The sequence below is a fragment of the Gymnoscopelus microlampas genome (assembly GCF_963454915.1).
Source record: "Gymnoscopelus microlampas genome assembly, chromosome: 24".
Lineage (NCBI taxonomy): Eukaryota > Metazoa > Chordata > Actinopteri > Myctophiformes > Myctophidae > Gymnoscopelus > Gymnoscopelus microlampas.
The window spans coordinates 36,827,201-36,899,289 of record NC_139961.1 but is presented as its reverse complement, the minus strand read 5'-3'; the positions used below and the strand labels follow the sequence as shown (position 1 = coordinate 36,899,289).

General features: G+C 43.8%; 2 protein-coding genes across 2 annotated transcripts; one reads left to right on the top strand and one right to left on the bottom strand.

Moving 5' to 3' along the window:
• Positions 1 to 48,071: 48,071 nt before the first annotated feature.
• Positions 48,072 to 49,190, top strand: LOC311040684 (leukocyte elastase inhibitor-like; the record flags this gene model as incomplete). Its single annotated transcript, XM_084051012.1, has 1 exon — positions 48,072 to 49,190. One exon carries the CDS (start codon positions 48,072 to 48,074, stop codon positions 49,188 to 49,190), a length of 1,119 nt encoding a protein of 372 aa, XP_083907138.1.
• A 1,082-nt stretch (positions 49,191 to 50,272) lies between these two features.
• On the bottom strand, positions 50,273 to 51,298 carry LOC311040683 (cyclin-dependent kinase 3-like; the record flags this gene model as incomplete). Its single annotated transcript, XM_084051011.1, has 1 exon — positions 50,273 to 51,298. The coding sequence occupies one exon, from the start codon at positions 51,296 to 51,298 to the stop codon at positions 50,273 to 50,275; it is 1,026 nt and encodes a 341-aa protein (XP_083907137.1).
• Positions 51,299 to 72,089: the final 20,791 nt, after the last annotated feature.

The window sequence follows — 72,089 nt, the reverse complement described above, 5'->3', positions numbered from 1 at the left end:
GGAAATGAATAACATTTTCGTATTGAGTTTTGTCATGCTGAAGGTGGTCGTCATGGTTAAATTCGTCTTTGGGGGTCCCTGGCGGTCTTAAGTTTACATAATCATTTTAAACCTTTCAAAATTATTACATAAAATCACTTCAACTGCAGTTCATTTGACAATTACTTCCAGATTTGGGAAACTTTACATTGTTTTCTTCCTCTATCCTGAAGCAAAGAATTGTAATACATAATATTTCAAAACACTATAACAAGAAACTCCCTTACACTGGCAACAGTAGCACAAACATACTAAAACATACTAAAACAGAAGAACATCATCTCAATAAAGTCATTACTTACTCTTGGTAATATACGCAGCCTTCACTGAACCAACTGAGTGAGTGAGTGACTGAAGTGGAGAAACAACTAAGCTCTGAGCCATTAATGAAATCACACTCAGCTGTTGTCTGTTGGGTGTGCCCATGTGACCCTTCATTCAATTCAATTGACCACCTACTTTCGGATTTGGTTTTGATTTCAACTGCAGTTAATTTCTGAGCAGAATTAGGCACTTTTCCTGGGTAATCCGCCCCAAATCACCATAAATATACACTTTATGGGAAAATGAATAACATTTTCGTATTGAGTTTTGTCGTGCTGAAGGTGGTCGTCATGGTTAAATTCGTCTTTGGGGGGTCCCTAAGGGTCTTCAGTTTATATAATAATTTTAAACCTTTCAAAAATATTATATAAAATCACTTCAACTACAGTTCATTTGACAACTACTTCCAGATTTGGGAAACTTTATTTATTTTTTCTTCCTCTATCATGAAGCAAAGAATTGTAATACATAATATTTCAAAACACTATCATAATAGACTCCCTTACACTGGCAACAGTAGCACAAACATACTAAAACAGAGTTCACTTTAACTGGAGGTCCTAGACCCTAAAATGACCCCATGAGGAAGTGTTGACCTTTACTGAACTGCTTCAGTTTTAGTTAATTTAACCACCTACTTTCAGATCTGGGCACCCTAATATGTGGTCTTTAAGTGTTGGGCTTGAGATACACTTTATGTGGAAATGAATAACATTTTCGTATTGAGTTTTGTCATGCTGAAGGTGGTCGTCATGGTTAAATTCGTCTTTGGGGGTCCCTGGGGGTCTTAAGTTTACATAATCATTTTAAACCTTTCAAAATGATTACATAAAATCACTTCAACTACAGTTCATTTGACAACTACTTCCAGATTTGGGAAACTTTACATTGTTTTCTTCCTCTATCCTGAAGCAAAGAATTGTAATACATAATATTTCAAAACACTATCACAAGAAACTCCCTTACACTGGCAACAGTAGCACAAACATACTAAAACATACTAAAACAGAGGAACATCATCTGGATAAAGTCACTACTTACTCGTGGTAATATACGCAGCCTTCACTGAACCAACTGAGTGACTGAGTGAGTGAGTGACTGAAGTGGAGAAACAACTAAGCTCTGAGCCATTAATGAAATCACACTCAGCTGTTGTCTGTTGGGTGTGCCCATGTGACCCTTCATTCAATTCAATTGACCACCTACTTTCGGATTTGGTTTTGATTTCAACTGCAGTTAATTTCTGAGCAGAATTAGGCACTTTTCCTGGGTAATCCGCCCCAAATCTCCATAAATATACACTTTATGGGAAAATGAATAACATTTTCGTATTGAGTTTTGTCGTGCTGAAGGTGGTCGTCATGGTTAAATTCGTCTTTGGGGTCTTCAGTTTATATAATAAGGGTCTTCAGTTTATATAATAATTTTAAACCTTTCAAAAATATTATATAAAATCACTTCAACTACAGTTCATTTGACAACTACTTCCAGATTTGGGAAACTTTATTTATTTTTTCTTCCTCTATCATGAAGCAAAGAATTGTAATACATAATATTTCAAAACACTATCATAAGAGACTCCCTTACACTGGCAACAGTAGCACAAACATACTAAAACAGAGTTCACTTTAACTGGAGGTCCTAGACCCTAAAATGACCCCATGAGGAAGTGTTGACCTTTACTGAACTGCTTCAGTTTTAGTTAATTTAACCACCTACTTTCAGATCTGGGCACCCTAATATGTGGTCTTTAAGTGTTGGGCTTGAGATACACTTTATGTGGAAATGAATAACATTTTCGTATTGAGTTTTGTCATGCTGAAGGTGGTCGTCATGGTTAAATTCGTCTTTGGGGGTCCCTGGGTCTTAAGTTTACATAATCATTTTAAACCTTTCAAAATGATTACATAAAATCACTTCAACTACAGTTCATTTGACAACTACTTCCAGATTTGGGAAACTTTACATTGTTTTCTTCCTCTATCCTGAAGCAAAGAATTGTAATACATAATATTTCAAAACACTATCACAAGAAACTCCCTTACACTGGCAACAGTAGCACAAACATACTAAAACATACTAAAACAGAGGAACATCATCTGGATAAAGTCACTACTTACTCGTGGTAATATACGCAGCCTTCACTGAACCAACTGAGTGACTGAGTGAGTGAGTGACTGAAGTGGAGAAACAACTAAGCTCTGAGCCATTAATGAAATCACACTCAGCTGTTGTCTGTTGGGTGTGCCCATGTGACCCTTCATTCAATTCAATTGACCACCTACTTTCGGATTTGGTTTTGATTTCAACTGCAGTTAATTTCTGAGCAGAATTAGGCACTTTTCCTGGGTAATCCGCCCCAAATCTCCATAAATATACACTTTATGGGAAAATGAATAACATTTTCGTATTGAGTTTTGTCGTGCTGAAGGTGGTCGTCATGGTTAAATTCGTCTTTGGGGAGTCACTAAGGGTCTTCAGTTTATATAATAATTTTAAACCTTTCAAAAATATTATATAAAATCACTTCAACTACAGTTCATTTGACAACTACTTCCAGATTTGGGAAACTTTATTTATTTTTTCTTCCTCTATCATGAAGCAAAGAATTGTAATACATAATATTTCAAAACACTATCATAAGAGACTCCCTTACACTGGCAACAGTAGCACAAACATACTAAAACAGAGTTCACTTTAACTGGAGGTCCTAGACCCTAAAATGACCCCATGAGGAAGTGTTGACCTTTACTGAACTGCTTCAGTTTTAGTTAATTTAACCACCTACTTTCAGATCTGGGCACCCTAATATGTGGTCTTTAAGTGTTGGGCTTGAGATACACTTTATGTGGAAATGAATAACATTTTCGTATTGAGTTTTGTCATGCTGAAGGTGGTCGTCATGGTTAAATTCGTCTTTGGGGGTCCCTGGGGGTCTTAAGTTTACATAATCATTTTAAACCTTTCAAAATGATTACATAAAATCACTTCAACTACAGTTCATTTGACAACTACTTCCAGATTTGGGAAACTTTACATTGTTTTCTTCCTCTATCCTGAAGCAAAGAATTGTAATACATAATATTTCAAAACACTATCACAAGAAACTCCCTTACACTGGCAACAGTAGCACAAACATACTAAAACATACTAAAACAGAGGAACATCATCTGGATAAAGTCACTACTTACTCGTGGTAATATACGCAGCCTTCACTGAACCAACTGAGTGACTGAGTGAGTGAGTGACTGAAGTGGAGAAACAACTAAGCTCTGAGTCATTAATGAAATCACACTCAGCTGTTGTCTGTTGGCAGTGCCCATGTGACCCTTCATTCAATTCAATTGACCACCTACTTTCGGATTTGGTTTTGATTTCAACTGCAGTTAATTTCTGAGCAGAATTAGGCACTTTTCCTGGGTAATCCGCCCCAAATCTCCATAAATATACACTTTATGGGAAAATGAATAACATTTTCGTATTGAGTTTTGTCGTGCTGAAGGTGGTCGTCATGGTTAAATTCATCTTTGGGGGGTCCCTAAGGGTCCTCAGTTTATATAATAATTTTAAACCTTTCAAAATTATTATATAAAATCACTTCAACTACAGTTCATTTGACAACTACTTCCAGATTTGGGAAACTTTACATTTTTTTTCTTCCTCTATCATGAAGCAAAGAATTGTAATACATAATATTTCAAAACACTATCATAAGAGACTCCCTTACACTGGCAACAGTAGCACAAACATACTAAAACAGATTTCACTTTAACTGGAGGTCCTAGGCTCTAAAATGACCCCAGGAGGAAGTGTTGACCTTTGCTGAACTGCTTCAGTTTTAGTTAATTTAACCACCTACTTTCAGATCTGGGCACCCTAACATTTGGTCTTTAAGTGTTGGGCTTGAGATACACTTTATGTGGAAATGAATAACATTTTCCAATTGAGTTTTGTCATGCTGAAGGCGCTCGTCATGGTTAAATTCGTCTTTGGGGGTCCCTTGGGGTCTTAAGTTTACATAATCATTTTAAACCTTTCAAAATGATTACATAAAATCACTTCAACTTCAGTTCATTTGAAAATTACTTCCATATTTGGGAAACTTTACATTGTTTTCTTCCTCTATCCTGAAGCAAAGAATTGTAATACATAATATTTCAAAACACTATCACAAGAAACTCCCTTACACTGGCAACAGTAGCACAAACATACTAAAACATACTAAAACAGAGGAACATCATCTGAATAAAGTCACTACTTACTCGTGGTAATATACGCAGCCTTCACTGAACCAACTGAGTGACTGAGTGAGTGAGTGACTGAAGTGGAGAAACAACTAAGCTCTGAGCCATTAATGAAATCACACTCAGCTGTTGTCTGTTGGGTGTGCCCATGTGACCCTTCATTCAATTCAATTGACCACCTACTTTCGGATTTGGTTTTGATTTCAACTGCAGTTAATTTCTGAGCAGAATTAGGCACTTTTCCTGGGTAATCCGCCCCAAATCTCCATAAATATACATTTTATGGGAAAATGAATAACATTTTCGTATTGAGTTTTGTCGTGCTGAAGGTGGTCGTCATGGTTAAATTCGTCTTTGGGGGGTCCCTAAGGGTCTTCAGTTTATATAATAATTTTAAACCTTTCAAAAATATTATATAAAATCACTTCAACTACAGTTCATTTGACAACTACTTCCAGATTTGGGAAACTTTATTTATTTTTTCTTCCTCTATCATGAAGCAAAGAATTGTAATACATAATATTTCAAAACACTATCATAAGAGACTCCCTTACACTGGCAACAGTAGCACAAACATACTAAAACATACTAAAACAGAGGAACATCATCTGGATAAAGTCACTACTTACTCGTGGTAATATACGCAGCCTTCACTGAACCAACTGAGTGACTGAGTGAGTGAGTGAGTGACTGAAGTGGAGAAACAACTAAGCTCTGAGCCATTAATGAAATCACACTCAGCTGTTGTCTGTTGGGTGTGCCCATGTGACCCTTCATTCAATTCAATTGACCACCTACTTTCGGATTTGGTTTTGATTTCAACTGCAGTTAATTTCTGAGCAGAATTAGGCACTTTTCCTGGGTAATCCGCCCCAAATCTCCATAAATATACACTTTATGGGAAAATGAATAACATTTTCGTATTGAGTTTTGTCGTGCTGAAGGTGGTCGTCATGGTTAAATTCGTCTTTGGGGGGTCCCTAAGGGTCTTCAGTTTATATAATAATTTTAAACCTTTCAAAAATATTATATAAAATCACTTCAACTACAGTTCATTTGACAACTACTTCCAGATTTGGGAAACTTTATTTATTTTTTCTTCCTCTATCATGAAGCAAAGAATTGTAATACATAATATTTCAAAACACTATCATAAGAGACTCCCTTACACTGGCAACAGTAGCACAAACATACTAAAACATACTAAAACAGAGTTCACTTTAACTGGAGGTCCTAGACCCTAAAATGACCCCATGAGGAAGTGTTGACCTTTACTGAACTGCTTCAGTTTTAGTTAATTTAACCACCTACTTTCAGATCTGGGCACCCTAATATGTGGTCTTTAAGTGTTGGGCTTGAGATACACTTTATGTGGAAATGAATAACATTTTCGTATTGAGTTTTGTCATGCTGAAGGTGGTCGTCATGGTTAAATTCGTCTTTGGGGGTCCCTGGGGGTCTTAAGTTTACATAATCATTTTAAACCTTTCAAAATGATTACATAAAATCACTTCAACTACAGTTCATTTGACAACTACTTCCAGATTTGAGAAACTTTACATTGTTTTCTTCCTCTATCCTGAAGCAAAGAATTGTAATACATAATATTTCAAAACACTATCACAAGAAACTCCCTTACACTGGCAACAGTAGCACAAACATACTAAAACATACTAAAACAGAGGAACATCATCTGAATAAAGTCACTACTTACTCGTGGTAATATACGCAGCCTTCACTGAACCAACTGAGTGACTGAGTGAGTGAGTGAGTGAATGAAGTGGAGATACAACTAAGCTCTGGGCCATTAATGAAATCACACTCAGCTGTTGTCTGTTGGGTGTGCCCATGTGACCCTTCATTCAATTCAATTGACCACCTACTTTCGGATTTGGTTTTGATTTCAACTGCAGTTAATTTCTGAGCAGAATTAGGCACTTTTCCTGGGTAATCCGCCCCAAATCTCCATAAATATACACTTTATGGGAAAATGAATAACATTTTCGTATTGAGTTTTGTCGTGCTGAAGGTGGTCGTCATGGTTAAATTCATCTTTGGGGGGTCCCTAAGGGTCCTCAGTTTATATAATAATTTTAAACCTTTCAAAATTATTATATAAAATCACTTCAACTACAGTTCATTTGACAACTACTTCCAGATTTGGGAAACTTTACATTTTTTTTCTTCCTCTATCATGAAGCAAAGAATTGTAATACATAATATTTCAAAACACTATCATAAGAGACTCCCTTACACTGGCAACAGTAGCACAAACATACTAAAACAGATTTCACTTTAACTGGAGGTCCTAGGCTCTAAAATGACCCCAGGAGGAAGTGTTGACCTTTGCTGAACTGCTTCAGTTTTAGTTAATTTAACCACCTACTTTCAGATCTGGCACCCTAACATTTGGTCTTTAAGTGTTGGGCTTGAGATACACTTTATGTGGAAATGAATAACATTTTCGTATTGAGTTTTGTCATGCTGAAGGTGGTCGTCATGGTTAAATTCGTCTTTGGGGGTCCCTGGCGGTCTTAAGTTTACATAATCATTTTAAACCTTTCAAAATTATTACATAAAATCACTTCAACTGCAGTTCATTTGACAATTACTTCCAGATTTGGGAAACTTTACATTGTTTTCTTCCTCTATCCTGAAGCAAAGAATTGTAATACATAATATTTCAAAACACTATAACAAGAAACTCCCTTACACTGGCAACAGTAGCACAAACATACTAAAACATACTAAAACAGAAGAACATCATCTCAATAAAGTCATTACTTACTCTTGGTAATATACGCAGCCTTCACTGAACCAACTGAGTGAGTGAGTGACTGAAGTGGAGAAACAACTAAGCTCTGAGCCATTAATGAAATCACACTCAGCTGTTGTCTGTTGGGTGTGCCCATGTGACCCTTCATTCAATTCAATTGACCACCTACTTTCGGATTTGGTTTTGATTTCAACTGCAGTTAATTTCTGAGCAGAATTAGGCACTTTTCCTGGGTAATCCGCCCCAAATCACCATAAATATACACTTTATGGGAAAATGAATAACATTTTCGTATTGAGTTTTGTCGTGCTGAAGGTGGTCGTCATGGTTAAATTCGTCTTTGGGGGGTCCCTAAGGGTCTTCAGTTTATATAATAATTTTAAACCTTTCAAAAATATTATATAAAATCACTTCAACTACAGTTCATTTGACAACTACTTCCAGATTTGGGAAACTTTATTTATTTTTTCTTCCTCTATCATGAAGCAAAGAATTGTAATACATAATATTTCAAAACACTATCATAATAGACTCCCTTACACTGGCAACAGTAGCACAAACATACTAAAACAGAGTTCACTTTAACTGGAGGTCCTAGACCCTAAAATGACCCCATGAGGAAGTGTTGACCTTTACTGAACTGCTTCAGTTTTAGTTAATTTAACCACCTACTTTCAGATCTGGGCACCCTAATATGTGGTCTTTAAGTGTTGGGCTTGAGATACACTTTATGTGGAAATGAATAACATTTTCGTATTGAGTTTTGTCATGCTGAAGGTGGTCGTCATGGTTAAATTCGTCTTTGGGGGTCCCTGGGGGTCTTAAGTTTACATAATCATTTTAAACCTTTCAAAATGATTACATAAAATCACTTCAACTTCAGTTCATTTGAAAATTACTTCCATATTTGGGAAACTTTACATTGTTTTCTTCCTCTATCCTGAAGCAAAGAATTGTAATACATAATATTTCAAAACACTATCACAAGAAACTCCCTTACACTGGCAACAGTAGCACAAACATACTAAAACATACTAAAACAGAGGAACATCATCTGAATAAAGTCACTACTTACTCGTGGTAATATACGCAGCCTTCACTGAACCAACTGAGTGACTGAGTGAGTGAGTGACTGAAGTGGAGAAACAACTAAGCTCTGAGCCATTAATGAAATCACACTCAGCTGTTGTCTGTTGGGTGTGCCCATGTGACCCTTCATTCAATTCAATTGACCACCTACTTTTGGATTTGGTTTTGATTTCAACTGCAGTTAATTTCTGAGCAGAATTAGGCACTTTTCCTGGGTAATCCGCCCCAAATCTCCATAAATATACACTTTATGGGAAAATGAATAACATTTTCGTATTGAGTTTTGTCGTGCTGAAGGTGGTCGTCATGGTTAAATTCGTCTTTGGGGGGTCCCTAAGGGTCCTCAGTTTATATAATAATTTTAAACCTTTCAAAATTATTATATAAAATCACTTCAACTACAGTTCATTTGACAACTACTTCCAGATTTGGGAAACTTTACATTTTTTTTCTTCCTCTATCATGAAGCAAAGAATTGTAATACATAATATTTCAAAACACTATCATAAGAGACTCCTTTACACTGGCAACAGTAGCACAAACATACTAAAACAGATTTCACTTTAACTGGAGGTCCTAGGCTCTAAAATGACCCCAGGAGGAAGTGTTGACCTTTGCTGAACTGCTTCAGTTTTAGTTAATTTAACCACCTACTTTCAGATCTGGGCACCCTAACATTTGGTCTTTAAGTGTTGGGCTTGAGATACACTTTATGTGGAAATGAATAACATTTTCCAATTGAGTTTTGTCATGCTGAAGGCGCTCGTCATGGTTAAATTCGTCTTTGGGGGTCCCTTGGGGTCTTAAGTTTACATAATCATTTTAAACCTTTCAAAATGATTACATAAAATCACTTCAACTTCAGTTCATTTGAAAATTACTTCCATATTTGGGAAACTTTACATTGTTTTCTTCCTCTATCCTGAAGCAAAGAATTGTAATACATAATATTTCAAAACACTATCACAAGAAACTCCCTTACACTGGCAACAGTAGCACAAACATACTAAAACATACTAAAACAGAGGAACATCATCTGAATAAAGTCACTACTTACTCGTGGTAATATACGCAGCCTTCACTGAACCAACTGAGTGACTGAGTGAGTGAGTGACTGAAGTGGAGAAACAACTAAGCTCTGAGCCATTAATGAAATCACACTCAGCTGTTGTCTGTTGGGTGTGCCCATGTGACCCTTCATTCAATTCAATTGACCACCTACTTTTGGATTTGGTTTTGATTTCAACTGCAGTTAATTTCTGAGCAGAATTAGGCACTTTTCCTGGGTAATCCGCCCCAAATCTCCATAAATATACACTTTATGGGAAAATGAATAACATTTTCGTATTGAGTTTTGTCGTGCTGAAGGTGGTCGTCATGGTTAAATTCGTTTTGGGGGGTCCCTAAGGGTCTTCAGTTTATATAATAATTTTAAACCTTTCAAAAATATTATATAAAATCACTTCAACTACAGTTCATTTGACAACTACTTCCAGATTTGGGAAACTTTATTTATTTTTTCTTCCTCTATCATGAAGCAAAGAATTGTAATACATAATATTTCAAAACACTATCATAAGAGACTCCCTTACACTGGCAACAGTAGCACAAACATACTAAAACAGAGTTCACTTTAACTGGAGGTCCTAGACCCTAAAATGACCCCATGAGGAAGTGTTGACCTTTACTGAACTGCTTCAGTTTTAGTTAATTTAACCACCTACTTTCAGATCTGGGCACCCTAATATAATTGGTCTTTAAGTGTTGGGCTTGAGATACACTTTATGTGGAAATGAATAACATTTTCGTATTGAGTTTTGTCATGCTGAAGGTGGTCGTCATGGTTAAATTCGTCTTTGGGGGTCCCTGGGGGTCTTAAGTTTACATAATCATTTTAAACCTTTCAAAATGATTACATAAAATCACTGCAACTACAGTTCATTTGACAACTACTTCCAGATTTGGGAAACTTTACATTGTTTTCTTCCTCTATCCTGAAGCAAATAATTGTAATAAATAATATTTCAAAACACTATCACAAGAAACTCCCTTACACTGGCAACAGTAGCACAAACATACTAAAACATACTAAAACAGAGGAACATCATCTGAATAAAGTCACTACTTACTCGTGGTAATATACGCAGCCTTCACTGAACCAACTGAGTGACTGAAGTGGAGAAACAACTAAGCTCTGAGCCATTAATGAAATCACACTCAGCTGTTGTCTGTTGGGTGTGCCCATGTGACCCTTCATTCAATTCAATTGACCACCTACTTTCGGATTTGGTTTTGATTTCAACTGCAGTTAATTTCTGAGCAGAATTAGGCACTTTTCCTGGGTAATCCGCCCCAAATCTCCATAAATATACACTTTATGGGAAAATGAATAACATTTTCGTATCGAGTTTTGTCGTGCTGAAGGTGGTCGTCATGGTTAAATTCGTCTTTGGGGGGGTCCCTAAGGGTCTTCAGTTTATATAATAATTTTAAACCTTTCAAAATTATTATATAAAATCACTTCAACTACAGTTCATTTGACAACTACTTCCAGATTTGGGAAACTTTACATTTTTTTTCTTCCTCTATCATGAAGCAAAGAATTGTAATACATAATATTTCAAAACACTATCATAAGAGACTCCCTTACACTGGCAACAGTAGCACAAACATACTAAAACATACTAAAACAGAGTTCACTTTAACTGGAGGTCCTAGACCCTAAAATGACCCCATGAGGAAGTGTTGGCATTTACTGAACTGCTTCAGTTTTAGTTAATTTAACCACCTACTTTCAGATCTGGGCACCCTAATATGTGGTCTTTAAGTGTTGGGCTTGAGATACACTTTATGTGGAAATGAATAACATTTTTGTATTGAGTTTTGTCATGCTGAAGGTGGTCGTCATGGTTAAATTCGTCTTTGGGGGTCCCTGGGGGTCTTAAGTTTACATAATCATTTTAAACCTTTCAAAATGATTACATAAAATCACTTCAACTACAGTTCATTTGACAACTACTTCCAGATTTGGGAAACTTTACATTGTTTTCTTCCTCTATCCTGAAGCAAAGAATTGTAATACATAATATTTCAAAACACTATCACAAGAAACTCCCTTACACTGGCAACAGTAGCACAAACATACTAAAACATACTAAAACAGAGGAACATCATCTGGATAAAGTCACTACTTACTCGTGGTAATATACGCAGCCTTCACTGAACCAACTGAGTGACTGAGTGAGTGAGTGACTGAAGTGGAGAAACAACTAAGCTCTGAGCCATTAATGAAATCACACTCAGCTGTTGTCTGTTGGGTGTGCCCATGTGACCCTTCATTAAATTCAATTGACCACATACTTTCGGATTTGGTTTTGATTTCAACTGCAGTTAATTTCTGAGCAGAATTAGGCACTTTTCCTGGGTAATCCGCCCCAAATCTCCATAAATATACACTTTATGGGAAAATGAATAACATTTTCGTATTGAGTTTTGTCGTGCTGAAGGTGGTCGTCATGGTTAAATTCGTCTTTGGGGGGTCCCTAAGGGTCCTCAGTTTATATAATAATTTTAAACCTTTCAAAAATATTATATAAAATCACTTCAACTACAGTTCATTTGACAACTACTTCCAGATTTGGGAAACTTTATTTATTTTTTCTTCCTCTATCATGAAGCAAAGAAATTAACAGAATTTACTCTATTCTGTCAATTTTCATGACCTATCAATATCAGGAAAACTCTCACCCAAAACAGGCCCAATGGCAAAATCTTTGGTATTAAGTTATATATGACAAAGGGTGATGATATATGCTACAGATATTGCCAATATTTTACTCAAAATAGGGTATCAATATATTCCGGTATACTTAATTCTCTAGTGGCTCCAAAGTCAAGATATGACTTTAAGTGATATGAGCTTAACATAGACTGTATTTGTGACACATTCAGATATGGCATAGATTTGATCCGTATTCTAGAAAAAAATGTGTGCTCAGATATGTCCAGATAGGACATATGGTGATATTTGGAACACACAGATGACACAAATAAGATGTAGCTGGTATCCTTATATAATATATGTCCTCATGATGTATATTGGGTTCATATTTGACCAAATATGGCATATCAATAAACTCAGGATATGTATCAGAAATGTTCTGTATTCTACATCAAATCCAGTGACGTATCCAATGAGATATTTTCGGATTCTGGCCCTTTTTGCCCAGTATAAATCACCAGATTCTGTCAATTTTCATGACCTATAAATATCAGTTAAATATCTCACCCAAAACAGGTCCAATGGCAATATCTGTAGTAAATATGTGTTATATGACAAAAGGTGATGATATAAGCTACAGATATTGCCATTATTCTACTCGAAATAGGGTGTCATTATATTCCTATATACTGCGTTACGTCATATTCATACATTGTGTTTGACAAGCAGATGAATATTTCATCCATATTTGTTTGGATATGGCTTATGTCAACAAAACTTTCAATATGCATCGGAAATGGTCCGTATTCTTTAGCGGTTCCAGAGTAAAGATATGACTTTAAGTGATATATGAACTCAATATCTGACACATCCAGATATGCCATAGACTTAATCAGTATTCTAGAAGAATATTGTGAACAGATATATCCAGATATGATCTAAGGTCATTTACGGAACACATACATGACAAAATTAAAATGTTGCTCATATCCTAGTACAATATATTATCTTCATGATGTATATTAGGTTAATATTTGCCCAGATATGGTGCATATCAACAAAACTCAGGATATGCAACAGAAATGTCCGTATTCTAGAGAGAATCAAAAAACTGATATTTGGGGATTCTGGCTCTTTTCGCCCAGTGTGTGGACTTGGCTTCTATTTGGCCACTTTTAGCCAAGTCACACTGTCAGCAGCCACTCAGAATGTACTGGGAACAAGTTACAGCCAAATGTCACCAAAGTGCTTCTCTCAGCCTGAAAAGGCAATTTTGACCCATGAAGCGTTTACAAAAGTGGGTGTCAGTTTTTCATAAGGAAGGAATTTGGGTTTGTGTATCGTGGATTGGGCTTCTATTTGGCCACTTTTAGCCAAGTCACACAGTCAGCAGCCACTTAGACTGTACTGGGAACAAGTTACAGTTAAACGTCACCAAAGTGCTTCTCTCAGCCTGAAAAGGCAATTTTGACCAATGATTCTTTGAAGAAAATGAGTGTCAGTTTTGTCATAAGGAAGGCATTTGGGCCCATGTATAGTGCATTGGGATTCTATTTGGGCACTTTTAGGTACAACACACAGTCACCAGCCACTCAGAATGTACTGGGAACAAGTTAAAGTTAAGAGTCACCAAAATGCTTCTCTCAGCCTGAAAAGGCTATTTTGACTAATGATTCTTTTAAGAAAATGAGTGTCAGTTTTGTCATAAGGAAGGCATTTGGGCCCATGTATAGTGCATTGGGATTCTATTTGGTCACTTTTGGGTTCAACACACAGTCACCAGCCACTCAGAATGTACTGGGAACAAGTTACAGCCAAATGTCACCAAAGCGCTTCTCTCAGCCTGAAAATGCTATTTAGACCCATGTAACTTTTAAGAAAGTGGGTGTCAGTTTAGTTATGAGGAAGGCATTTGGGCCCATGTATAGTGCATTGGGCTTCTATTTGGCCACTTTTAGCCAAGTCACACAGTCAGCAGCCACTTAGACTGTACTGAGAACAAGTTACAGTGAAACGTCACCAAAGTGCTTATCTCAGCCTGAAAAGGCTATTTTGACCAATGTTTTTTTTTTTATAAAATGGGTGTCAGTTTTGTCATAAGGAAGGCTTTAAGGCCCATGTATAGTGCATTGGGATTCTATTTGGGCACTTTTAGCCACAACAAACAGTCACCAGCCACTCAGAATGTACTGGGAACAAGTTACAGCCAAATGTCACCAAAGTGCTTCTCTTAGCCTGAAAAGGCTATTTTGACCAATGATACTTTTAAGAAAGTGGGTGTCAGTTTAGTCATAAGGAAGGCCTTTCGGCTCATGTATTGTGGATTGGGCTTCTATTTGGCCACTTTTAGCCAAGTCACACAGTCAGCAGCCACTTAGACTGTACTGGGAACAAGTTACAGTTAAGAGTCACCAAAATGCTTCTCTCAGCCTGAAAAGGCTATTTTGACCAATGATTCTTTTAAGAAAATGAGTGTCAGTTTTGTCATAAGGAAGGCATTTGGGCCCATGTATAGTGCAATGGGATTCTATTTGGTCACTTTTGGGTTCAACACACAGTCACCAGCCACTCAGAATGTACTGGGAACAAGTTACAGCCAAATGTCACCAAAGTACTTCTCTCAGCCTGAAAATGCTATTTAGACCCATGATACTTTTAAGAAAGTTGGTGTCAGTTTAGTCATAAGGAAGGCCTTTGGGCTCATGTATTGTGGATTGGGCTTCTATTTGGCCACTTTTAGCCAAGTCACACAGTCAGCAACCACTCAGAATCACAGAATGTATTGGGAACAAGTTACAGCCAAATGTCACCAAAGTGCTTCTCTCAGCCTGAAAAGGCTATTTAGACCCATGATATTTTTAATGAAGTGGGTGTCAGTTTAATCATAAGGAAGGCCTTTGGGCTCATGTATTGTGGACTTGGCTTCTATTTGGCCACTTTTAGCCAAGTCACACAGTCACCAGCCACTCAGAATATACTGGGAACAAGTTACAGCCAAATGTCACCAAAGTGCTTCTCTCATCCTGAAAAGGCAATTTTGACCCATGATTTGTTTACAAAAGTGGGTGTTAGTTTTTCATAAGGAAGGAATTTGGGCTTGTGTATCGTGGATTGGGCTTCTATTTGGCCACTTTTAGACAAGTGACACAGTCAGCAGCCATTTAGAATTTACTGGGAGCAAGTTACAGGCAAATGTCACCAAAGTGCTTCTCTCAGCCTGAAAAGGCTATTATGACCCAAGATTTTTTGTAAGAAAGTAGGTGTCAGTTTTGTCATAAGGAAGGCATTTTGGCTCATGTATTGTGGATTGGGCTTCTTTTTGGCCATTTTGAGACAAGTCAGACAGTCAGCAGCCACTTAGAATTTACTGGAAATAAGTTACAGGCAAATGTCACCAAAGTGCTTCTCTCAGCCTGAAAAGGCTATTTTGACCAATTATACTTTTAAGAAAGTGGGTGTCAGTTTTTCATAAGGAAGGAATTTGGGCTCATGTATTGTGGATTGGGCTTCTATTTGGCCACTTTTAGACAAGTGACACAGTCAGCAGCCATTTAGAATTTACTGGGAACAAGTTACAGGCAAATGTCACCAAAGTGCTTCTCTCAGCTTGAAAAGGCTATTTTGACCCATGATTCTTTTAAGAAAGTGGGTGTCAGTTTTGTCATAAGGAAGGCATTTGGGCTCATGTATTGTGGATTGGGCTTCTATTTGGCCACTTTTAAACACTTCACAAGTATTATATTAAGGCACCTTTGTTGCTAATGCTAGCTTGCTAATAAGCTAATGCTAATGCTAACATGCTAATAGCATTAGCAACAAAGGTTACTTACTATACTACTGTCACAAAATCAGCAGCTACTTAGAATGTTTTGGGAACAAGTTAAAGGCAAATGTCACCAAAGTGCTTCTCTCAGCTTGAAAAGGCAATTTTGACCCATGATTTGTTTAAGAAAGTGGGTGTCAGTTTTGTCATAACGAAGGAATTTGGGCTCATGTATTGTGGATTGGGCTTCTATTTGGCAACTTTTAGACATGTCACAAGTAGTATAGTAAGGCACCTTTGTTGCTAATGCTAACATGCTAAAGCTAACATGCTAATAGCATTAGCAACAAAGGTACCTTACTATAATACTGTCAAACTGTCAGCAGCCACTTAGAATGTACTGGGAACAAGTTACAGGCAAATGTCACCAAAGTGCTTCTCTCAGCCTGACAAGGCAATTTTGACCCATAATTTGTTTATGAAAGTGGGTGTCAGTTTTGTCATAAGGAAGGAATTTGGGCTCATGTCTTGTGGATTGGGCTTCTATTTGGCCACTTTTAGACAAGTCACACAGTCAGCAGCCACTTAGTATGTACTGAGAACAAGTTACAGGCAAATGTCACAAAAGTGCTTCTCTCAGCTTGAAAAGGCAATTTTGACCCATAATCTGTTTAGGAAAGTGGGTGTCAGTTTAGTCATAAGGAAGGCCATGGGCTCATGTATTGTGGACTTGGCTTCTATTTGGCCACTTTTAGACATGTCACAAGTAGTATACTAAGGCACCTTTGTTGCTAGTGCTAACATGCTAATATGCTAATGCTAACATGCTAATAGCATTAGCAACAAAGGTGCCTTACTATACTACTGTCACACAGTCAGCAGCTACTTAGAATGTACTGAGAACAAGTTACAGCAAAGTGTCACCAAAGTGAATCTCTCATTCTGAAAAGGCTATTTTGACCCATTATTTTTTCAAGAAATTGGGTGTCCGTTTTGTCATAAGGAAGGCCTTTGGGCTCATGTATTGTGGATTGGGCTTCTATTTGGCGACTTCTAGACAAGTCATACAGTCAGCTAGCCTGGTAAACCCTCCCTCCGGAAATCTCATTTCCATTTGATTTCAGGAAGGAGTCTGGCATGATTGCTCATTCTGCAATATTAGCTGTGGGCTGGAGTTGGGCGGGAGTAATACCGTTGACTGACAACCCCTTCAACCAATGATCGTTTTCCCCTTCAGCCAATCAGCAGTTCATTTTGACGAGCTCCAGACTATGTGACGCAACGGGACTTTTGGGACGGCCATGCCGAAAATAGGTTGCCTTATTGGGATACATGCGTGTCACTCCCCGCCCCTGCCGGTTCTCTAAATTTATATTTTTAAATAGGCTCTGTCATGATTAATTGACCACATATATGAAGTTAAACAACTAAATTCTATCCAAACGATATGTTAATAGTAAATTCCGTGCCTCAAAAAAGAAGTTTGAGACCGTTTTAAGAACGAAACTAAGAAGTGACGGCACTCGGACAACAACAATGGCTGCCGTTCGTCTTTTATCGGCGGCTCTCGGACTGCACTCGGCTTCATTCGGGCTCACTCGAACTCGCCACCTGATTGGCCAACGTAAGCTGTCAATCACAGAACGATGAGCGACGACGCTGATAGGCGCGGTTAGGTCCTGATTTCGCTGGAAACTCCCCAATATTGCAGAATGGGCGTTCATGCCAGACTCCTTCCTGAAATCAAATGGAAATGAGATTTCCGGAGGGAGGGTTTACCAGGCTAACAGTCAGCAGCCACTTAGAATGTACTGGGAACAAGTTACAGGCAAATGTCACCAAAGTGCTTCTCTCAGCCTGAAAAGGCTATTTTGACCCAGGTTTTTTTAAGAAAGTGGGTGTCAGTTCTTTCATAAAGAAGGCATTTGGGCTCATGTATTGTGGATTGGGCTTCTATTTAGAAACTTTTAGACAAGTCACACAGTCAGCAGCCACTTAAGATGTACTTGGAACAAGTTACAGGCAAATGTCACCAAAGTGCTTCTCTCAGCCTGAAAAGGCTATTTTGACCCATGATTTTTTAAAGAAAGTGGGTGTCAATTTTGTCATAAGGAAGGCATTTTGGCTCATGTATTGTGGATTAGGCTTCTATTTGCCAAATTTTAGACAAGTAACACAGTCAGCAGCCACTTAGAATGTATTAGGAACAAGTTACAGGCAAATGTCACCAAAGTGCTTCTCTCAGCTTGAAAAGGCTATTTTGACCCATGATTCTTTTAAGAAAGTGGGTGTCAGTTTTGTCATAAGGAAGGCATTTGGGCTCATGTATTGTGGATTGGGCTTCTATTTGGCCGCTTTTAAACATTTCACAAGTATTATATTAAGGCACCTTTGTTGCTAATGCTAGCTTGCTAATATGCTAATGCTAACATGCTAATAGCATTAGCAACAAAGGTTACTTACTATACTACTGTCACAAAATCAGCAGCTACTTAGAATGTACTGGGAACAAGTTAAAGGCAAATGTCACCAAAGTTCTTCTCTCAGCCTGAAAAGGCAATTTTGACCCATACTTTGTTTATGAAAGTGGGTGTCAGTTTTGTCATAAGGAAGGAATTTGGGCTCATGTTTTGTGGATTGGGCTTCTATTTGGCCACTTTTAGCCAAGTTGCACAGTCAGCAGCCACTCAGAATGTACTGGGAACAAGTTACAGCCAAATGTCACCAAAGTGCTTTTCTAAGCCTGAAAAGGTTATTTAGACCCACGATATCTTTAAGATAGTTGTTGTCAGTTTAGTCATAAGAAAGGCCTTTGGGCTCATGTATTTTGGAATGGGCTTCTATTTGGCCACTTTTAGCCAAGTCACACAGTCAGCAGCCACTCAGAATGTACTGGGAATAAGTACATTTATCGCGTATATAATCGCAACTATGTAAATCCAAGATGCTAAACTGTGACCTATATATCTGTGGTCAAGGCAGGGTGCTCCTGTTGTTTTGAGGAAGGATTCTTTTTATTTTTAGACATTTTTTTTTGCTTCAAAGTCCTTTAAAAGTCATTGAAAACGCTTGAAATATTAAATCGAGTCATTATTAAGGCATAGGGTTAGGGTCACAGCCCTCCATCATTGGTCCCAATCTTCTCTGTATTGTTCCAATTTAAGTATATGTGCAGCAGAAGCTGACACAGGTGCACCCTGCCACGACCACAGATATACACGTCACAGGCCAGCATCTTGGATTTACACGGTTGCGGTTTTATACATTATAAAACACCTGTGTCAGAATATAAATGCTTGTAAAATGTGTTTGTGGAAGCACAGTGTCATGCTGGGTAACTGGGGGCCAAATCGGAGACCCTGTTACGCCGACCCCCTTTTCGCGGCCCCGAAGGGGTCGCACGGTCCGTCCCGGGGCGCCCGTCCGCTCCCCGGGTTCCCCCGCCTCCGCCGAAACAAACCTCGTCCGCCCCGGACCCCGGGAACCCCCGGAACCCGAAAAGGTCCCCGGCAGTGGAAACGAACTCCAGGCGACCCCGCTGGCGTGGGCGTGCCCTCCGCCGAGGGAGGCGCGCGAGGGCTGGGCTTATGCAAAGTAGCCGTGCGGTCTCTCCTGGTGCTGATGCTGCGCTCATCCTCTGTGGTGCTGATGCTGCGCTCATCCTCCGTGGTGCTGCTGATGCCGCCGCAGCTGCTGCTCTCAGCTGATGCTGCCGGGATGAAAACAGAAAATGCACGATACGTGAAAACTCAATCAATAATAAACTTAATCTGTGTAGCACCGTTCATGACATGAAATGCAGCTCACAGTGGTTTACAGAGCAAGAATGCTCTAACAGTTAGAACCAATTTAACAATACTAAAAAAAACAGAAAATGAAAAGCATAAATCATCATTAAAAAATAATAATAATATTAATAATAAACATCATCGCGTCAATCAACATGTCTATAAATTTCACATAGATCATTATGAATGCATTGCACATGTCCTGCATTTATAAATAACAACATACGGTGCACACATAAACCATAGTAAAATCAATAAAACAATTGTGACGACAACAGTACCAAGAAAGTCTTTATATCAAAATAACACCTTTTCCCCCTTCCAGCTAAGCGCTGTTGACTGAGTTCTGTTGTGTGACCGTGTTATGTCCTGCAACCCCACTTTAACTACACGCATTTAAGGCAGGTCAAAACCAAGCTTAATTCTAAACGAACGTAAAATGCGCAAAGCTAAACGTTGCCAGAGTCATGTGAGCGTTTGTCCGTCTCAAGGTCCATCTATGTGTTGTTTGAAAAGGGTTAACGTGACTTTACTTTACCTTTGTCCGTGAGATCCTTTCTTTCTTTCTTCCTTTCTGTCCGTCCGTCCGTGCTTGTTTGTTTACCAAACACTTCACCATGCCTTCCCTTCCGCCTTCCGGCTCGAGCAGCATCATCATCATCCTAATCACACACACACACACACTGTCACGATCTGGTGGTGTTGTGAGGACCCAAATGCAGACAGCCAGGCAGAGCAGTGTTCAAACCCAAGATTGGGATTTTATTACATTTTATTACAGACAAACATACAGACAGAGGATGTGACACAAACAATGATCCGACAAGCACTGACTGGGGAACAAGAATTATATACACATGAGGGCTGATTACACATGAGATACAGCTGGAGAAGACAACATAGAACCAGAACAGCTAGAACACAACATAGAAATACAACACCTAGACAGGCACAGTCTGAGACTGTGACAGTACCTCCCCCCCACGGGACGACTTCCAGGCGTCCCAGAACCGGAATGGGGGGGGCAGAGAAGTGGGCCAGAACCTCCGGGGGGGAGAGGGCAGAGACAGGACCAGGGGGGGGGCGGAGCGCTGCCAGGGCTCTGCGCTGAGGGCTTCGGCGCAGAGGGCGCAGGCAGTGCAGGAAGAAGAGGCGCGGTTCGAAGCCGGGATGGCCACCCGGGTCCGGCCGGACAGCGGCAGGGGAAATCCGGAATGGCAGGCGAGGAACCGGGGCAGAGAAGAGGAGCTCGAGGCAGGACGGCCGCCGGGAACCAGCCGGAAAGCGGCCGGGGAGGCCCGGACAGCAGGCGAAGAGCCGGGACATCAGGGAGGACAACAGGGAAGACGGTTAGCCAGGGCTCTGGCGCGGATCATCTTCCAGACGCATCGACGCGGAGCAGAGGGCACAAGCTGAACGTCAGGGTAGGAGAGGACATCTCCACATCAGGGTGTATGGGAAGTAAGGGCTCTGGCGCGGGTCATCATACGGACGCTCGCCGCGGGGCAGAGGGCATATACTGGTCGGCAGGGCAGGAGGGTAGGTAGGGGTCTCCAGGTCAGAGGAAGGCCAAGGTGTTGTGGTGCTGTCCGCTGGGTCCAGTCTGGTCGGATCATTCTGTTACGATCTGGTGGTGTTGTGAGGACCCAAATGCAGACAGCCAGGCAGAGTAGTGTTCAAACCCAAGATTGGGATTTTATTACAGACAAACATACAGACAGAGGATGTGACACAAACAATGATCCGACAAGCACTGACTGGGGAACAAGAATTATATACACATGAGGGCTGATTACACATGAGATACAGCTGGAGAAGACAACATAGAACCAGAACAGCTAGAACACAACATAGAAATACAACACCTAGACAGGCACAGTCTGAGACTGTGACACACACACACGCACACACGCACGCACGCACGCACGCACACACACACACACACACACACACACACACACACACACACACACACACACACACACACACACACACACACACACACACTGACTGGCTGTGGGGGGGCGTTTACACTCGCAGCATGTCCGAAGCTGGAACCACCCCTCCCCCCTCCCCCCTCCCTCACTCTGTCTGGTTCAGACTGCCTTGGACATCTGTTACAGGAGACTACAGCAGAACGTACAGCCGATTTAAGGTAAATAAAACCGATGGAAACAGTTTTATTTTAACCACAGATGTCGAAAAATAACGTGTCTAGCATTGTTTGTTTAATCTGCATGTTTTTTCCGTGCTCTTTTGGTCATATGCTGCATAAAATAGCTGTTATAGCGATGTTTATCAGACGTGTTTTAACACATGTGTATTAGACGGATTTATCATGAGAATGCAAACGTTTTATTCTCCTGTGTGTTGTTATGTTAGTGAGCACATTGTATTAATGATCAAATCAAAAAGTGTTTTTATGTTAAGCTATTTCCTGCAGTGAAAGCATGCTCCAGGCTTAGAATCAGAGTGACTTTTTAACCACACATCTGGAAGAAACACCAAAAAGATAACGTGTTCCAGCATTGTGTCTTTAATCTGCATAAAACCTCACTTTGCAACGTTTTTGTTGTCCTATCTCTTGTTATGTTAGTCAGCACATTGGATTAATGATGAAGTCGAAAAGTGGAAGTGGAAGTGAGAATTATGTTGAACTGTGCCATGCAGCAGTGGTGGAAAAAGTAGTCAAATTCTTTACTTAAGTAAAAGTACCAATACTGCAATCTAAAAATGCTCTGTTACAAGGAAAAATGCTAAATTCCAAATTATTCTAGTATAAGTACAAAACTATTGGCATCCAAATGTACTAAAAGTCCCAAAATTAAAAGCAAAAAAAAAAATGAAAATAGCCGATCTACAAGCTCGCAGTGTTGTGAGCTTGTAGATCTGCAATTTTCAAATAGCCTATGTCTAAAATAGTGTTTAAAGTGCTAAATGTATGTTTCATTATATCATAGTTGATATCTGATCTTGATATCAAAAGTTTTCATATAATTTTAGTGGAGTAAAAGTACAATATTTGCCTCTGAGATGTAGTGGAGTAAAAGTATTGGAAATTGTAAATACTCCAAATTGTACTGAAGTACAGTACTTATGTAAATGTACTTAGTTACTTTCCACCACTGCCATGCAGTGAAAGCAGACCACAGGCTGTGTAAGCATGCATTATCAAACGAGCCTCACACATCATTGCTGTAGTTAACATCACAATATAAGGTGTTTATTGAGATAAGTCATGTTGTGTCTGACAGCTCATTCAGTGTTTAATAGGCACAACATTTGTATTTGTTCATCAGATGAAAGTAATGGCCTTTTGTAGCCCACAAAGTAAACTGAAAAGTAACCTGTTGTGACTGTTCTGTTATTCATTAGCTTAAACTGGATAAGCTTATATTTTTTTCATTTTTTGTATATGTTGAATAGCAAAACATAGCCTGTATATTGTCATTCATTGATAAACTGTGCATTGTCTTCGGTATTGGCAATGTATAGATGGCTTCATGTTGTTTTTTATTATAGATTTTGCTTGGAAGTCATGCTTTTGACTGACCAATTGATGTAATCATTAAGGTCATCTGTTTTTACTTTGGTTTGTACATAGCATGGATAGCACACCAGCTTTTCGCCACACGCCATATGGGGAGCTGGTCCTCCAGCTCACCCCGGAGGCGCAGACTGTGAAGGTGGCCTTGTTGGCTCCCTTCCGCGCCTTTAAGGCTGCGAGGGTGGAGAGGGATGCCATGGACAGGGTGCGAGCGGGAGGTGGTGACCCCGATGATGCCCAACTGGTCCTCAGTGAGAGTGAGTTCCAGTTTGGTATTTATCGGGGTCACACCTTGAAGTGGCTGCTCGAAAACGATGTGGGGTATGCCGTCCAAATACTGGATTCCCATCAGGTCAGTGTCATCCTCTGTTTATGTCAGTGTGTTAGTTCATGTCTTTGTAAACCTGTAGCATATTCTCCCTGATTGTCTTTGTTATTATCAAAACATCTGTGCAGGAAGAGCGTGCTGGTGGAGACACCAGCCATAATGCATGTATGGAGAGTAAGGACGCCCTGACCCGGTATGCACAGCGGTACCCCGCTGTGCAGAGAGCAATTAGTGCTCGCCGGGTCAGGGACGGCACGGCATCGCAGCAGGAGGCTGATGCGAAGCTGGTGGGCTTCGGCCAGCATGCCGCGTCCTCCTACAAGGAGCTTTATGAATGTTCTGCCCGGAAGCGGTTAGTATTTTGTGAGGAGTTGTACTTTAATCGCTTTTTTTGGCCTAATGCTTGTATATATTTGTTTAGTTTACTTTCTATTTTTCCCTTTTTTACCCCATAGCTACGTCCAGTCCATTCGGACGCTGGAGATCCGCAAGAAGGGAGGAGGTGCCGATATGCTCCAGAGGTACATTGCGCTTAGGGATCAGGAGAGGAGGGACTCGGCAGGGTCCTCCAGTCAGCCTCCTGACCCTAAGCGCCCACGGATTCCATCTCCAGGCTCTGGTAAACATGCACTTACTATACAAACATTTCATTATGTGTTGTGTAATAGATATTAAAGTGTCTGTCTGTCTGTCTGTCTGTCTGTCTGTCTCCTCGCCCGCCTGCCCATGTAGGTGTACCCTCCTCCCCGACTGCTGCTGCTCCTGCCACCATCGCCACGCCAGCAGCCGTGGCCATGGACAGTCGAGGTATAGCCAGGGAAATGTACTTAATGGCAGTCTACTGTCCACACTTACTTAACCACAATAGATGTAAACTGAAAAGTAACCTGTTGTGACTGTTCTGTTATTCATTAGCTTAAACTGGATAAGCTTTGAAGCAGTAAGTAAGCAAGTAAGGTAGGTAACAAAGCCCATCGATACATCCGATCTATGGCCATGTAGACCGCTGTAGAGATCACTGTAGTGCTTGCATGTGATCGCTGTAGTGCTTGCATATCTTTTACATAGCTTTTAGATCCACTAATAATCTGTATGTATGGATGTATGTATGTATGTGTATGTATGTGTATTAATAGCTGATTCAATTGTAGCTGTGCAACCTGTCTGTGCTTCCTGGGGCATGAATGCACTATCCACAAACAGCTTTTCCATTGCTCATGGATCCACCTAGAATGTTAATCAATAATAACCCTGTACCGATCACATGACCCTCTGCTCACAGAGTAGAGCCTCTTTGCAGGGTTATGTGAAAAGTGCTAAACATATAAATGTTAATTCAAACGTTGATTGATCTCCCAGCTCCCTCCAATTGGCTGGACAGGCAGCTTCCGTCCCGCCAGAACCCCAGCCAGCCTTCGACCCGCATGGCGAGGCCTGCTAGCTCATCGTAAGTATTACATTTTATGTAGGTATCAGTAACAGCACACACAGGAAGTACAATAGCATTGCTTGATGTCTCAATGTCTCTTCTATATGTCGTCAAAGGCCTCTGGTTCCAAAGGTGGCGGCGTTGCTGGGCAAGCGACACCTGTCCACCCTGGACCTCCAGGCCAGGGTGAAGAAGCTGGTGAAGCCAGCAGTTCCAGGTAATCATCACTCTGTTCATCACTGTGATGACATTCATGTATCTCGCACTTCACACATGTCACAAACCGCTCTTTGGGTGTAACATTCACACTTGTACTCCGGTGAGCTGTGATCTAAGACAAACATGTTTCAATGGTCATTTAATGGAGAGCATTGCAATGTTTACTGCTATAACGCCCTGGAAACTGTGCCCTTAATCACTTAATTTTTTTATCTCTTCATAATGTGTGTCAATGTATGTCATCCCTAACCTGGTCGGTCAGCTGACCGTCCAGCTCAGCCATCACAACAAGAAGATGATAGTTGTGATGATGAGCTGTACCTGGCAGCGCTGTCAGAGACGGAGAGCTGTAAGTACATCCCTGCCAAGGATGTTGAGAGTTGTTGTTTGTCGTCTTGAATTTCAAAATGTGTCATTTAGTGATTGATTATTTTTTCTTTAATGTGCAGCCATTGGAGCTGCAGTGCCTCTGCAGCCGCGTCCTGCTGCCCCTCTGCCGCCACCAGAGGCAGCAGCTAGCCTGACGCCATCAGCAGCAGCGCCAGCAGCGCCTCTGCAGGTCACCGCTGCCCCCCTGACGGCGCCACCAGCAGCAGCGCCTCTGCAGGTCACCGCTGCCCCCCTGACGGCGCCACCAGCAGCAGCGCCTCTGCAGGTCACCGCTGCCCCCCTGACGGCGCCACCAGCAGCAGCGCCTCTGCAGGTCACCGCTGCCCCCCTGACGGCGCCGCCACCAGCAGCGCATGTCCAGGTCACCGCTGCCCCCCTGACGGCGCCGCCACCATCAGCGCATGTCCAGGGCACCGCTGCCCCCCTGACGGCGCCGCCACCAGCTGCGCATGTCCAGGGCACCGCTGCCCCCCTGGCAGCGCCACCAGCAGCGCCCTTGCCTCTGGTAGCCCCCCTGCAGCTGGCTGCCCCCACTGATGATGTGAGTATTCTTGTCTACACTAACACTCTATCTAATGGAACTACTGTTTCCTCATGACATTACACGTAATAATGCAAATGTTTGCATCTTTTCCAGGTGGTTCTCCCACCTGGGTGGAAGAGGTCCCTGCCCAGGGAACTGCAGAGGTGGGTGGCACAGGCTGCTGTGTACGTAGACCATAGGGGGTTTGCTGTGAGGCCATCGGTCACCAGCATGTGGCTTTATCCCCCTGGACCTCGGCCTACGTACACGCAGCCACCCTCTTCACCTGACGCCTTCTTCCAGAGTCGGCTGTTCCTCTGGATTCCCTTCCGCCTATGGGAATTCAAGCCACTCTGTGCACAGTCCGCTTGTCGGCGTCTAAAGTACAAGCTGACGTCATGCGGGCTGTACAAGACCGTCCGGAGGGTCTTAGACATCGACGGCTGGTACTTTATGGCCACGGAGTACCTTGAATGCCGTCGATGCAAGAAGAAGGTGTCAGCGTGGTCGCACGACGTCTTGGATGAGCTGGAACCAGCCCAGCGGGAGCAGTTCCCTGCCATCCTGACATACCGGTTAGTGTTTTTATTTAATTGTCTATTGTTTTCATGAACCCTGTCAATGTGTTTATTGTTTTATTTGAACCACAATATTTTACCAATGCGGGTGGGTGGGTCACAGCCTCACCCTCTGACCTCTGTGTGTGTCTCTCTCTCTCTCCCTCCCTCCCTGTCTCCAACAGGCTGTCGTGCGACAAGAGGGTGTTCCGCTTGATGCAGGAGCGCACTCTGGGGAACAGTGTCTCCTGCCTGTACAAGCAGCTGTGCAAACAGCACCACCTCACCTGGAGGGCACGGTCCATAGAGTACCTCTCCGTGTGCCGCAAGTTTCTGGCCAACTACACTGCGCAACCCCCACCCCAAAGGGTTCCAGTGCCCACTCCAAAATGGCTGTTGGCAGTATATGCCCAGGACGTACTGTCACGGCTTGAGGAGATGAAGGCCAAGGTCACCTCTGTGTATGGGTCCATCTTGAAGATGGACTCAACCAAGAAGGTAAGCATTTCACTTTCAAATATTGTAATAAATCATGTGTTTGGTATATTTGGTGGTTTTCACTGTCAAACAACATCTTTTAGAGCCCCTAATTTCTAGAGTAAAAAATAACATTGAATTGAACAATAGTTTCCATTGATTTATTGTACTTACCATGTTGTGAACAGCTTATAATTGTGTGTGCACTTTCAGGTGACCAAGAAGCTTGCGGGTGGCGCTGCAGATACCGCGGCATGGGCAACCAACGTCGGCAACAAGTTGGGGCAGGTCCTGATCTCCGTGCTGACCGGAGATGAGGGTAAGGGCCTGCTGCCCATGGCCGCGGGGTTGGTGCAGCGCTACGCCAACGCCGGAGAGGACCCTCCCCAGCTCCTGTACGTGGACCGGGACTGCTGTTCCTCCGTTGTTGGGGGAAGGTCCAAAACCGCTAACATGTTTCCCGAGTGGGAGCAGCTGGTGGTTCGTCTGGATGTGTGGCACTACATGCGCCGTTTTGCGCTGGGTGTCACCTCCGAGAGCCACCAGCTGTATGGCCTGTTCATGGGGCGGCTATCCCACTGCATCTTCGCGTGGGATGCAGGGGATGTCGCCCTGCTAGAACAGGCCAAGCGGTCGGAGCTGGTGGAGAGGCAGCGGTTGGTGGTGTCCAATGCCGAGGTCTCCAGCCACATCACTCCCAAGGAGATGGCACGGCACTGTCGTCGCCACACGCGTGGGACACAGGAGACCGTGCGTCTCTTTGAGGAGTTGCTGGAGACCTTCTACAAGGCAACAGACACCATGGGCATCCCGCTGCTGGACCGTGCCAAATGCCAGGAAATATGGCAGACTCAGAAACGCCATGTAGAGTGCATCCAGGACCCTGTCGAGGTGCCACTCTACAGGAAGACGGGCGAGCTGACCAAGGGGGGCGTCGTGCTGCCCGTCTTCCGCTGCGCGCGCGGGACAACATCCCTGGAGTCATTCCACCTTCACCTCAACCGCTTTGTCCCTGGTGAGTATGTAGTGCAAGAGAGAGTGGGGAAGGGAAGTGTGTGTGTGTGTGTGTGTGTGTGTGTGTGTGTGTGTGTGTGTGTGTGTGTGTGTGTGTGTGTGTGTGTGTGTGTGTGTGTGTGTGTGTGTGTGTGTGTGTGTGTGTGTGTGTGTGTGGGGGGGGTGTGTGTCTGTCTATCTGTCTGTCTTTCTTACTTACTTACACTGTTTTTTTCTCACACTTGTCATGTTTTAGGTACTAGTGCAAACGCACTTCACTTCCAGGCCTACCTGATGGAGGGGTTGACACGGTGGAATGACGACCGCGCGGCAGCAGCCTTGGACATGGCTGGCGTTTCTGAGATCTGCTACAGTGGCCAGATGCAGCACTTCCACAACCAGTTGAGTCAGGAGGTCCTGGGACTCAATCTGGAAGTGGACTACCCTCTGCCTGGTGAGTATACAGGTGAACTCATAGGGCTGGAGTACCTGTTCTCCCAGACAGAGGCAGTGCTGCCTACGGACGTCGGCAGGGATCCTGATGCTCCGGATGGGATCGGCGACGAGGAGTACGAGGTGGAAGCGGAGGACGAGGGCTTTGGGGACGTGGACGACGACCCCACACTGTCCGTCTACAGCCTGGAGGACACGCTGCCACCATTTGTCCTCCAGGCTGTGCCGTCTTCCACCTCTGAAGAACCAGCGCCAGCGCCGACCCAATCGGATCCCACCGACGTGCCGTGGTCTGGGCTAGCCGAGCAGAGGACCGTCCCTGACAGCCAGGCGGCTCCCCACATAAGCACACCCGGGGAGCAGGACGACGTAAGTACACTGCATCATAATTGATGAGTAGAAACAGGCCCACTTGTGGTGCATCTTAACAATTGTAATATTAGCTTTCTTAAAAGTGTCCTTTTTTTTGTTTTTGTTTGTTTAGGATGCCATGGGACCTGATGGTGCCACAGGTTACCAGCACGTCGTCCACCTGGCTCTCAGTCTGGTGGCGCTACGCTACCAGTCCTATGTGACGCGGGCACAGGAGGAGAAGATAGTCGCCCTCTGGGAGAAACTTCCAGAGGGTGACAAGACACCAGTCTCCTACCCCCCGCGTCACAAGGACAGACTGAGCAAGGGACGGTTCAAGAGCCCGCTCCCTCAGGTCAGCTGACCAGATGCTGCTGGAGGTCCCGTGGGCGAACCGGAAGCTTAGAGGGGACAGAGCTTTTTCAGTCGCTGCCCCCAAGCTCTGGAACGATCTTCCCCTGCAGATTAAGCAGGCCCCCTCTCTGGCCATTTTTAAATCCTCGCTTAAAACGCACTTTTATTCTTTGGCTTTTAACACAGCATGAGACCTCTTTTTCTGAACTAGCCCCCCTCCTTTTCTTGTTCTGTGTTTGTCTTTGTATTCTGTGTTTTTAATCTCTGTTTTTACATACTGTATTAACTATGCACTGTACAGCACTTTGTGGCAGCTGTGGTTGTTTTAAATGTGCTATATAAATAAAGTTGAGTTGAGTTGAGTTGAGTTGAGCAAGCCTTCAAAGACGTCTGTCATTCCTGGGACAGACAGTCTGAAGCGGTAAGCTGTTGGCATATAGTGCCTATGTATTCACAATGTGTATCTAATCTTTTAATCAATCAATTAGATAATAGATGTAATGATTAAACGGAAGATTAGTATTACAACTGTATTGTCATTAATTGTACTGTTTCCCCCCCCCCCCCCCCCCCCCTTTCTTTTTTTTTACAGCGCCATGCTCGGCTGTGGGAGTGCAGCTCAATGGCCCGACTGCAGCCGCATTGTCGAGGCCATGTGCATTGAGCTGAGCCGCATTCACCCTGCCGGCAGGACTGTTGCCGGCATAAAGGTGAGGCGGTGGGGTTTGGTCAAGAGGAACTATGACAGGATCAGGGACATCGTCTTGGCCAGCCCCACTCTCAAAGCCCAGACCAGAATCCAGCTGTTTCAGCTCAGCGAGATGACACTGGGCCAGTGGTGAGTTTTAACACATTATTGTATTCTAATATAACTGATCAAAGAAGGTAGTGATAAATCAACTCCATACGCAGAGGACTGATGGTCTTTGCCTTGCCCCTGCAGGTTCAAAGTCAGGGAGAAGAGACAGGAGCAGGAGGTCATTCACCTGACTGTGGACCGGCCCAGTGTCTCCGCCATAGCCTCAGAGCCTCTGGCGCCCGCTCTGAGGAAGCCTACGCAGCCGCAGGAACACCTGCACCGACCGATGCCGGCCCTCGCCCTCCCTCCAGTCACCATCCGCCAGCTCCTCGACACTCCCCTTGTGCTGCCTGTTCCTATGCCTCCTCCTCCTCCTCCTCTCCAGATTGTGGTCCCGCCGATTCCTCCCCAGCCCCCTGTGCCGGTTATCCAGAACCCAAATCTGGCGCGGACCACAATCTGGCGCCATAAAAAGAAGGAGGCTGCAGCAGCAGCACAAGGGACTCCTCTACAGACCCCCCCAACAAGCCGTGTACTTTCCTGCTCACAGTGTGGCCAACCAAAGAAAAAGGAGTTTGGCCACAGCCAGTACACACTGTGTGGCAGGAAAGTACACTTCTGCTCTAAGGCGGCGGGCAGGTCTGTAGAGGAGTGGCTGGCGGAGATGAGGAGAGGTGGGGGTGAGGTGCCGTGAGCACCACACAGACAGAGTCACAGCGGAACAGTCCAGATACAATGATACTCTGTTGGAGACAGAAGGACGGACAGGGAGGAAAGTGAGCTTCTTATCGTGTCTGACAACGTATAGGTCACTCTGTTCCTTACAGTACAGTCTCCAGGACATGTCATTCTCTCCAAGCCAACAGTCATCACCATTTCCTCTCCTGTTGATTCTTCTGTAAGTCACTGCTATATAAACAGTTCCACTCCACTCTACCTCCCAGTAACACCGTCCAGTCAGACCTTCTGTACACAGAACCTGTTTCCAGTAATCAAACCTGTCAGGATGATCAGGATAGAACTGTTCCTCATCCATCCGTGTCGCCTTTCTGTTGTTCTCAGACAGAGAGAGTTCTCTGTGTGCTGTGTTTGTGTCCAGTGTGAGATGATGGTAATCTGAGAAAAACAACAACAACAACAACAACAACAACACAGTAAACATTAAAAACATCATCCGCTGAGAGAGAGAGAGAGAGAGAGAGAGAGCTTTAATATGCACGTGTGTGCGTGCATGTACAGAGAATTGAGGAGGAGGGGGGAGGAGGAGGAGGACATGTAAACAATCAGAGCATTTTTTCCACCATGATGTGTGTGACAGTCCCTCATCTTTACATTGTGTCACTGAGCTCTTCAAAGTGGAATTAGTGTCTAAATAACATCATGTTCTGCCTCATCACTGCCATGCAAACCAAACATTGTCTGAATCATAAGACCTTGTTTATCTCTATAGGAACGTTGCTGTGGGATTAATTCACAGTCTACTGCCTGCAGAGTAACAAGGAAAGTCATTCCATAAAACTACATGTTAAACTTCATAACTCTGGGGCCGGTGACCTTCAGATTCCCAGGTGGTCTCTCTACCCACTCAGTATCCGAACAGTAATACAGTAACTTGAGCTTGGGCTTGAGAGAGGGTGTGGGTGTGCATTGGGTGATGTGGCTTTCCTCCGCCTGTTTGGGCTGATGATGTGCAGTTGAGGAGAGTTTGGAGGATTAGAAGATTTTAATTGCTTTATTTATATATCCTGAATCAAAATAGTATTATGAAAAAAAAATGTTTCTATTGTTTCTGTGATGCTCAATCTTTTTCATGTCAAGGACACCCAAAACTATATGTATTTGGCCGCGGACCACTCAAAAAGTTTTGTTCCAGGGACCCCCAAATGCAGAGATTTTATTTACAAAATGTTTGCTGAAAAACAGTATACATATTCAAAGATTTGCAAATTTTTTAAGGAGTACGGTTCAGGCAATTTAGAGTTTATTGGTAGTACTTTGTAGTGACTTTTTTTTTTGGTCCCTAACATCCATCGAGCTCAGGACTTACTACTCTTTTTTTTCACCATTATGTCACTATACCGAAACGACATTTTGTCACTACCGAAACGAAAGTAAAATCAGAAAAAATCACTAAGTGTGGAGGCCAAAATGGTCCCCCCAAAAACCTGTTGGGAGTACGTTTCAGGCAATTTGGATTTGATTGGTAGTACTTTGTAGTGACTCTTTTTTTGGTCCCTAACATTCATCGAGCTCTGGACTTAGTAAAACATTTTGTTTCAACATTGTGTCACTACCGAAACGAAAGTTAAATCCGAAAAAATCAATAAGTGTGGAGGCCAAAATCGTCCCCCCAAAAAGTAGTACTCCTTTTTATAATAGGCAATATGCAAAGTGGTTAATAATGCTTTTTGGATCAAATAAAAAAATTGAACCAAATGCCTTCCAGGTCTTAATGGAATATCTATCTGTCAAGCAGAATAAAAAAAAATTCACTCTGTGAGCAAAGCTGTGTGTCTCCCTCCTTTCCATTACTAACATATCATTTACTATTACAATAGAGTGGGGGAAAATGAGGTGAACAAGGAAAGAAAGAAGGGCTATTATCTTGTAATTTGCTTGTACTTTTTTCTTCTACACCACACTGTAGTTTAGTGAATTTGTTAACTGTGAACATACAACAGGACACAGGTGATACAGTCAGCAGGGCATTGCAGGGATTTGCACCCTGTAACCAGCATAAGCTAGAAGTACTTCACTACCAATGCCTTTTTGCTTTGTAAAACCATGTCTTTACTTGCATGTGATTACACTACATTACAGGTTGTTTACAAACAAGATCACTATGCACTAGCCTATGGGGTTCATTTGGTTATCAATACAGTGAGTAAGCCTACATCCAGCCAATAATGTTCAAAAGGAACATTTTTCACATTTTCCTCATTTTTAATCTTTTTGGTCCTATTTGACTGTTCTTCTCTGTATCGTTCCAATTTGTGTCCTATTTGTCCTATTTGACTGTTCTTCTCTGCATCGTTCCAATTTATTTCCTATTTGTCCTATTTAACTGTTCTTCTTTAGCTGTTCTTCTCTGTATCGTTCCAATATGTGTCCTATTTGTCCTATTTGACTGTTCTTCTCTGTATCGTTCCATTTTCATTGGCACTGTGCTATTGGAATTGGGATTAATAAAGCAGTACAACTCATCTCAAAGCACATAGACAACATGCTTATAAACCTCACAGACCTGGCAACACTATTCCCACTGCACATTATGTCTTAAATGGGCACATTATATCACCTAAAACTAAGCTACACATGGCCCTAAAAAATAAATACTTAAATTTGCTAATTTTATTACATTACCTGTATATTTATCAGATAATTCTGTAATGTGTTACATTTAAAAGTTCACTCCAAAGTCTGTCTCATTCTCTTCACTGCAGTCTAATCTGTGTATGGCAGCCCAACCAGGAAGTGAACAGAGCTATGTTGCCAGATTCTGCCACTGAGGGAGAGGAATCAGCATTAAAACGTCAACTTAATGAAGCCCGAAAGAAGCATTTTGGAGGGCACATGAGTTACACAAGCACTTCAAATCTATATATGTGTGTTTGAAAATAGCAGATCTACAAGCTCACAAACAAAAACAGACATTTTTGGCCCAAAAAAATCACTGGGAAAAAAATGCCTGAAAAAGTGCTTAGCAGCATGAAAGGGCCTGGCAACACTGGGGAGACAGTGCAGGCTGCAGCAGACAGTGGGCTTAGATGTACACATAAGTTAAACATAAACTGATTTAGAACTATACTAAATAAACCACCCAAAAATGGCTAATTGAAATCGAGGCTTCAGCTACATTAGCTTTGTATGGAAAATCTATGCCCAATTTTTGGGGTTTATTGTGTGCTTAGATAAAATCCATTGTATGGTAAAGTTTCAATGTCCATTGTAAACAACAATGGAGGCTGTTCTGGAATGTTCAAGGCTCTGAGGAGGCGGGTCAAAGCCCAGCCAGCCAACCGAGCGCTCCCCAGCCAAGTGGAACAAGTGGAACAAGTGAAACAGGCCAATCGCACACTACCTCAAAAGGGGACACCAAGTGGAACAGGCGAATGGCAAGCTGGCCCATGTGGAACAGGCCAATGGCGCACTACCCAGCGAAATGAACCCTCCCACCCCAAGTGGAACATTGGAACATTGGAACAGAGAGGATCTGGCTCCTCTAGGCGCAAGGATGACACGCAAATTCGTGAAGCGTTCCTCATTTTTAACCATTTTGAGGAAAGAGAGCAAAAAAAAATATTTTAGATTTTTTAAATCATTTTTAGACAGCTTTTAAAGCTTGAAAGGCCTTTAAAAGTCATTGAAAACGCTTGAAATATTAAATGGAGTCATTATTAGGGCCGGGGGTTAGGGTTTGGGCTAGGGTAAGGGTTAGGGTTAGCGCTCCATCATTGGGTTAGGGTCAGGGTTATTTTTTGAGGCCCAGGGCTTTAAACCACGCCCCCAGGCCGACAGGCCTCGCCCACATCTCGAAACCACGCCCCCTGGCCGACAGGCCACGCCCCCAGCTTCAAGCCACGCCCACCCGATATCAGATCTACAAGCTCACATGACCTACCAGCTTGCAGATCTGCTATTTTTCGCGCCCAGGGCTTTAAACCACGCCCCCAAGCTGATAGGCCACGCCCACATCTCCAAGCCACTCCCCCGGGGTGATAGGCCACGCCCACCCGATGTCAGATCTACAAGCTCATAGAGTTATGACCTGCAAGCGTGCTGTGGATCTGCTATTTTTTAGGCCCAGGGCTTTAAACCACGCCCCCAGGCCGACAGGCCACGCCCACAGCTCGAAACCACGCCCCCAAACGGCCGGGGGACCGGGGGGCGGGGTCAAGGGGTCAAGGGTCAAGTGGGTCAATGCAGCCACTAGGGGAAATATTCTATCTGCAGAGGTCAACATGTGTGAATTTTTCAAAGTCCAAAAGTCACCATCTGTGAAAATGACTAAGTCCACAAGTGAAAACGGCCAAAGATGGGCTTTTGCCCGGCTCTCCACGGGGCCCCGGGGACCCCCCGGCCCCCACCGAGGTGCCCAGCCAGATCCCAGCTAAGCCCTCTACCTGGCTCTCCATCCGAACCCGGGGACCCACCCTTAAGCGCCCCCTGAGGAGTCCAGACCCAAGCCCGCGGGCGTTAGTTCGCCTCGCCCCTGGGGATATAGCTCGTTTTTTTCCAGAGAGCCATGGCACCACAGGCCGAAGTCCGGCCGTGCAAGGGCTCCCTTGTTGGGGTGCGAGAGCTGAAAAGATGCCCTGTTGAAGGCCCCCCCACGCCAAACCGGGGCGTTCATAGAGGACGCCACCGGGCCAGGTGGAAGCACAGTGACGCGCAGTTCCGTGTTCCGCAGCCCACACAAGCTTTATAAGTTGTAGCGCCCCCTAGTGCCTCTCTGAAATGTCTGTTTTTTTTTTTTTTTTTTTTTTTTTATCAATTTTTTGGGGGTTTTCTGTCCATTTCAGCCCCAAAAAATAAAATGTAACATTGTAAAATGTTCAACAAGGCCACGCCCCCTATTTCACACACACACACACACACACACACACACACACACACACACACACACACACACACACACACACACACACACACACACACACACACACACACACACACACACACACATACAATTTTTGTCGTTCCAATTTGTGTCCTATTTGTCGTATTTGCCTGATCTTCTCTGTATCGTTCCAATTTCCGCTCATTCCTCCGGTTGGTCCCAATCTTCTCTGTATCGTTCCAATTTTTCCTAGGTTAGGGTTAGGGTTAGGCTGTCCGATTCGGCCCCCAGTTACCCAGCATGACACTGTGCTTCCACACAGACATTTTACAATCATTTATATTCTGACACAGGTGTTCTATCGCGTGTAAAACCGCAACCGTGTCAATTCAAGATGCTAAACTGTGACCTGTATATCTGTGGTCACGGCAGGGTGCTCCTGTGTCAGCTTCTGCTGCACATATACTAAAATTGGAACGATACAGAGAAGATTAGCATGGCCCCTGCGCAAAAGACCCTGCACGTTCTTTGAGGTCCTGGGACCCCCTCCCGCAGGCGCCCGCAGGGCGCCTGCGTCGAAAATTTTTTGACCCCCTCCCCGGCCGGGGATCACCCGGGCCCGGGAAACGCGGCCGGCTCGCCCCGGCGCGGCCGGCTCCGCCCGCGGCGGGCGTTCTCGCCCAACATACCCGCGCACCGGCGGGGCGCGGGTATTTCGCCGGTGCGTGGGTATTTTCCCAGACACGCCCTCCGCGCCGGGGAGGCGGGCACGGCCCGGACCCATGCAAATGAGATGCAGGCAGGCGCATGCGGGCAGGAGAGCTGTGTCTATTCAAAACCTTGGCAGTTACACGCTTATAAGCTTTTGCAAAGTGCAAAGTCACCCACATAACAGACGGAAGCACGAGGGGCTTTAACATTTTTATTAGAAAACACACACACACACACACACACACACACACACACACACACACACACACACACACACAAACAAACACACACAAACACACACAAACACACACAAAGTCAGACTAGTGGGGATGAGCAAACACTTAGCATAACAAAGAAGACATCTTTTACTTTCACAAACCAGATAGCCAAATACACTCTTAAAGGATTCTCCCTTGAAAGCATAATAAAAGACTACATGTGATCATACCTCCTCTTAAACATACAAGATCATTTTGTTCATTCAAAATTAGCATTATAATTGCATTTCATGTAGTTTTTTAAATTATGTATGCAAAACTGTGCTATTTATATTGACATAAACATTGTTCTGTCATTTGACATTTAACCACTTAAACCCTATATACTGATTGTTTATGAGTCTGATGTTGAAACTTATTTGTACATCAAACTGTGTAAATAGCAGATATTTATGCTCACAATGTGACTGAGCACGCAAGAGAGAGAGACACACACCTTCTGTAGTCAGTCTTTCCAGTTTGATGGAGCAGGCCTTCGTCAGGAATTCAGTTGGAATATCTGCTGGAAGATATGTAATGTCATTATATTGTCATAAACATTGTTCTGTCATTTGACATTAAACAACTTAAAGCCTATATACTGAATTTTTATGAGTCTGATGTTGATACTTATTTGGACATAAAACTGTGAAAATAACAGCAGATATTTATACTCACAATGTCTACATATAGTCTTGGAACCTATATTTATGCTCTAAATTCATCTCAATAGATATTCAGTGAGTGAGCACTTAAGAGAGAGAGAGACACACCTTCTGTCTTCAGTCTGTCCAGTTTGAGGGAGCAGGCCTTCATCAGGAATTCAGTTGGAATATCTGCTGGAAGATATGTAATGTCATTTCACACTTTTTCTGCTGCTGCCAGACACACACACACACACACACACACACACACACACACACACACACACACACACACACACACACACACACACACACACACACACACACAGTTTTGTAAAAAAAAAACAGTGAAAGTAGCTGATCTACAGGCTCACAATATCAAGATACATACCACGTCTTAGAGCGTCTAGGTTCTGCTCTTCTCTCTGATCCATTTTGAAATTACAGCTAAAATATATATCTGAAAAATACTGGAGCTGAAAAATCCTGTTAGCTTATCAGAGAGAGTGTGTGACTGACTGACTGACTGCTGCCTTCATTTTAAAGACAAGCAGGACCCACCCCCACCCCCCTCCCAGACAAAGGCCTGGCTCCTATGTCTGAACCCAATTTGCATTTACAATGAAAACATGGTGTTAGATTGTCAGTGCACTGTGCATAATCTGCTATTTAAAATAAGGTAGTAATCTGAACACAGCGTGTGTACACTCTAGTTTAGTGAAATTGTGAAGTGTGAACAACAGGACACAGGTGATACAGACAGCGGGGGCATTGCAGGGAATTGCACCCTGTATCCAGCATAAGCTCGAAGTACTTTACTACCAATGCCGTTTAGCTTTGTAACACCATTATTTCCCTTCAAACATGCAGTGAATAATCATATATGTGTGTGTTATCAATTCAATTTTATTAGTGTCCCCCAACATATCCCGTGTCAAATCACAACAAGTTGTCTCAAGATACTTTACATATACTGAGACCCGACAAAGTCCCACCCTGAGCAAGCTATTTTGCGACAGTGGCAACGAAAAACTCCCACTTAACCCATTTTTTGGCGGGAACCCCCAATTTGTAACTATATCTTTCCGAATGGGAACCCCTTTTGGGGTTCATGTTGCCATTCAAATGGGTTAAATGGAAGAAACGTCAGGCAGACCCAGACACATACATAGCTAGATAGATACATACATAGATAGATAGACAGATACAGAAATTAATGACCCCTGCGCAATGAAAGCTGCATGATGTTTGAGTTATTAAATCTTCTATTTTTGACAGACAGACAGACAGACAGACAGACAGACAGACAGACTGACTGACTGACTGACTGACTGACTGACTGACAGACAGACAGATAGATTCATGTAGATTATGAGAAAGTCCCAGAGAGATTTTCCCTCCACTATTTGAAAGTCAGTGTTGCCAGATAGCGAGGGGGAATAAGCAGCCAGGTCTGTGTTATCAAGCACAAAAATAGCACAAAAACAGCAATTATAGGCCACATGAGCACTTCAAACCTATATGTATGTGTGTATGTGTGTTTGAAAATAGCCGATCTACAAGCTCACTAACACAGCTAAAAAAATTGGCAAGCAATTTCACATTGAAAAAAGTCCAGAAAAAGGGCTTATAAAAAGGACCTGGCAACACTGAAGTCACAGCACAGTCTGCCTTCTGTGCAGAAAATGGACACAACACATCAGGTAAAACCATGTTAAATAATCTATATTACCTTCATATTCATTGGACTCTTACAATGTTTAGGTACATTCTGTAATGTGTTACAAATCGTTTTAAGTTGCCTCCTCTGTCTGTGTCATTCTCTTCACTAAAAATGTAAACAACAATGGCTGCCCCCACAGAAAGTGAACAGAGCTGTGTTGCCAGATTCTGCCACTAAGCGAGAGGAATCAGCATTAAAACGTCTATTTAATGGAGCCCTAAAGAAGCATTTATAAGTGCACATGAGTTACATGAGCACTTCAAATCTATATATGTGTGTTTGAAAATAGCAGATCTACAAGCTCACTAACACAACATGCGTTTTGGGCCAAAAAAATCACTGGGAAAAAAATGCCTGAAAAAGTGCTTTGCAGCACGAAAGGGCCTGGCAACACTGGAGACTGGAGACAGTGCAGACTCTCTCCAGTGGGCTTAGATGTACACATAACTTTACACATAAAAGTGATTTGAAACTATACTAAACAAACACCCAAAAATAGCTAATTAAGGTCGAGTCTTCAGCTAAATTAGCTTGTTCTGTACATTATATTCCCAATTTTTGGGGTACATTGTGTGCTTAGATAAAATCCATTGTATGCTAAAGTTTCAATGTACATTGGAGGCTTTACAACAATGGTGGCTGTTCAGGAATGTGAAGTCTAGAGAGAGGGGCGTCTCCCTTTATGACGGACAGTTTTTTAGCACCAATGGGGTGATTTTTATTTAGGAAAGTTTAGGAATGGACCCAGGGGGGCGTCTCCCTTTATGATTGACAGCTTTTTGCACCAATGGGGTGACTTTACTTTAGGAAAGTTTAAGAATAGGCCCAGGGAGGTTGCAGATTGGGCGAGGGGGAGCTGTCAGTCAAAGGAGAAGGGTGTGGCTAAAGAGTAGGAATCTTTAGGACTTTCCTACAGAGAAGATCAGTGTCCTCTAGGCGCAATGAAAGCTGCATGATGTTTGAGTTATTAAATCTTCTATTTTTGACAGACAGACAGACAGACAGACAGACAGACAGACAGACTGACTGACTGACTGACTGACTGACTGACTGACAGACAGACAGATAGATTCATGTAGATTATGAGAAAGTCCCAGAGAGATTTTCCCTCCACTATTTGAAAGTCAGTGTTGCCAGATAGCGAGGGGGAATAAGCAGCCAGGTCTGTGTTATCAAGCACAAAAATAGCACAAAAACAGCAATTATAGGCCACATGAGCACTTCAAACCTATATGTATGTGTGTATGTGTGTTTGAAAATAGCCGATCTACAAGCTCACTAACACAGCTAAAAAAATTGGCAAGCAATTTCACATTGAAAAAAGTCCAGAAAAAGGGCTTATAAAAAGGACCTGGCAACACTGAAGTCACAGCACAGTCTGCCTTCTGTGCAGAAAATGGACACAACACATCAGGTAAAACCATGTTAAATAATCTATATTACCTTCATATTCATTGGACTCTTACAATGTTTAGGTACATTCTGTAATGTGTTACAAATCGTTTTAAGTTGCCTCCTCTGTCTGTGTCATTCTCTTCACTAAAAATGTAAACAACAATGGCTGCCCCCACAGAAAGTGAACAGAGCTGTGTTGCCAGATTCTGCCACTAAGCGAGAGGAATCAGCATTAAAACGTCTATTTAATGGAGCCCTAAAGAAGCATTTATAAGTGCACATGAGTTACATGAGCACTTCAAATCTATATATGTGTGTTTGAAAATAGCAGATCTACAAGCTCACTAACACAACATGCGTTTTGGGCCAAAAAAATCACTGGGAAAAAAATGCCTGAAAAAGTGCTTTGCAGCACGAAAGGGCCTGGCAACACTGGAGACTGGAGACAGTGCAGACTCTCTCCAGTGGGCTTAGATGTACACATAACTTTACACATAAAAGTGATTTGAAACTATACTAAACAAACACCCAAAAATAGCTAATTAAGGTCGAGTCTTCAGCTAAATTAGCTTGTTCTGTACATTATATTCCCAATTTTTGGGGTACATTGTGTGCTTAGATAAAATCCATTGTATGCTAAAGTTTCAATGTACATTGGAGGCTTTACAACAATGGTGGCTGTTCAGGAATGTGAAGTCTAGAGAGAGGGGCGTCTCCCTTTATGACGGACAGTTTTTTAGCACCAATGGGGTGATTTTTATTTAGGAAAGTTTAGGAATGGACCCAGGGGGGCGTCTCCCTTTATGATTGACAGCTTTTTGCACCAATGGGGTGACTTTACTTTAGGAAAGTTTAAGAATAGGCCCAGGGAGGTTGCAGATTGGGCGAGGGGGAGCTGTCAGTCAAAGGAGAAGGGTGTGGCTAAAGAGTAGGAATCTTTAGGACTTTCCTACAGAGAAGATCAGTGTCCTCTAGGCGCAAAAGACCCTGCACGTTCTTTGAGGTCCTGGGACCCCCTCCCGCAGGCGCCCGCAGGGCGCCTGCGTCGAAAATTTTTTGACCCCCTCCCCGGCCGGGGATCACCCGGGCCCGGGAAACGCGGCCGGCTCGCCCCGGCGCGGCCGGCTCCGCCCGCGGCGGGCGTTCTCGCCCAACATACCCGCGCACCGGCGGGGCGCGGGTATTTCGCCGGTGCGTGGGTATTTTCCCAGACACGCCCTCCGCGCCGGGGAGGCGGGCACGGCCCGGACCCATGCAAATGAGATGCAGGCAGGCGCATGCGGGCAGGAGAGCTGTGTCTATTCAAAACCTTGGCAGTTACACGCTTATAAGCTTTTGCAAAGTGCAAAGTCACCCACATAACAGACGGAAGCACGAGGGGCTTTAACATTTTTATTAGAAAACACACACACACACACACACACACACACACACACACACACACACACACACACACACAAACAAACACACACAAACACACACAAACACACACAAAGTCAGACTAGTGGGGATGAGCAAACACTTAGCATAACAAAGAAGACATCTTTTACTTTCACAAACCAGATAGCCAAATACACTCTTAAAGGATTCTCCCTTGAAAGCATAATAAAAGACTACATGTGATCATACCTCCTCTTAAACATACAAGATCATTTTGTTCATTCAAAATTAGCATTATAATTGCATTTCATGTAGTTTTTTAAATTATGTATGCAAAACTGTGCTATTTATATTGACATAAACATTGTTCTGTCATTTGACATTTAACCACTTAAACCCTATATACTGATTGTTTATGAGTCTGATGTTGAAACTTATTTGTACATCAAACTGTGTAAATAGCAGATATTTATGCTCACAATGTGACTGAGCACGCAAGAGAGAGAGACACACACCTTCTGTAGTCAGTCTTTCCAGTTTGATGGAGCAGGCCTTCGTCAGGAATTCAGTTGGAATATCTGCTGGAAGATATGTAATGTCATTATATTGTCATAAACATTGTTCTGTCATTTGACATTAAACAACTTAAAGCCTATATACTGAATTTTTATGAGTCTGATGTTGATACTTATTTGGACATAAAACTGTGAAAATAACAGCAGATATTTATACTCACAATGTCTACATATAGTCTTGGAACCTATATTTATGCTCTAAATTCATCTCAATAGATATTCAGTGAGTGAGCACTTAAGAGAGAGAGAGACACACCTTCTGTCTTCAGTCTGTCCAGTTTGAGGGAGCAGGCCTTCATCAGGAATTCAGTTGGAATATCTGCTGGAAGATATGTAATGTCATTTCACACTTTTTCTGCTGCTGCCAGACACACACACACACACACACACACACACACACACACACACACACACACACACACACACACACACACACACACACACACACACACACAGTTTTGTAAAAAAAAAACAGTGAAAGTAGCTGATCTACAGGCTCACAATATCAAGATACATACCACGTCTTAGAGCGTCTAGGTTCTGCTCTTCTCTCTGATCCATTTTGAAATTACAGCTAAAATATATATCTGAAAAATACTGGAGCTGAAAAATCCTGTTAGCTTATCAGAGAGAGTGTGTGACTGACTGACTGACTGCTGCCTTCATTTTAAAGACAAGCAGGACCCACCCCCACCCCCCTCCCAGACAAAGGCCTGGCTCCTATGTCTGAACCCAATTTGCATTTACAATGAAAACATGGTGTTAGATTGTCAGTGCACTGTGCATAATCTGCTATTTAAAATAAGGTAGTAATCTGAACACAGCGTGTGTACACTCTAGTTTAGTGAAATTGTGAAGTGTGAACAACAGGACACAGGTGATACAGACAGCGGGGGCATTGCAGGGAATTGCACCCTGTATCCAGCATAAGCTCGAAGTACTTTACTACCAATGCCGTTTAGCTTTGTAACACCATTATTTCCCTTCAAACATGCAGTGAATAATCATATATGTGTGTGTTATCAATTCAATTTTATTAGTGTCCCCCAACATATCCCGTGTCAAATCACAACAAGTTGTCTCAAGATACTTTACATATACTGAGACCCGACAAAGTCCCACCCTGAGCAAGCTATTTTGCGACAGTGGCAACGAAAAACTCCCACTTAACCCATTTTTTGGCGGGAACCCCCAATTTGTAACTATATCTTTCCGAATGGGAACCCCTTTTGGGGTTCATGTTGCCATTCAAATGGGTTAAATGGAAGAAACGTCAGGCAGACCCAGACACATACATAGCTAGATAGATACATACATAGATAGATAGACAGATACAGAAATTAATGACCCCTGCGCAATGAAAGCTGCATGATGTTTGAGTTATTAAATCTTCTATTTTTGACAGACAGACAGACAGACAGACAGACAGACAGACAGACTGACTGACTGACTGACTGACTGACTGACTGACAGACAGACAGATAGATTCATGTAGATTATGAGAAAGTCCCAGAGAGATTTTCCCTCCACTATTTGAAAGTCAGTGTTGCCAGATAGCGAGGGGGAATAAGCAGCCAGGTCTGTGTTATCAAGCACAAAAATAGCACAAAAACAGCAATTATAGGCCACATGAGCACTTCAAACCTATATGTATGTGTGTATGTGTGTTTGAAAATAGCCGATCTACAAGCTCACTAACACAGCTAAAAAAATTGGCAAGCAATTTCACATTGAAAAAAGTCCAGAAAAAGGGCTTATAAAAAGGACCTGGCAACACTGAAGTCACAGCACAGTCTGCCTTCTGTGCAGAAAATGGACACAACACATCAGGTAAAACCATGTTAAATAATCTATATTACCTTCATATTCATTGGACTCTTACAATGTTTAGGTACATTCTGTAATGTGTTACAAATCGTTTTAAGTTGCCTCCTCTGTCTGTGTCATTCTCTTCACTAAAAATGTAAACAACAATGGCTGCCCCCACAGAAAGTGAACAGAGCTGTGTTGCCAGATTCTGCCACTAAGCGAGAGGAATCAGCATTAAAACGTCTATTTAATGGAGCCCTAAAGAAGCATTTATAAGTGCACATGAGTTACATGAGCACTTCAAATCTATATATGTGTGTTTGAAAATAGCAGATCTACAAGCTCACTAACACAACATGCGTTTTGGGCCAAAAAAATCACTGGGAAAAAAATGCCTGAAAAAGTGCTTTGCAGCACGAAAGGGCCTGGCAACACTGGAGACTGGAGACAGTGCAGACTCTCTCCAGTGGGCTTAGATGTACACATAACTTTACACATAAAAGTGATTTGAAACTATACTAAACAAACACCCAAAAATAGCTAATTAAGGTCGAGTCTTCAGCTAAATTAGCTTGTTCTGTACATTATATTCCCAATTTTTGGGGTACATTGTGTGCTTAGATAAAATCCATTGTATGCTAAAGTTTCAATGTACATTGGAGGCTTTACAACAATGGTGGCTGTTCAGGAATGTGAAGTCTAGAGAGAGGGGCGTCTCCCTTTATGACGGACAGTTTTTTAGCACCAATGGGGTGATTTTTATTTAGGAAAGTTTAGGAATGGACCCAGGGGGGCGTCTCCCTTTATGATTGACAGCTTTTTGCACCAATGGGGTGACTTTACTTTAGGAAAGTTTAAGAATAGGCCCAGGGAGGTTGCAGATTGGGCGAGGGGGAGCTGTCAGTCAAAGGAGAAGGGTGTGGCTAAAGAGTAGGAATCTTTAGGACTTTCCTACAGAGAAGATCAGTGTCCTCTAGGCGCAATGAAAGCTGCATGATGTTTGAGTTATTAAATCTTCTATTTTTGACAGACAGACAGACAGACAGACAGACAGACAGACAGACTGACTGACTGACTGACTGACTGACTGACTGACAGACAGACAGATAGATTCATGTAGATTATGAGAAAGTCCCAGAGAGATTTTCCCTCCACTATTTGAAAGTCAGTGTTGCCAGATAGCGAGGGGGAATAAGCAGCCAGGTCTGTGTTATCAAGCACAAAAATAGCACAAAAACAGCAATTATAGGCCACATGAGCACTTCAAACCTATATGTATGTGTGTATGTGTGTTTGAAAATAGCCGATCTACAAGCTCACTAACACAGCTAAAAAAATTGGCAAGCAATTTCACATTGAAAAAAGTCCAGAAAAAGGGCTTATAAAAAGGACCTGGCAACACTGAAGTCACAGCACAGTCTGCCTTCTGTGCAGAAAATGGACACAACACATCAGGTAAAACCATGTTAAATAATCTATATTACCTTCATATTCATTGGACTCTTACAATGTTTAGGTACATTCTGTAATGTGTTACAAATCGTTTTAAGTTGCCTCCTCTGTCTGTGTCATTCTCTTCACTAAAAATGTAAACAACAATGGCTGCCCCCACAGAAAGTGAACAGAGCTGTGTTGCCAGATTCTGCCACTAAGCGAGAGGAATCAGCATTAAAACGTCTATTTAATGGAGCCCTAAAGAAGCATTTATAAGTGCACATGAGTTACATGAGCACTTCAAATCTATATATGTGTGTTTGAAAATAGCAGATCTACAAGCTCACTAACACAACATGCGTTTTGGGCCAAAAAAATCACTGGGAAAAAAATGCCTGAAAAAGTGCTTTGCAGCACGAAAGGGCCTGGCAACACTGGAGACTGGAGACAGTGCAGACTCTCTCCAGTGGGCTTAGATGTACACATAACTTTACACATAAAAGTGATTTGAAACTATACTAAACAAACACCCAAAAATAGCTAATTAAGGTCGAGTCTTCAGCTAAATTAGCTTGTTCTGTACATTATATTCCCAATTTTTGGGGTACATTGTGTGCTTAGATAAAATCCATTGTATGCTAAAGTTTCAATGTACATTGGAGGCTTTACAACAATGGTGGCTGTTCAGGAATGTGAAGTCTAGAGAGAGGGGCGTCTCCCTTTATGACGGACAGTTTTTTAGCACCAATGGGGTGATTTTTATTTAGGAAAGTTTAGGAATGGACCCAGGGGGGCGTCTCCCTTTATGATTGACAGCTTTTTGCACCAATGGGGTGACTTTACTTTAGGAAAGTTTAAGAATAGGCCCAGGGAGGTTGCAGATTGGGCGAGGGGGAGCTGTCAGTCAAAGGAGAAGGGTGTGGCTAAAGAGTAGGAATCTTTAGGACTTTCCTACAGAGAAGATCAGTGTCCTCTAGGCGCAAGGATGACACGCAAATTCGTGAAGCGTTCCTCATTTTTAACCATTCTGAGGAAAGGGAGCAAAAAAAAATATTTTAGATTTTTTAAATAATTTTTAGACAGCTTTTAAAGCTTGAAAGGCCTTTAAAAGTCATTGAAAACGCTTGAAATATTAAATGGAGTCATTATTGGGGCCGGGGGTTAGGGTTTGGGCTAGGGTAAGGGTTAGGGTTTGCTTCTATGAAATACGTAATTCATCCTATGAAGTAGGTACTTTTCACAATTCATCCCATACACATTCATTACTGCTGCGGGTGCTATGCTGTGCAGACAGCCCGCTTTCTTATGCTTTTTGTACTTTTGCCATTAACTTTCTATCAATTACAAATTTCATAGGACCATATTTTTTTTTGTCTTTTTAGGGGTCTTCCTAAACACTAGGTGGGGTACATGAGCAGAAAAACTTGGTGTTCCCTGCCACCAGGTTGCGTAGTTGAGCATACTTTGCGAATATTGTGAACATTCATAGAAGTGTTGTACAAATTTGTGATGTTTTACTGTACTGAATAGATGAATAATATATGTTAGCATCTTAGCTTAGCATGTTAGCATGAATTAGCATAATGGTGTAATTACCCGTAGTGGTAGGTTTTGGTACTGGAAAGTGCCCTGTGACGTCAGAAAACAAAATGTCAGATGCTAACTTTGCTAGCATCTTAGCTTAGCATGTTAGCATTAATTAGCATAAAGTTGTAATTTGCCCTAATGGTAGGTTTTGGTACTGGAAAGTGCCCTGTGACGTCAGAAAACAAAATGGCGGATGCTAACTTTATTATCATGCTAAGCTAATATGCTAATAGCGTTAGCATCCTCCATTATGTTATCTGACGTCACAGGGTACCAAAACATACCACTAGGGGAATTTTGCCATTATGCTAATTAATGCTAACATGCTAAGCTAAGATGCTAATAAAGTTAGCATCCGCCATTTTGTTTTTTGACGTCACAGGGCACTTCCCAGTACCAGAACCTACTATTAGGAGTAATTAAACCATTATGCTAATTAATGCTAACCTGCTAAGCTATGATGCTAATAAAGTTAGCATCCGCCATTTTGTTTTCTGACGTCACAGGGCACTTCCCAGTACCAGAATCTACCACCGAAAGTGTTGTGTCTTTTCTATCACTTCTTTTATGGGTGGTGCATTTACTTTTAATAAGCTCCACCCTCCATAAAAAGCAATTGAAGATGCCTACATAAAGGTTTTCATATCTCAGAAGGGAAAGCAGTTTAAACACATATAGTGTGGTAAAGCATTGGATTTGAGGAAGAGAGCTCAAATTTATGCTACCCCTTTGCTGACTGTTTCCTCTGTACTAACTCAGCAGCAGCAGAAGCAGCCCAACTGGAGGGATAAAGACAAACATAGCCGAGTCATAACTAGCAGGTGAAGTGATCATGGTGCCAATCTCATATTTGGACTTTGAGGTGGATTTGTTTAAGGCTTTGAGCAAATCCAAGAACTCCGGGAATGTTTTCTTCTCCCCCATCAGCGTAAGGTCCGCCATGTACATGATGTTTTTGGGAGCGAAGGGCGATACTGCTAAGCAGATTGAAAGGGTCCTCTCATACCATCAAGATGAAGACATCAACTCAAAACGTGCCATTATGGCATCTTCAAGCCCCTCATGCACTTTGAAATTCGGTACGCTGTTGTGCAGGGAGAAGAGTTATAATTTCAAAGCCGATTTCGAACAACAGATACGGAATGTGCACGGTGCCGAAATCACGGCAGCCGATTTCAAAGAATCCCCTGAAACAGCTCGAGTGCTACTGAACGAGTGGGTTGCGACAAAAACCGAACAGATGATACAGCAGGCAGCGCCAGAAGGTTCATTTACTGAGCACACTAAACTTGCTGTACTCGACTTTGTGTACTTCAAAGGGAACTGGCGTTTGCCTTTCGAAGAATCCGACACCCGGGAAAGGCAATTTCACATTACCGCAAATAGGAGTGTGCCTGTACTCATGATGCATCTTGAAAGTACCGAACTACCCTACCACCACTGCAAGGAACAAAGGTTACAGGTGCTGGAGTTGCCATATGCCTCGGGTGACATGAGCATGATCTTGTTACTACCCGATAAACCTAAGCACGGGGAAGACCCCCTGGAACAGCTGGAGAATGAGTTGACTGCTGCAAAACTCACGGATTGGCTCAAAAAGACAAGACCATGTGAAATCAACTTGTACCTGCCAAAATTTGCATTGAAGGAAACATATGACATGAAGATATTTCTCATAGAACTGGGCATTAAGGACTTGTTCCAGCCCGGTAAGGCTGATCTCTCTGGAATCTATGGTCACCATGGTCTCCGTTGTGATGTGCTGGCTCACCAAGCATGCATTGATGTCAATGAAAAGGGCTCAGAGGCCGCTGCTGTAACTTCTCTGATCCAATCTGATGGTCCAACTCGGATGGGAGAAGACTTCATTGCCGATCACCCCTTGATTTTCATCATAAGGCACAACAAGACCAATTCCATACTTTTCTTTGGAAAATTCTCATCTCCTTAGAATGAGCTTGATCTACATATACAGTATGTTTTTGAAGTAACAAAGGTCGCTGTTTATGCATTGTAATTGCGTTCCTGTAAAATTAGTAAAATAACGTAATAAAAGACATCTGCAAGAGTGGTGGTGTGTTTTCCTGTGTCTTCAGGTCAAACTTCATTCGTTCATTTGACAGCTTGAGGTTTTTCTGACAAACAGGTGTTGGGACTAAATGTTAGATCATGTTCTGTATTCATAAAGCTAACAGAACAGAGTCATCAAAAACAATGTATCCAATGTAAAGAAACAGAACACCAAAGATGGTTTACTATCGTTTATTGATAAGATAGAGTTAGGACATGTTCATTGTGATGATTACAATATTTGTCTCCTTCACACCTTGCCTTGCAATGTCTCTTTTCCTTGCTGCACTTTCAAATGAGGCAACGAGTGTTTGGAGTTTTCTGTTTTCTCTCTGTCTGGAAGCAGTATGTTTCATTTCTGAATGTGATGTGTCTCTCTCTAAATGTGTCTAAAGGTCAAATTCAGTTCAGGGCAGTTGAGGTATTCTGACAGAATACCAGAAGTATTATGACAAACTAGTGTGAGTGAAGGTCAAACTGATTTCATTTGACAATGGTACAAAAAGTTATTCTGACAAAGTCATGAACTGAGTTTGACCTATACATTGAAAACACATAACACTTTGTTTTAGTCTGAAGAGAGACAGAAAGAAAACACACAATCTCTCTGTCTTCTCTCAGTCTTGATATCAAATGTCTGTACTTGTGAGAAATAAACACATCAACAAAAGAAACAGGCACACGTTGAATGATGTTTTCTTTGTTATTTATGTATTAAAGTCAAAATGATAACATAAAATAGATACCTTTAAGGACAGGATTACAATTGTTTGCTCATGATAAAAAAATAAAACAAGTGTTTTACTTATCTATTCATTGTTCTTGTCATTCTTTAGGTGATTTTCTCCTCCAATGTATACATGTTTGGCTGAAAAATACTGGACATATTGGTGGTAGGAGGCAGTGCATAGCACATTAAAATGATGAAAACACAGAAAAGAGGGTCAAACAATGAACCTTAACTTAACAGGATAGGGAATATAGCTCATGGCAAGTAAGGCTGAGGTCCTTTATATTCCCTTTGCTGAGCTCCTCTGATTTTTGCAAACAGCTCTGGTACAGTTTCAAGAGCAACTCTTTCTCATCATCCGTAATCTCTGCCAGTTGGCTCCACTCCTTGTTCTCATACAGCTGTTTAGCAGTCATCCTCTGTGCAGGGTTGGGTTGGAGCAGGGAAAATACGACAGCCTTCACCACAGGCAGACGCAATACATTCGGCATCAGCTTCTCCCGTGCCTTTAGCGAGCCGCCGTCGCCCGGCATGTCTATCAGCATGCTCACCAATTGGAAGTACGCACGCTCTAGCTGCTTTTTATCTTTTGCGCTTTCAAGCACACTATCCCAGAATAATCTCTTCTTCTCCACTGATTCGGCTATTAAGACGCCTAGGCTCCAGTTGTCTATGTCTGTTGAATAGTTAGTATTTCCATCGGCCAGCTCAGGGGCTCTGTATAACAAAGTGCATACCCCACCACTCATCTCTGTTGAGTTGACCCATCTGGAAAAGCCGAAGTCTGCAATCTTGGCCCTCAGGTTGGCATCAACCAACACGTTATTCGCAGTCAAGTCCCTGTGGATAATACCCATCTTATGCACATGCGCAAGACCACATGCCACGTCCTGGGATACTTTGGCAACAAAGCTGAGCGGCAACTTGTGTGATATGATCATTCTCTCGACGGTAACTGGCAAGTATTCCATGGTGAAAGCGTGCGATTTTTCATTTTTTACATTTGGGAGACCTGTGAGTATGAACCCTTCGTGGAAGGTTACAATGTTTGGGTGGCTACTCAGCCTACTCAGAATGCGTATCTCCCTGGCAAAGTCCAGGGGAAAGGATTTTGCCTTGTACTGTGTTGTGGCCACCTTCATTGCAAACTCCTGGCCACATCGTTCAACCACCTTGAACACCTTCCCAAATGAGCCCTCACCCACAAGCTTGATCTCTTTGTAATCAATGGGTATGATTACCCAATGATTGGACTCCATGGTGCAGACCTTGCTGATAAACCTTAAGGAATGGCTTTATATCCTTATTTTGCATCCCCTTTGTCCTTCTCCTTCAAAACAGGGCGGATCCTTGTGTGCATTGCCCAGAACACTATATAACAGACTCATTACTTTTTTGAAAAGCAGACAACTTTACCTTTTCAAATGGATAACATACAAGGGGGACTACAGGAACAGGATTCTGTTAAACGAACAGCCAATCCATTTATGAGAGGTCGGGTTAAATGGATGAATGATACAGATGGAGGCAAAAATATTTCACCCGATGATCATTCATTTTATGCTGCTGAAGCCGCATTGTGTATGCTACCTTCACAGCACAATGAGCCCAGCAAATCGAAATCGTCACATTTTGCGTGGTTAGGTGACCCCTGTAACATGGAACACACTGGGGTTGATGATAATCACAGGTGTGCAGCTTGCAAACTTGTCCTTACAAAGTTTTTACCGGGTGATACACTTTTAAATCAACATGCTTACTTCACCAGAGGAGAATGTCCGTATCTCAGAGCTAACTATACACCAGAGCGGCTAGAAATTGAAATCGGACAGGAAAGGTTTCGCAGAGGGTTTATTGCACATCCAAAAGCAATCACTGTCCCGGATGCATGGAAACTATCTGAAGTGAAATTAACAAACAAAATATTTGTTACGCTGGCTACCCATGAATGGTGTTACTTATGTGGCCGTTCACCCGGGGATCATATGCAGGGGTGTTACCAAAAAATGACAGAGCTGATACACAGACTTAAAAATGGTCTTCTCGAATTAAAGTTCTAGTTATATCAGATCATTCATGTTTCATTTTATTGAAGGGGATGTGGGGGGTGTCATAGAAAAAGTTTGTCATAGAAAACCATTTGTTTCTGTCGTAACCATGGGGGTATTTCATCTCTGTTTATTTCACAGCAAAAATAACAATGCATAAAGACACAACCTATATCAACACTACCTCAGCCATGCAGAAACAGCAGTAGGTTTATGTGCAGCAGTTCGACCAGAGCCACCAGCTGCATATAGGCACAACCTAGAGCATTCAGGTCCTGCCTTACATTTAGCACAAAGCGGTTCTCTAGGCTGCCCACGCTGCAGCCCAGATCGTCCCTGGTCGCTCGCGAGTACCTTTGCCCCGTGACACATTGTAGCCTTACATACTCCTCGATGGTTCTCTGGTAATCAGCATCGCAGCAGCGCGTGAGCTGCATCTCGCCATGGTCAGACTGGGTCAAACGAACACTCAGGATAGGGTTGAGCGCGCCGCATACAGTGATGACTGACTCCGTGCCGCCGGTGAATTTGCATGTTACAGGCTCCACACCTGCATTGGGCAGCTGCTCTGATATATTTATAGCACACAATGAGTAGATGTTCATAAAAGCATACGAGTTGGCTTGTGAGATCAACGTCAGCGCCTTGGCTCTCACCAGGTTCTGCAGGTCAAGCAGCTTTTCCCTGAGCTTGCTGTACAGTTGCTCATACTCTGTGATCAACAACCCAGGTTTGGTAACCTTGTCGGGCATCATTTCTCTGTGCTCTCCATATGTCCTGGGCCTCTTGGGTGGCTGTTGGACACACCCTGCTCCATCACGATCCCACTCGGGGAGAGTTCCATAACAGGCCAGAATGGCAGAGGCCACAAAGAATCGGCCAGGTGTCCTGCTATCTACCTGCCCGGGCCCACACCTTTGCATAAGGGACTATGTCACCTTCTTAGGTTACCTTGCAGATGAGATAGTCGTGGCGACTGCTGAACACGCTGTCCCACTTCAGGGTTCCGTACTGACTTCAAGGTGTTTAATAGATTGCCTGGCTGACTACAGGTTGCTGGTTGCAGGCTGCTCTCTGTGGTCCCCTCGTCGTTCGGCATACACAGAATTTAACACGCAGCTGCATGGGGGCTTCTCATACCTGCGAACCTCGGGTCCGGTGTTGTTGGAATTCCTGGAGAAGCTGGTGCCAATCTATTGTCGCCTCTGCTTCCTCACTGTGAGGCACGAAGAGGCCAAGGAGAACGCACAGGCACTGGCCGCAGACCTGCGTGTTAAGCACACTAACGGGGCAGCATCATTCAAGATCAGAACACTCGAGTACCTGGCAACCAACCTATCAGCAACAGTACCCGCAGAGTGGGGGTATCTCTCGCGTTCACCTGATGTTTCGCCCTCTTGTAAGATTGGTGCGGAATTGTTGTGGAGCCATTTGACTCTGCTGTATGCTGGACACCGGAAGCTACTGTTATTCAACTTGGGAGAATTCTTTTCCAGAACCCAACCCTCACTTCAGCTTTGCCCCTGGGAGCTCAAGAATGCGTTGTTTCTCCATGGTCACGAACACAAGCCACACTTGCCGCACAAGGTTCGAGAGAACCCCGCCACGTCCGCTCGCAAGTGTCCCATCCTGGCATGTGGACCCAAATGCCCACGCGCAAAAGCCAAGAGCGCGAGGCTGTACGAGTCGCGGACCTCACGGCTGTGCTGGCTCACGGGCCTTTGGTGCATGGATGCGGACGTGCACCGACGTGCCCTTCGTTGGCTCTACACACCGGAGCCCTACTCAGCGTTCATCCCATCTGAGGGAAAAGTGGAAAAGCCCTAACGCAATGCTAAGGTACACGGGCAGCTGTGTGGTGCCCCTAGCTGGTGATGTCTTGCTACACGTGCTGCAGGTAAACACTGTGGGAAATCAACAGTTTCACTCACTGGTATTCTCCAAATCCCTACGCAAGTATGCAGAGGTGCAGTCCAATACCACCAAGACACTAAAGAAATCCAGGCTCAGCTTTGTTTCGCACAAGAAGAGGCTATGCTCACGCCATGGCCACAGGAACACCTACATAGAGTTCACGACCAACGTGAGCCGAAGCGCTAACTTCACATCCAATGCAAAAGAGCCACTCCAACCATATTTCAGGAGCACCTTTGAGACCATTTCGCTAGCACAGGGACGGGCTGTCACCTCAGCGAGACCGTTCACTGTCAGCAATGAGAATATCACGTGCTATATCTACGGCGTAGCCAACCCTGCTGCAGTGGTGCTGAAAATGAAGATGAACAATGTGGATTTTCACGAGCCTTTCTTCTTCTCCTCGGTCAATGTGTGCGGGAGCGAGAGTCACCAGCTTTTCACATCCATGGCCATCAACTCGCAGAAGGTGAAGAACGCAGAAGTGGAACTTCCCAACGCACTGAACAAGGTGGCCCGCATGGTTGAAATCCACGTGCACCTCAACAGGCTCTGCTGCCAGCTGGCTCAGGAACGACGCGGGATGCTCACCTCGAAGGAGAAGCTGTGTATAGTTTACCTTACCGAGACATGGTTTGCAGGGATCGTTGACCGCAGCTCGCCCAGGTACTGGCACCAGTACAGCAGTCATATACACAGGGAATTCGAAAAATACAAGAGCCCAATGTCGTCTCACCAGGACAAGGTGCTGATGAACTACCACGCGAAGAACCCTGAGTTTGTGCACCTTACCCGCTGGCTGCTTAAGAACCCCAGCGAGCAACACCACAAGATGATAATCGACCATGAGGCATACTTAAGGGCCGAGAGCAAGCTCCATGCCAGGGCGGAACTCATTGTAACCGTATGGAAGCATGTCGCTCAACACAACGCAAGAGCACCAGAGGGATTTCCCCCCGTCTCATCTATACGTTTCGAAGATCTCGGATATAGTGAACAAGCATTACGAGAGTCTATTGGTGGATACGGGTCTCTCCTCGACTAAAGTTAAGGCTCAAGTCAACAGGCGCGATCGCAGTAAGGAAATCAGGGATCTGGTGACGAGCAAAGAGAAGAGGCTGCGAAAGCTCGAGGATTGCATCAAGGACCTAGAGAGCGTGAACTTTGCGGGGGGTTCTCACGGAGCTGAACAGGCATCCACCTCAGAGTTTGATGGTGATTGGAAGTTCCTCTACCTGGAGACCGGGCGCCCATTTGGCTACATGCGCTTGGAGGCTATGGATGTTGAGGGGAACTTGGGTACTTTCGGTCTCCCGAGTAACGTACTTGCTGAGGCGAGTTTGAAACAGCACAAACGCGGTTGCGAAGAAAACCCACAAGGAGGAGTATTCAGCGAAATCAAATGCCCTGCCTGCGGAACCTATTTTCACCTGTACAAATTTTGGTTTCACGCGCTTGAGGAGATCTGCCGCAACAATGTTCGAGTGCACGCTTACATGAGGGATGACAGGTGGATTGTTCCGAGCTCCTCTGGATGGACCATTCCTATTTACCATCTCCAGTTGTTCGATCGCACACAGGAGCTGGCCAACTGTTTGAGCTTGCTCAATATTGATGCCAACCTGGATACGGACCAAAGTTTCTGTGACCTTTTGGACAGAAGATGCTTAATGCTTAGCAGTTTAACTGGAGAGTAACTATGGATGGGTCGATTGTCGAGCGATACCTTGGGAAACGTTCAATAAAATTCGATATATTTGCTGGAGTGCATATCGAAAACGGGGATCCACAGTTTGTGAGCTATGCCACCTCGCCGCAGCACAAGAGATGCTTCGCTAACAAGATGGAGCACATGCAGCGTGTCAACCAGTTCTTGAATGCCTTGTTGAATGTAAGGCAAACTTACGAAATATTGCTATACGTGCCAAAGCCATTTCAGAACACCACAGTGTGGATCAGAGTCTCGCTAGATAATATTGACTCCCTCAGCCTGGAGATCCTGTGGAGTCTACCAGGACGCGGGAGTTTAGACCCTAAGGGTTTCCTCAACCTCATGTTTGATAATGTCTTGCCCACCCAGGTGACAATCAACAGCGAACGACTGCTCAGTCTCTGCTCGACCAAAGAAAACCTGATTAGCCGCTATACTGCACTTGCCGCAGAAGTGTTGCACTGTCATTCACCTACCAAAGCTAACCCAAAAACCAACACAGGTATTGCGATTTCCTGCAGGGTGAAAAAAAGACCCAGATCACACAGGGAAGGTAGTAACGTAAACACCTTTACTCAATCTTCAGAAAAGACAAAGCACATCTTGCCTGGGACTTGTAGGGGTATCAACCATGTTGAAACTTTGAACAGGAGGAAGAGGCAGAACTGGACCCGTTCCAGGCGTCTCCTGCACACTTCTGGCTCTATGAAAAGGTATGCTTCTGATGACCTCACATTTGGTACAGAGAGCCCCGTGACCCCTCCAGCAGATGGATCAGATCATGAGCAAGTGGGTCACTCCTTAACCGTTAATGACTCCCCTGCTGTGGATAAACACAAGGATCCTGATACCTATTTCGTGGCAATGCACGATCACTCTCTGAAGCCTCCTTCCGTGCACGAGGAACACAATCCCTTGGATCTGACTCCGAAATCCATGTGTTTGCTGATGTGACCTCCATTTTCTCTTTATCATCCCTTTCTAGTGGGCTGTGCTTTATGTCTGACATGCTGAGACCCAGTTTGTGAGATAGGAGCAGGGCGTAGGCTGACTGAGTCAGGTTTTCTCTCACCAGCATGATCTCGTTTACAGGCAGAGAGCCATCTGGCCTTCTGCCCACAAGGTTGTCTGCAAACGTGCGTCCTGAGATGTTGAGCAGTTCCACAAAGAAAGTGTGGAATGTGTGACTTGGTGAGCCAGAGTCCAACTCCCGGCCCTGGTTCCTGCTGGTGTACTGGATTGCGTTGTGTCTCCTTTCGAACTGACTGAAGCCAGACAGTGTGCTGCGCCAGAAGTTGGTCCACATGTTAAGGATCTCCTCGATCTGTGATATGTTCGCAGCCGAAGGATAGTGACACAGCAGTCTGACTTCAGGGCCAAGGTCCTTGACCGGATCATCTACAGAGTCCATGGCATCTTCATTCATAGCCTTCATCTGCTTCACAGCCGCTTCTGCAGCGGAGATCAGCCTTATGTCCTTGTTTGGGTTGCATTGAACTTTGAGCTCAAGCAGTGCCCTCTCGGGGTCTGTGGACAGAGTCCTCAGGAATTGGTCGATCACGATTTTGTCTTTGCTGTCTTCGACCAAAGAAATGAGCATTGTGCTCAGTTTTTGTGTGAGACATGCAGACCTATGTGTCGAGGTGTCAGCACCTGGCCGTAATAGCACATTGTTCAGAACCTCTGGTGGAATACTAAACAAATCGGAACTCCTGTCATTGATCAGCATTTCTGTCACCCTATCAATGGGACCCCTAGGAGAGGGGCCTCCTGTGCCATCTTCATTCATAGAGAGCACCACTTCAGCGAACCTGCCTACAGCTGAGGAATGCAAGGATGGACCAGATGATGTGTACATGCGCCGGTTGGAGGACATGCGTAACCCCTTGACAGTCTCCTCAAATAGCGTGGACCAGCCCTTGACTGTGGCATAAGCCCTGCTGGCCAAGGTACACACAGGAGCACAGGATGTGTCTGTCCTCAGCACCGAAATGTGCTCATACACTATACCCTGGACTGAGGCCGTTACCATGTCCGTCACTGGATCGTAGAATGCCAGGCAGCCCGAAGGCCTGCACTCAGGCACCACAGGGCAACGGCCATGCTCGAGCGTTTTGACCACCTCCCACAGATCTACAACGGATATCTTAATTTCACTTTCGCGCTTCCCGGCCATTAAAATATCACCAATCCATTCGCTGATCAGCTTGCACACCACATTGGTGAGATTGCTGGGCACAATGTTTTCCATCAACTCTTTTAGCCGATCTGGTACCTCACTGATGTCCACATTGAGGAGCAGCTCAAGCACCTTTCTATGTGCCTCCTGTTCCTGCATGGCTTCTAAAGCCGCCTCCCTAGGACCCATGGCAGATAAGTGCTTGCTTCTTACGCTTGAGCTCAGGCATCTCCCGGTAGCTCGGACAACATTTGTGTTAGCTGTCCTGCCAAACAAGCCAAAACGCAGCTCCCTGAGCTCCCTCCAGGGCACAAACAAGCAGGGAACGAAGCCCTCGAGCACAGTCCAGCGCACAAGGTTTCTCAGCGTGTCCTTGATGTGATTACCCACATGCGTGAACGGGTACTGATTGAGCAGAAATTGCACAAGCGTAGATGCACTTTCGCAGTTGCCGCCCAACACGTGGTACAGCAACAGTTGCACTGAAAGGTGTGGGTTGAACGAATTGACAATCTCCTCGATGACAATGTTCAGCTGTTGGTCCTCACCCACCAGGAGCTGTGCCTCAGTGTTTCTGTACAGTGCACTATGCAGAGGAATCAGTTCATGTTGCTTCTCACCACGCTGTCCCACTGACCAACTAAGGTTTCCTCCTAAGCGCTCTGGGTTCCGGTTGGCTAGAGCTATCGCAGACAGTTTCTTTTCTTCCTTATCCATGGACTCGTTTTCTCTTGTACCTTTTTTCTGCAGCTGTGTCCCTCTGTTTTGTTTGTTCATTTTTTTATTGATTTGTGTTTGTTTGTTTTGTATCATGTAAGATTGTGAGTGAACCTTCAATAAAAACGTTTTTTTTTAAAGCACAAGTACTCTGAGCCTGTTGTGTTCTATTGTATTTTGTTCAGCGGGCCGGGCTGGTTAGTAATACTAACATGCTTCTGGACTGGCTTTATTGTGTTTAATCGCCTTGTGAGTCGCTAACATGCCGTTTTTCATAGCCAGACTCATATGCTGCCTGTGCAGCCCAGGAAGCTACCTGGAGGATGAGCTGGCTGAGGACAGTGAGGATGATGAGGACGGCGAACGGGACATCCTCGGCAGAGCCGATAAGCAACGAAAACAGAGGGAGGTAGAAAATGTGCACCGAGCTGTGGCGAGGATCACAAACTCAGTTATGTTTTCCCAGCGGGCGAGTGAGCACCCCAGAGACCAAACATTACTAATGAAAGCAGAGAGAGCCGAGGAAGCAATGGCCAGGTCTTTGGCTGAAATCAGGCACAGAGTGCTGGGCTTTTTACCCATACAGCGCTTGAAGAAGCAGCACGCGAAGCAGCACGAGAAGCAAGTCAAAGTGACAAAGTTGCACAAGTCAGGTCATCTAAATACCCCCAGATAGGACGTGGGCACTCTGTCCGCGTAAAGAGCGTAAAGATGAGCACAAATGTATTGGATAACTCCTCGTTTTCCCTTGTTCCCAGCGCCTATCTGCAATATACGGAACAGGGTGCCCCGGGATTTCTTGACTGGCAGCCAGCGGCTTTAGCCAATGCATTGGTAGAACACATATTTGGGCCAGGGGCAGTGAACTCGAGCATCAACACACAGACTTTGATCAAGTTTGCAGTGTCAGAGATAGGAAGGGTGTTGTTCAGAGATAATGAAGAGCTGTCAAAGCTGCTTGCTGGCTTGGTATACAACATGATGGTGCCTAAGCAACATGTGCCCAAATCTAGTGAGTTTGTGAAAAAGTTCACAGTGACTGACCAGCGAGAGGCCCAGGAGGGTGCTTATGACTCAGTGGGCAACAGCGTTCAGACCAGAGAATACAAGCAGGTGTACAGGATGATAAACCGTTTCCATTCTCTGAAATTTGGTAATTTGCTGAAAATGATCAGCCGCACTGAGGCACAGCTCCTTATCAATCAAGAATTTCAAAACGCCAGGAATTCCTGGCGGCTAGCAAAGGTTGTAAACGTGCTGAAATACTGCTCACAGCAGCCCACGCTGGTCGATATGACACTGCGCCGCATCAAGCACCCGACCCCAGCTGATCGACTCTACTGGGCGCTCCTATTCACAGAGATCTTGTGTGGAATCATCAACATATCCCCGGATGCCGCCCAAAACGTGTTCGAGGACGTACGCAGAATCCTCAACAGCGAGAAGGACGAGGTGCTGATCATGGGCCAGAGCATGTACAGGGCAATTTCCAATTGCAAGCTGAAAGAGATAACCGTCAATCCTGATATTTTTTACTACGACCTGACAGCGGAGGCACTGACTCCTGATCGCACCTGCGAGTACGTGATGAAGTGCTCAGAAGGCCCATCATCAGGCACAGAAGGAGCAGCCGACGTGCCCTTCATTAAGTCCTCAGAACAACAGCAGAAAGGGGAACAAATGAATGTGCCAGTCATGACGTTACGCGGTGGCAAGTCGTCCGAAGTGCCCATAATACGCGTTGGCACACTCCAGTTGGAGCACAACACTGAGGAAGACACTTCACTTGAGAACAAATGCTTTTCAAACCCTCAGGGGCACAAGTGGGATTACTGCACAGTTGGTTGCCTTGCTCCTGTTGTGACTATGATCAGGCCCAGCCAGATCCTGGGCACAAGCGGTGGTGAGGGTGAGTTGACTTTTCAAGATGTCATGAAGCGTTCCCCAAACGTGTCCCACATTATCCAGTATGATGGCAAGGTGGTCAGAGTAAAACTTAAAGAAATCCATAAGCAAGCAAACCCATCCATGCTGTTTGGTCCAAAACGTATAGAGGAACTCCAGAAATATATCCTAAGCACGTTCCAAGGTCGGCCCTTGGTGCCAGTGAACAAGCTGTCTCTGCTGGGTCATGCGGACAACTGGTTGGCCAAGACGGAGAACCCTGCCTGTGTGCTTGAGTTCTGCCCACGGTACATGGTGATTCCACAGACAGAAACAGACAATGCCAGTACGGAAAACCTAGAGCCTTCACACTGGACAGTACGGCCGCGTGTAGCACTGTTCAATTCCTCGTTGATGAACAGTGTCTCAGGCGAGCTTGTTCAAATCGGAAGCGAGCTTCTTGGCCTGCTAGGCAAAGAGCAGGGAAAATGCATGGAGGACTACTTCCAGTTCATCCAGCAGGGCTTGAACAACTCCAATGGTGCCAAAGAGATAATGGCAATCAGGAAAACAGCGTACAGTAAAGACACATTACGCACCGCATATAAAGAAAAAGAACCGTTGATAATGCCTGGTTTTTGTAAGCTGACAGCCATCATGAGCGACCCAATATCAGCTGTTTTCACTGCACAACATTTCAGAGATATGAAACAAGCAACACCAGAAAGTGCTGCGATGTTGACTACATTCGATGGCTTCCAACACTGTATCCTGAACATATTCCAGAGAGTGGTTGGCAACAGACGCACAAACACTGTGGTGGCTTCATTGCCTCTGTTCTGTGATCCCCCAGAAGTCGATGAGAGGTGCGAAATCGGAACAGGAAGCTACCCATATTGGTTCACCCAGGATGACATCGACTACTGCAATCTAATGTACTGGATCATCCTGCCTGTTCTTGGTGCAGACGTCTACTCTACAAAAAAAACAGACAGTAATAAACCATTCACGCTGAATTTCCGAAAAGAAGAAACAGACCTTAACGCCGAGCTGGGCCTGCGGGGAAATGGAAATCTCACCATTGGCAGACTGGAGGGTTGTGATTATGTATTCGCCACAGTGCAACCCAAGGGTTATGTCTGCTGTTCTCATGTTTTCGAGCCCACCGCGGGAGAACCGGAGCAGGTCGGACACCTGGGCCTAAGCTCCACGTCAGTAATCACCTACGCTTGGGCTTTCAGAGTGAATATGCTTCGAAATCTACCACAAGTTTTGCCCAAAGTGCTGTTGGCTATGCATTACACTACGCTGCTTACACAGCGCGTGATAGTGGAACACTTTGATCAGGAATACTACTCTGGTTACTCGTACCTGCTATTCCGTGGTGTGCGCTTCACAGGAGTGGGAGCAACGCTCATAGGACAGAAGTCAGTGAACTTCACCTTGGGGACCAAAATTCTGTGCGCACCGACCGACCACAACACCCACGTGCAGAACACGTATACACAGTCTTGCGAGACAGTGGTGATGCCTGAGGGGCTAGAGTCACCCGGGATCCATGTGCCCAACATGTACATGAAGGACATAGTTGGTGGTGATGTGTCACTCTCAGAATCCGACCCCTATTCGATGGTGGTGGCAGACACTTACAACAGCTTCAGCCCAGAGTCGGACGGGTCAGCAGGTTACCGCAGACCTTTCATTTTCATCTGCGGCCGCTCCAAAGACCTGAACGGGGATTTGGAGCCAGATCCCCTGGCCGGACCTGGGGGTGGACGTTTTTATTGCTGCATGCCTACACTACTCAAGCCCTTCAGCTCGGTGTACTGTTTCTACCAGCAACAAAAGCAACAAAAGCGCAAGCCAATGCAAACCTTAAAGCTATTCTGCGAAGTGCGTCCCGTGTGCGACGTCGATAACCAGCTCGACGAGGCATTTTGCGGTGATCCTTTCCAAGACGCAGTGAAACGTGCTGGGAACAATTTGGGGTTGAACACTCTTCTAACCCCCGAGCTCGGCGTGGCTTTCTGTGCTACTTATGGTATCGGCAACTTCTCAGACAAGGCACTTAAGCAGCAGGATGTACAGCGAACTATCGCCAGCGAACTATCGCCAAGAATAAGCGGCACAGGTTTGTTCCTGTACTCAAATGCAGATGTTGCAAAGAACATCACAGGAATGGTGCTGTCCAGGATTATCAACTTTAACACGCACCAGCGCTACATCGTAAACTGACATGCAAGAGTGGCTGTGGCAAGGTGCCGGAGAGAAGATATGCCGTGGCCTGGCCAAGCTCGCTTTCCTTGTCATATTCAGCGGCACAAACTTTTTTGCATCACTCTACATTCACCACCGCCCCTGTGAGTCCATGATGTGCAATGAGGAAAGGAAGAACTCCACTCTTGACATCGCGCTCCACACAATCTCCAAGTGCAAGGCTGAGCTCGAGAGACGCTGCAATTACTACCGTGAGCTGAGGACACGAGCCATAGGCCAGTCTTTTTCAAAATCGGAAATCATTATTTACGACAAGGTTATTGAGTCGATGATCAGAGAAATCAGCAATCTGGACAACGTCCTCAGTATGCTGGACAGTGGCATTAGACCTGACGAACTGACTGCAGCTGTGGAGATTGCAGTGAGGCGCGCTGCTGAAAACCTCAACACCTCTGCTTACATTGATAAGCAGTCCCTAACTCTAGCCCTAACCAGGGACGTAAACATGATGAGAGTGCCAGTCAGCCCAAGCACTGTGGAAGATGCACTCCAGGATTACACAGACAGTAATGTGAGACAAGGTTCCCAAGGTAATATCACTGGGCTTGTGTAATCCCATGAGGATCCCTGTGAGAGTAAAATAAATATGTACAAAAAAAACGTGCCTTTGAAGTAAAAATCTGTTTTGTGTTGTATATGTTAAGCAAACATAAATAAAAAATAAATTGAAGTAAAACAAAAAAAAAAAAACTTTGTCCATGATTATCTTTTTCCTCAAAACAAGACAATGGATGGCACTCTCAAGTATATCAAACTCCATGTTATGCTACATGTTATGATCAATTGGCCTTAGCACAATATGGGAAGAGACATGTTGGCAAGACAATACTGTGGGAGCCTCAGCAAAGCTGCTTTCACACAGTGATAACAAGTAAGGCATGTGTAGACAAAACATAAATCAGTATTGAATTATTTATTTTTTATCCAGGCAGCAAAACAGTTTTCCCACAGCTTATCAGCATGAGGGTAATGTAGAACTTCATCTAGTTATGCATGTATAAACTATGTTCAATAAAAAAAAACTCAGCATTCATCGTAATCCAACTCAATCTTGGGTGCTGCCATTTCCAACAGCTCATCCCAATAAGGGTAAACAGTCTCCCCCTTGGCTTCTTGTGCATTCTCCGCCTCTCCAGCACCATCTCGGGTCTCTTCCAAGGCATTGGAATCTTGGCCTCCTTGCATCTGCTGCTCACCTCCCTCGCGGCCCCCCTTGATCAGTAAAGCCCTCGGCAGACTCCCCTTGCCGTACTCTGCCGCTGCATCACGTTCTCTCCTCAAATGTAGGGCCTCTTCCACCATCTCCATCGGAGAGGCAAGACTAGAGGTGTGCACTTTCCGCTGTACAATGACAGTGTCCTCTCGTTCGTAGAACAGAATGTAGGCTGACTTTTGCCGAATGCGACAGACTGACTCACCCGTTGTTTGATCCACTTTGTGATCATCATAGATAAGCCAGCGGTCTGTCTCAGGACGATACAGCCCGTCACAGGTGTAATGGCCTTCACAAACATTGGGTCCAAAATGGTTGACTACACTCGCCAGAGTGTACATTGCTCTATGGTCATTGTCTGATGCACTGACTAGCAGCTTCCTGGACAGGTGCACCTCAGTATCTTTTTTTCCATTCCAATTGGAACGATTAAGGTGGAGAACCAAGATATTAGGCAGGTTTACAAATAACCACTGCTGGGCGGATCTCAGATGTCCGCACTCACACCTGTATTCCAGATCTGTCTCCTTTAGGTATTCGTCGAGACATCTTTCCACGGATTCTCCAGGTATCACAGTCAAGGACAGGTGGGTGAATTCCTGCTGTGTAAAGGACAGCGTGCAACATCCTTCACAGGTCCGGGTGTTGCACATCAAAAAGCTCAGGTGAGCCTTAACAGGACAGGTGTACGTCTGTGTTGCTGCCTTCAGACTGGGGTACTGAGACCTAAGCTGTTCCAGCACACAGACTAGGAACTCATGGGCGTCCTTTTGCTCGTTGTCACGAAATGTCCCATATTGTTTGCCCTCTGAGATCCTCCACTTGAAGATCTTCAAGATTTTTTTTTTAAAGTCCACATCACTGCAGAAACGTGACAGGTCAACACTCACCAAAAGACACAGTATTTCAGCCTCAGGGACTATACTTAAAACAGTACAACAGTAGTTGTTAAGTTGAAGGTGAAGCTCATCCCTGAATGTTTTCAAAGTCAGAAGGCTCTGCAGGATAGAGTTCATATAGCATGTTTGCCCCACGTTGTAAAACCCAAGGTTTGAAAGCTCTTTTGTTTCACAGAGCTGGGGGATGGCTGGGACTGAGAGCTGAGTGTTCGAACAATACACTGTTACACCTGCTGGAGTCAAGTCCTTGAGTTGAAAATATGGTGTTACACCTGCTAGTGTCCCTATATTTGAATCTTCCAGTTCCTCCACTCCGTTGGCATGTGAGTTGACACATTCTGTAAGCTTGTCATTTTCATCCACAAACTTCTGGACTACTGCATTCCGTTGAGCAATTGTTGTCTTTGTTGCAGTAACTTTTGACCGATCCGTTGGTTGCTGAACAGGACATTGTTCAAGTGGTGTTTGCACCCTTTGCTTAGAGGTCTGAATTTGCAGACTGCTCCGCTCGTACCCGAAACGCCAGCGTCTCTTCATCCTATCCATCTCTACTCTACTACATCTACTCATTGGTGAAGTGCACCTTCAGTAACGGGTCTCCATTGTAAATGCATTGCTGATTCTTCTGTGCATGTTATCCTAGATTGTCTTATAGAGCCTTGTGGTATCTTATACTGATGACTGAGATGATGATGATGAGGATGCTGATGATCTTATAGTGGGGGAAGGTGTTGCACAGTCTTACACAGTCTGTTAGGCTTGCATTACCACATCTACAACCATCATTCATCTGCTTTCATACCCATTCATGGAGAAGGTGAAGGAACAACTTTCTACCAATGCATTCAAAGTTCTTTATATTTATATATGTGTGTGTAGATACACATAATCTCTCAAATGAACTCACAAACTCATGAACTCAGTCTGACCTGAACATTTGTAGTTCAATGTCGGAGTGGCCGGTGTTCTAAAGGACATCAAAGCTAAACTGTTACAAGGTTAATTAAGAAAACCACACTTAGGGTTAGAGCAAATCTTGTTTATTATCATTTGGTGTTAATTACTTCCATTATCACATTAAACAGTGAATTACAGCATTACACTCATACACTCCTGAGATATGCTTTCTGAACGCCACTCTTGTCCAGTTTGCTTTCTGTTCTGCCAGCAGAGAAATCCCAGTAAGGATGAGAGTAACAATGCGACCAACATAACAGCAACAGCAACCAATCCAGCTTGTGCAGAGGCTGTGACAGTCGTAGTTCCATGATCTCTGTTCTTTTGACCAGCTTCCGGGAATATTGGGTGTGCCTCAAGAGTGTAGTTGATGTGTGGTAGGTGACCGTGTTCCTCAAGAGTGTAGTTGATGTGTGGTAGGTGACCACTTGTAGTTCCATTCTCTCCGTTTTTTAGACCACTCTCCGAGATGAAGAGCAGTGTGACAATACAGCTGCATGTTGGCAAAAGCCACTCTAAGCCAGTGTTCTCATCAATTGAACCAGAGGCAGGAACGTAACACCTGTACTCTTCTTTGTCTGACAACTGAACACTGGACAGCTTCATTGACAGGTTACCTTGAGACAAATCCTCAGCAGAGAGGGCTGTCACAATTCTCGGGTGTAGACTCAACATTTGAGCAATATGAAAAAATGGTAATACACGGTGTTTGTACAATGGATTCAGAAGATCTGTAACCACACTTCCATCATGCTGGACATACACATACTCTGGCTCAAAGTCTGGTCTGGTCCACTCTACTGTTGTATTGTCAGCATCAAAAGGTGTGTCAATTTGACAAGGAAGTGTTACATTGTCTCCTACTGTTACCAGCATTGTATGAGAGGACTCCATCACCTTGTGTTCTCCTATTGCATGTGTGATGCTGCTCCATAGCATCAGGACATTATGGAAATAAACCCAAGTGTACATAATTTCAATTAACCAGAGTTGTTACTCAAAAAGAAAAACTTCTCAAGTGGCACACTGGCCAAAATGTAACAGGCTTCTTTTCAGCACCAAGTGGGGCCCTTTGCATTTGCAGTAGTTTTTGTTGGTTAAGCTCTATACTTCCTTTGGAATCAAAGACATTGATGACCATGTTTTTTCTTTCACTTAAGATTCAGCTCAAATATCTTGCAGAAAAGCTAATAAGGCAGAGATCTATATATATATTGCCTGCCAACATGTCTTCACCATGGGGGGCGTGGCATAGTAGCTGCAGATATACTTGTGGGAGGCAATGTTAAGTCAACCTGTTTGTCCACCGCTACCAAATGACACTTGTTGATGCCCCCCTTCAGGATTTTTGGCATGCACTATAACAAAATGAAACAATAATTACTAACAATCTTTATCCTTGCCTGTCCACAGAGATATCCAAGGCCACAATGGGAGAAACAGGTTTTCATCCATCGAAACTGACTTGTTTTACCACAGTCATCGGAAAGCTCCAGTCACAGGAGTTTCTGCAGGTTAGGGAAAAGATCAAGGATCATGCCTCTATCGCCTGTACCTATGTGGTTGTAGACAGTATCACCTCAGACAGCCTTTTTGCTGAAAATTTGAACACAGAGTTTGTTCGAATGAAAAACAGCAAAATTGAGAGTTTGAACAAACATGAGCCACTTGAGCGTCTCAGAATTATCCGAGACTACGAAATATTCAACATGCTGACTCAAGGGGAAGAGGTATTTGAGGATGGGATAGAGGTGTACAACAAGCTGTTCTCAGAATACAAGGTTTATTTGACTGTGGAAATGTATGAGTTGGCTTCTTATTTGTTGACATTTGCGGTTTTTGCAGCATTCCGCAAAAGGTCAGACCAGCTGGTGTACTTCAACTTCCGGATAGACATGAGCTCCCTGAGCCAGGAATCCCTCTTGGAAATGAAGCATGGCAGTGGATTCAAGGTTGCCATGAAAATTGAACCATGTCAGCAGGCTGCCAAAGGGCACACCAACAGCATGCCCTCACCCTTCGTCAGACCAAGGGATCTGCTCTCAAGGAACCCTAACTTGGCCCTGGCCAGATGTAGGTTCACAACAGACCTCATGTACATGGCCGGAGGAGGTATGGACACAGGCGGGGTGCGGGACGTTTTACATGTGAGCAAGCTGCAGCTGAGCATGATCGAGCGATACCGTTTTGACCCAGTTTCTCATTTTGATTTCACACCGGGTCTCTATGCACTCCCATCAGTTGAATCAGTAGCAATTGCAGCATCGGGATGTGTTAAGGGAGAGGATGTTTGGGGGGGGGGATTTTTGGTTTCTCATGATACGCAGACCGAGATGAACATTTCTTGCCAGCCTGTCAGTTACAAGACACTAGCGCAGAAGTTCACAGAATCCGTTGGTCTCCACCCACTGGAGCAATTGATGGAGACAGTATTCAGGCTGGGTAATTTTCACAACCTCAGAAACACCCAGCACGTGAGAGTTGGGTCAGTGACACTTTCCGGAACTCATAACGGGCTAAAAAGATTCATCCTGTGGAGAGTCCTGGATCCAGCCTCTGTCCGGCTGTTGCACAAGAATGAAAATTCATTCATGTAGGTGCAAAAAACACAACAAATTTGTTCAGCCTTCTGGTATATCATGATAGTGATGATGGTGATGATGATGATGATGATGATGATGATGGGGTGTGCATATATACTGAACTGAAATGTTACAAAAGTCTGTCATTCTCCCATATCACCCTCAATATGGAAGCACTGCCAACTGATGTGGTGAAATTTTATTTAGGAGTTATGATGAGAAAGATGTACATGAACCACCACTTTAAGTTTAGACTACAATTTGCAATTCACACCGACATCATCACAGGATTCACAGGATACACACATAGATACGACAACAAAGAGCAAAAAGACGTTTTTGAAACAATCAAGAGTGAGCCCAGTTTTCTCCAAAGATGCTCTAAACTTGAATGTAAGGTGGAAGCCAGCTGTAAAGAATTTATCACTGTACTGCGCAGAAGTCTATTGAACTCTGGTGTGTTTGGCTCTGAAACCCAAACCTACCCCTGGATTCGCACAACGGAAAACAGACGGGTGACATTCTCAGTTGAGTTTAGAAGCATTAGAGAGATAAACAAGTGGATCGGGTACGGCTCTGACCTTGAGGCAACCAAACACATAAGAAGGCACTCACTGGCCATGGTTGAAGTGGAACAGGTCTGGGATGATCTAGATTCACTGATGCATTACTGTCTACTGGAATACCTCTACTGCATCTACCAACCGGGAAATGGCTATATCAAGAGATTAGGCCCATTTCATCCTCTTGACTTGCCTGTTCCATTCGTGCACGTAACACCTAGAAAGAAAACTTGGTTTAAACCTGTCATGGCTGCCTTGATTAAGACCATTGTTATGGAGGGGAGGATGTTACCTGAAGTGACTGTGATGCTATCTTTAAGAGTGAATTTTGTCACAGGACCTAAAGCCCTGAAGATTGCTCACAGCCCTTTCCCCGAGTTGGAACAGATGTTGAGGAACGTAGACACCGTGAGAGATAAAATTGTATCCCTCTTGCAAGAGAGCTGCAATGATTTCTCTTCTGCTGTTCACCAAGATCTCAGTACAACCGGCCTGCCTTTTGCTCTGTCTTGCGATGAGGTGTTTTTCACTTCCCTCTGCTGCAACATGAAATTGAAGACAACAACATTACACTTCAACGAGGCCACAACAGAAAACATCCGAAGGCACTCGATTGGTCGGAGTGAAGAGAAACGAGTTTGGGCTGATATGGAGGATATCACATATTACTTCCTGACAAAAGCCTTAGGAGATTTTGAGCGCAACAAGGAAGGATCCTTCGATCGTGGAAAAAATGTGTTAACAGTGACAAACAGCAATAGGGAATCAACGTGGACGGATCGAGTGCTTCATGAGTTCACCTTGTAAAATGTATTATGTATAATGATTTATATGATATGTGTATGCGATATATGGAGTGCCCATGGAGTTGCTCTGAAAATTAGGACACTACTTATTGTTACTTCTGTCAAAAATTAAAAGCATGACAAACAGAAACAGCTCTGAAAATGGTTGTTCACAATGGTACACTGCCATACCTATAATTTCTGTACATGTGACAGAGAGTTTATAATAACAATAACAATAAACAGAATGAAAACGTCATGTGGCTCTTTTTGTTGCGGTGGGGCAGAGTGCTGTGTGTGCGGGTGTACTTCTTGGCTGAGTGTGTGAGAAAAGTGTCTTTTTCTGAATTGGGGTACTGGGGCATAAATACTGTCAGAAGTGGGATTCTAACCCATGTCTCCAAGGAGACTGCATCTTGAGTGCAGCGCCTTAGACCACTCGGCCATCCTGACAAGTGTACATTTTATTTATTAGTAATGGGTCAGAGTGAGTGTGTGTGCTGGGGTAGGAGGGGTCTGTTGCACTTATAAAGACTTTTAGGCATTCTTGCAGTACCACATATACAACCCTCATCCATCTGCATCCATACACAGTCATGGAAAAGCTGACCAGTGCCTTCAAAGGTCTTACAGGCGTTTTAATGAGAGGCATGACAAAGGTCCCTGAATTTTTTATGGTATGGGGAGTTCACGTGAATATCTTCACAGGAGGACTCCTGCAAGTGACTCCTGGTGAGTTAGGGTTTGAAAATGTTCTGAGAGATATTGAAACTAGACCTGAAGACTTCCCCGAACATGGTAAGCTAGCATCAGCTTTGAAGAATAGCTGCAAAGAATTTGCCTCTGCCTTACGCCGAGATCTAGAAGAAGCCGGCTTGTTTGCAGCTCAATCCTGCGACTGTGACAGAGAGAACTATCCTGTGACATTCTGGAAAACATTGAGTCCTACAACAGAACGCATGTGTTTTACGTTTGGGAAAGGCGCAACTGAAGATATCAAAAGGTACTCACTGGCCATGGTCCAAGCGGAAAGTGTATGGGCTGATCTAACTTCTTTGATGTATTACACACTGCTTGAATCCTTCGGCCGCATTGATGAGACTGAGTCGGAATCCACCACCAGGACTGAGACGTACGCCGGTGTGACTCACAAAACGGAGAAGAAAAGTGAAAGCATAGTTCATACTCTTTCGTTGCAACCTGACCTTCCATCATATCTGCTCGAGGCAAAGGAAAAAACCTCTAACTCATTGAGGTTTCTGAAACCTCTCATGGCCTCCTTGGTTAGGAGAATAGTTACAGACGGGAGGAAGTTGCCTAGGTTTATACTGCAGCTAGAATTTCATCTTAATTTCCTTCTGAATGGACGAGGACCCACAACGCTGTGTATGAGTTGTACCCCTTTCCCGGAGCTCAAACAGTTTTTGAACATAGAACTATTGAGGAAAAGCGTTTTTTGGCATGCCATAGATGAGAGCTTGGATGATTTCTACTTTGCTGTGCAACAAGATCTCAAGAGAACCGGCTTGGCTTCAGCCAGCTCGAGCGACAAGGTGACTTTTACACTGCGCAGCTCGAACCTGATTGACAAAACGACAATGGTGGTGTTTGGTCAGCATGCCAACGAACACATCCAAAGACAATCATTGTGTCGGAACGAAGAGATAGTGGTCTGGGCAGCTATTGAGAATTTGCTATACTACATTTTGAGCAAAACCTTCCAAGATGTCGATCGCAGCGAGGAGGCTTCCTTCGAGCGTGGTGAAGCCAACTCAACAAACTCAGCCAGTGGTGTGCCCAATGGAACTGATATTGTTTTTCAGGAGGAAAAGTTTGAGGATTTTTATGTATCATATACACATTGTAAAAATATATCATGATCAATGAAGACCCAAAGAAAGAGGGGTGCTTGGATCATCCCTACTTCTGTGTAAAATAAAAAGTATGACAATCTTGTTCACACTGTTACACTGCCATGTCTCATAAATCCTGTACACGTCAGGAAGAGTATATAACAATAATAATAATAATAATAAGGGTAATAATAATAATAATAATAAAGAAATTACAAATTTCATGTGGGTATGTACTTTCTTTATGGTCATGTGACACAGAACTTCCGCCACACCACAAAGGGGTGCATTGGACAAGAGATACATTAACAAGGGCAGCATTGAGTGTGTGTGCTGGGGTAGGAGGGGTCTGTTGCACTTATAAAGACTTTTAGGCATTCTTGCAGTACCAGAACAGAAAGCTCATTGAAAAACAGTAACGGAAACAATGGCAGTCACACGTGCAAATTACCAAGCAGGTTTTGACCA